Source organism: Nannobrachium achirus (genome assembly GCF_963921795.1).
Source record: "Nannobrachium achirus genome assembly, chromosome: 7".
In the NCBI taxonomy this organism is placed as follows: domain Eukaryota; kingdom Metazoa; phylum Chordata; class Actinopteri; order Myctophiformes; family Myctophidae; genus Nannobrachium; species Nannobrachium achirus.
The window spans coordinates 3,474,128-3,546,216 of NC_137816.1; positions in this window are offsets into that span (position 1 = coordinate 3,474,128).

The following is a 72,089-nucleotide window of genomic DNA, read 5'->3' on the forward strand; positions in this document are numbered from 1 at the left end:
GATTGAAGACTATTAAAAGTACAGTTTCATGACAGTACAGTTCACTGGTACAAGCCAAGGTCAACTAAAAGGAGATCCTAGTAACCTTTTCGGCTTATTTACACAGGAAACCTTTATGTATCTCATATAACCTTGAATGACGGACGGATAGAACTCCATCATTTGCAAAAGGGGGACCCTGCGATTTTCACTTGCAGGGGGGGCCTGCGATTTTCAGGGACTATAGTCGATTAAATGGTTAATCGGTTATTCAATGAATTTATACATGCATATCAATACCTATTAGATATGTCACAGCAGGGCAGGTATGCATATCAATAGACCATTGTCTGAACCTGTTAACTCATGTAATGTATGTGTAAGTGCCGGCCACTTGACATCATTCAAATCCCCCCCCCCCCCCCCCCCAAACACTGAATTACCAATGCAACTACTAGGTAGTCGATGGTTCCACAAGGTGCCCTTTTTTTCACTTGAGTACCCCCCCTTCAAAATGTCTCTGCACGCCCCTGCCTCTTAAAGTGATCCCTGACAAGTAAGCCATGTAGGCCTTAATATGTTATAATAACCCTCTTTAACCAAAATATACCATTTAAAACACTTACAATATATTCCTTTGAGAGAAAAAAAGTTATATTTTCAACCCATGGGGGGAGCCATTGCACTGTTCGTCGCATGCAGTGATGACGTAGAAGATAAATTTTGGCTGGTCGGGCCCAGTAGGATGTTTTGCCGGGTTAGTAAAGTGTTTAATTCAACATCTAAAACTTGTTTACACCGCCATTTTAAATTGGCCCGTCCAGCCAAAATGTATCTTCTACGACCGTCATCACTACAATAATTGAGGTGTTTTTAATTATACATTGTAGTTATTCAGTAGCGAAGTGTGATGTCACTTCCGTGAAATGGCGTGAAATGTCGCCCTCTACGGGGTTCATGCTGGTATTGTTTTGTATTCAAATCGCCATAGGGAAATTTGCGAACGCCGCATATAAGGTCTGTGTTAAAAATATAAACACACCATGCTCTCGGATTGACCCAAATGGATATGAAGCATCGACTAAGGTGGAAATGTACAGATTTACCCAAAGAGTAACACAATAAACGCTAGAAACGAGTTACAACAGGCTATGTCAGATATGAATGAATATCATAAACTATGCAGAACCCCCCCCGCTGACAGAAACGCGCACATGGTGTGTTTATATTTTTAACACAGACCTTATATGCGGCGTTCGCAAATTTCCCTATGGCGATTTGAATACAAAACAATACCAGCATGAACCCCCTAGAGGGCGACATTACGCACAAATGACGACATGGCTTCGTTGCTCTATAGAGGACAATTATAATGTATTAAGGCATATTTGTCGTATTAGTCAGGGATCACTTTAAAGAGGGTTATTATAACATATTAAGGCCTACATGGCTTACTAGTCAGGGATCACTTTAAAGATGTATGTGACATCACAGAACACACATGAAGGAACTGCTTGGGTGATTAGGGCCATTGTTATCTGGTCTGCACCTTTGAGAGCCAAGCTCTTTTCAGATTCTAATGAGCTAATATGTCCAAAGCAATTGTTTCATGTTAACCCTCACTTCAACTGTTCTCTGTTCAACAGCTCAACGGGGGCCCATGCCCATGTTGGTTAAAAAAATTATAATAATCTCATGAGGCCCCCAGCCTGTGTGGGGCTGCCTATTTTGCCTGTATGGACTGCACGGCCCTGTTTAAGAGTAGCCTAATGAATGGCCACAGTCAGTGCGCAGCAGGCTCCACCAATCACTTAACTTACTTGTTAAAAGCAACATATTATTAAGACATGACAGTAATATGGGTGCAAAATGTACTAGCCCCATATAAACGTAAAATATACTCTCCTCCCTAGCTGTGGGCATATGCCATAGGCCTATATGCACATATTATGAACCTGCCGGTCTGTGTCCAATAGAAAGCTGCAGAGCATGGAGTTTTTTTTAAACAAGTACATGGTTACATGCGCAAAAATAACAGATTTACAATCTATCAACACCGTCGGATATACAGGATGTTAGCTTGCAGATATGTTATTTTAAGCATGTGCCACCGCGCACACAGAGAGAGAGAGAGAGAGGAGAGAGAGAAAGCGAGGAGGCGAGAGACAGACAGACAGAGGATGCGCGAACACCCTGTGATAAGTTCTGTCGGGACAGTCTAGAGCATATTAAATAGGTTATTATAGGCCTAATCGGCGATCACTCACGTACTCCAGCTAATAAATCCACGGGGGTTCTAAATGGAGACCCTGCCTACAGTTCATGTTCATAGCCTTTTTACAAAATAATTCCCAATTTGGCATTGATTATATAGGCTACTTTCAGAGCGTTTGGTGTGTGTGTGTGTGTGTGTGTGTGTGTGTGTGTGTGTGTGTGTGTGTGTGTGTGCGCATTGCAACCCGGTCTCCACAGAAAATTGTGGTTTGTCTGTGCGTATGTGTGAGTGAGTGAGTGAGTGAGGGAGGGAGGGAGGGAGGGAGAGAGAGAGACGAGAGAGAAAGAAAGAGAGGGAGAGAGACAGAGACAGCTGACGGACGGACGGACGGACGGACGGATAAAACACAGTAGGCCTATGTAGATAGGCAGAACAACAAATAGCCTAGAAACGATAGAAGGGTCGGGGGAGGGGAAGGCTGGGTTAGGAGCGGAGAGAGGGCGAGATCATTTAGCGACCTACAACCGGGTTGCTCGCTCCTACTGGAGGCTGGAGCGTTGGCACCATGAGTCTGTCGGGGGGAGCGTGTCGCTGAGAGACTTGTTTTTTCATTGTCGAAATACCGTGCTGCCTTGTCGAACTGTTGTTGTGTCGGACAGTTGTCGTGTCGAAACATTGCCGTCCTTTTTTTCGAAAAAGGGTGCCGTCGAAACAGCGGCGCCGAAATCTCGCGATCCCTAAGTCGAACTATCGGCGCGTCGAAATTGCGGGCCGTCGAACAAATGACACGTCGAAATAGCGACACGCTCCCGAGGACTATGCCACACGGCTAAAACACGAAGCTCGCAACAATCGGCCAAAGGGTGGCGCGGTAGGAAGCCTTGCAAACTTGCAAACTTTGAACAGGTATAGCTCATGCTCTGTTTGAGGTACAGCCATGAAACCTGTATACACTTATGCGTCTCCTCATGCCGAACTACTTTTACACTCTGACTTTTGACCTCTGATCTTTAGTTCTCCCACCATTTTGAATTATATGAAAAACAGTAAAAATCTATCTCCTCCTGGGATTTTCGCGTCACATGCACATAACTTTGGACCAATACGGTCAAACTGTCGGTCGGATTTATTTTAAAGTGAAACATTATGTTTTTAATAATTCACTGAATATTGCAGTTTTATGCAAATTATTCTTCTGTCTCTAAATCATACATGCAAAGTGACAAGTTCATGGCATTTGGCAAAGATGTAGAGGGTTAGTCCAAATATCACTGAAACCAATCTTATTCCAATTGGCCAAAGGGGGGCGCTATACGAAGCGTTTGAAAACTCAAACTTTAAACGGGCGTAAGTCATGCCTCGTTTCGTTTAAAGACATGCAAGTTGCTTACACACGTGCCTTGACTCAAGCGGAAGACATCTGTGTCTTTGTTAAGTAAGCTCCGCCCTTAGATTTTCCGCCATTTTGAGCAGTTTTTAAAATGCTTAAACCCGCTTAAACAACTTTTATTGTGGAATCTTCGCGTCACGTGCACAGAACTTTTTTTACATGAACTTTGGATCAATATCTAAAGATCTGTCGGATCTGATTTTTTTTAAATTATTTTTTAATAATTCAATGAATATTGCAGTTTTATGCAAATTATTCTTCTGCCTCTAAAACATACATGCAAAGTCATATTTTCATGATGAAATACTGTCTGAAATAAGTCCAAATATCACTGAAACCAAAATAATCATATTTGAATCATATTTGAACTCGCTCCCCCCAACAAGTGGAGGAGCGAGTTCATTGTTGCCTGCTTGTTTTTTTTAGGTGTTTTATGAATAACAAAAGTCAAGGTAGCTTAATTTACACACACATTTTATGAAAAGGGTAAATACCAAATTGTGATCTCAACTGTCAGCAGAGGAATGTGGTGCCACCTTGTGGATTCATGTTTAAACAAATTCTTCTTAAACTAGACCAGGTCACCTGGTTCTGCCAGACCCGCAATGAAAATCAGAATGCAAGGAAGGGGTGCAGCTGTGTATGAGTGTGTGTGTGTGTGTGTGTGTGTGTGTGTGTGTGTGTGTGTGTGTGTGTGTGTGTGTGTGTGTGTGTGTGTGTGTGTGAGACACACACGCATCTGCCCCTCCCTTCCCTTGCTCGGCTGATTGCCTTGAGTGCCGTCACCTGTGTGTGCACACTATGAGTGTGTGTGTGTGTGTGTGTGTGTGTGTGTGTGTGTGTGTGTGTGTGTGTGTGTGTGTGTGTGTGTGTGACACACACGCATCTGCCCCTCCCTTCCCTTGCTCGGCTGATTGCCTTGAGTGCCGTCACCTGTGTGTGCACACTATGAGTGTGTGTGAGTGCGTGCATGTGAGTGCGTGCGTGTGTGCGTGTGAGTGCGTGCGTGTGTGCGTGTGCACGTGTGCGTGTGCGTGTGCGCGTGTGTGCGTGTGCGTGTGCGTGTGCGTGCGTGCGTGTGTGTGTGTGTGCGTGTGTGTGTGTGTGCGTGCGTGTGTGTGTGCGTGTGTGTGTGTGTTACACACACACGCATCTGCCCCTCCCTTGCTCGGCTGATTGCCTTGAGTGCCGTCACCTGTGTGTGCACAGTGAGGAAAAGAGGGACAGACCGACAGACAGACAGACCGACCGACAAAGCCTTTTGTAGGCCGACCCTCTGGGTCTGGCAAAAAGTACAAATATACAAGGAGCCAAATGAGCCAGTCTTTTGAACGGCTCTTTTTAGTGAGCCAGATCCATGGCATTGGTTCACTTCAAAGAGCCATAAATCCCACCTCTAATGCAGAATAGACCCAAAGTTAGAGTGTCATGGGGCAGCCAATGCCCTATACACACACATACAATGATTTAGGACAATGGACACACCTATGTAACCCTGGGTTCAGTTGGAATATATTTTTATTTTATTTTTCAAATAGAATGTTTTCTTATTTTTCACATGCAATGTTTTGCTCCCGGTCCACAAGTCACAATCACCCACAGCTGCCCAGCAATTGGCAATCAAACCACACCCAGTATAAAGCAAGTCAGTCTGCAGTTGCTCAGTGTGGTGCACAACACTGGAGGTGCTGCAGGTATGTACTCTCTATATTATTTTCAACAACTATTCCAATTTCTGACAGTTTAATTAATTCATTATTTATACTTACCCATACAACAATTTGGCTTTTAGATACCATACCTTACCATACCTACCTGATCCACTCACTACACTGGCTGTGTGAATGAGGAACAATGAGACTTGGTGAGTGACCATGTGCTCTGTAATGTTTGTTATGTTTGTTTTTTTGGGATTTGAATGTAAAAATATTTTGGAATTTAATGCTTGTAAGTAAGCTGCTAAGTTGATTATTGAATTGATGTATTTTGAGTTTAAAGACAGCTTGTAGATCAGCAGATTAGCAGAATATTTTGTTTTAAGCTGGTAGATCGGCAGATTAACTGAATTTGTTATTTTGTATTCATTTGGCCTTTTTCTCTGTATCCAGTCCAGGTTTTTTGGCTAGGAACTGAACTGAATGATGGCAAGCCAGCCCTGTACGATCGCTGTATGATTGTGATCCCAGTCCTGTTTGACCTATGGTCATGGCCATGGGTAGGAAACTCAGCAGCAGCAACTCATACAAAAACATTCCCCCCAGTTCTCTCAATCCCAATCTCCACTTTGCCCTATGAACATTGAACACTCTGACTTGACTACCAAGAATCAAATGTGAATATCAACTGTATGCATTCATGCTTTATTTTCCTTTTGCTTTTTCAATACAATCCCTCGCAATACAGTTTGGTCTCTTGAGTTTTATTTAATGTCATCAATGTAATTCCTCCAACCAACACCTTCTGCAACAACGGGTGTAGCATATGCTTTGTAGAAGAAAAGTATAAATTGCTAGTGGACCAAACTACAAGCCAATGCATTTTAATGTTTATGCCTGCCAGTTTATTGAATGATTGGGGTGGTGGTAATGGGTGTGGCCACTTCTCCTTGGTCTCTCCTGGACTGCTGTGGGCTGTTCCTCGAGTAATAGGAACATGCCAAGTGCTATGAAGGAGAGGGTTTCAAAGGGTTTCAAGGATTTCAGAGTCATTTGTTTATTTAAATTGTTAATGAGTTTCCACACAAATTATATTTGTTTAATAGTAACACATCTTTTTTTGTGTTATATGTGTTTAGTTGTAAAATTGAAAACAATTTAATAATTTAATAATGGTAACGCATCTTTAGTGTATAGGTACATTTTAGGCAATCAATGGGTTATTTTGGAAGTATTTAAAGGAAGTGTTGTTGCTAATTGGGGCTGTGTCCTGTGGTACAGTTTTTCCAGGGACCCCAATAAGTAAATAGGCCTATTTGCGTTAAAATATTCACTCTGAATTTGGGTCTTGTCTTAAGCTAGATGCCGAATATATGCACGAAGCTCGGATCCGGTGACAAATGAAAGGTCGCCACCATGATACTTGGAATGTAGGAGTTGAGGCATTACATTTATTTTGACTCTGTTCCACAGATTAATATTGTAAAAGTGCAAGGCGTTGTGAGCTTTTGCACTATGCCCTGTTGAGTCAAATCTCAGGAAAGGAGATTCCCATATGTTCAACACCAATTCTGAAAGCTACATTTCCTTGCATTTTTCAACACTGCTCCTACAGATTTTGGCCTAAAATCACGCAAATTGGATGGCAAATCACAACCTCCGCCCTGTTTTCTCACAGGCCCCTCTTCTAGCGCCACCATCAGGCTGATTTTTACAAAACACATTTTTCAACACTGCTCCTACAGATTTTGCCCTAAAAACACGCAAAGTGGTACACAGTATCTCTAAAGTCATGTCATCAACATGGATTTCCCATATTCCCTCCTGATTGGCAATGATTGCCTTCTAAAGTTTGTGTATGCGACCTGACAGTCGCTTATCTCCCGAATAGGGAGTCTTACTGGTAATATGCCACACGTACGCACACGCACGCACGCACGCACGTGTGTGTTGTGTGTATGCGTGCATACAATTTGGAAACCGTTACACACACACAGTCGCACACACCCCTGTTCCCCCGTATATTGATTTACCTACATTTTATTGTATTATCGAAGCAATTACAACAAAAGACATTGGTGATACTTGCTAAGCACTGTCAGGTTTACATAAAATAGGTGGTACTCTCACTATCTCAGGTATTTTTCCTCCTGTAAATGTAATTTGCACAAGATATTTTAGAGGTTATTTTACAGGTTCCAGTCAGTCTTTAAAGCCGATGGTCACCGGTAGGGGTGGCTCGGTATCAACATTTTGTTATCGCGGTTACCGTCCTCCCATTTACCGCCGGTATTGCGGTAATTACCACACCCCCGTATCTATTAATTAAGGTTCGGCGATAAGACAAAATATTCCTATCTGCCCAAAATTCGTCTCTCCACGGTCCTATAAGCCTGACTGCTCGAGTTCCCCGTACAGCACAGTGGGTCTGGCTTTTGAAAGTAGCAGATCTACAACCTCACAACGCGTCACGTTCGCAACGCGTTCTGAGCTTGTAGATCTTTGCAGTGTCGGGTTACTATAGTAACGTAGGCTACAGAGGTGTCAATTGGGTATGGCAAGCTATGGCACCTGCCATACCTAGGCTACAGGGGGAAATAATAAAATGTACTTTCATCGTGCCTGTTGCTAAGGTATGGCAACATGACTGGTGTCTGTCATGTTGCCATACCTTAGCTTTTTCTGAACTGACGCCACTGGTAGGCTACTGGGGCTTCAGACATTGCACGCTGTTTGTGAACAAACCAGATGAGACGGGTATAGTGATTGTGTACGGTCTGTGATTATGCAAACTCACGTCTCAAATCGCATTGATTGAGTGGTGATATAAACATAGTAAACAGGTTTTAGTTACCAGACTTGACAGAAAAGGTTGTAGTCGAACAACGACGGGCACACGCGCTACTGTAAAAGTAGGCTACTCACGTCTAGCGCTGGTTTCATTTTCGGTTTTAGTCCGTATGAATAAAAAAGAAACGGCCACAAGGTATGTATAAACATACTTGTGTGAGTTGTGTCGTGTGGATTATGGAGAAAGTTTAACGCAGTGCTGAGGCTACGAGGCTAGTGCACTGCTCCAGTGTCTCACTCTCTGTCGTCGGAGACTGTGACGGGCCAAGCTTCCAATTGTTCCAAACATGTGGTGCGCGGCCCAGAGCAGAGCGGCATGAAGCACATGCGGTCCTCGCTTCTCCCCCGTTTTAAAACTCGCTCGTTCTCAATAAAAATAGCCTATTTTTTGTCTTTTTTGACCGCGGTAAGGACCCTGACACCGCGGTAGGCCGCGGTATACCGCGATACGGCGGTACGGTGGTTACCGAACCCAGCCCTAGTCACCGGTTCAAGTCAGACTATTTAAATTGTATATTATAGTGCTCGGAGGAGCAGTGCTTCTAGTTTTTTCTTCGATTTCTTTTCTCACTTTTCCCTTGCTTTCCCTTGATGCTGTTTTTGCTTTCTTGTTTTTTATGGCTTGGACACTTTATCGCTGCTTGCAGCTATATTTTTAATTAATTCAGTCCATGATTAAACATGTGCAGCCCTCGGTGTGAATGGAGAGGTTTAATTCTTTAAATTCCCGTGGCTTTGGTTCCCATGGCCACTATCATCTTTCCTTCTTGTGCAAACACCTTTACCACGTGTCGAGATTCCTAGGGTTTTTTGGCTCATCCACAATAGTTCATCTGTCTAGACTGTCTTGTGTCTAGATGATGAAAACGCATAACTTCCTTATTAAAGGTAGATTATTATGTTTCTTTCCTCATTGCATTCATTGTCTTAAAGGTTATTGTTAATCATGTTGTTGTTGCATGTTAGGCTACATATTCCTGATGAGTCACACTGTACCTTCCATGGTTGCCTCCATCCCCCTCCTGCTGGACAAACAGGTGAGCATCATCCTGCCTTCACAGCGTCAATAAAACCGCCCCAGTACATCTATTCCTAGACCCACACCATCAGTATCGGCTCCCTTTGCACACCCAGTTCAAGTGCCCTCTCCATTTAAATGTGACACTGAACGAAACAAAGGATGCTGGGAGTGTGGGTGTACTCGCCACATTCGACATGATTGTCCTTATTTACAGGGAAACTAGAGGGGGCTACAAAACTGGCCAATGCCCGCCCCCAATTCTGTGTCAAGTGTGGCCCCTGCTAGTCCAAAGGGTGGTTCTGGATATCTGAAAGCTACAATAGGTGGGTCGGACCGCTATGTATTGGTCGATACTGGAGCCTCGCACTCCATTATTCCTAAGCAACTGTGGCTTTCTGTTAGGAAGGGTGGGGGTGATCTAGTCAATTATAGTGGGCTGAGTGTGTCAGTGTGTTCAGCAATACTCATCACAGTATCAATACCACAGTGTGGAAGTAGTTACTTTATAAAACTACGGAAGTATTGGCCTCAAAATATACTTGTAAAAGTGCCAATAGTAAAAGTACTCAGAGGTCAGAGTTAAATTTGGGGCAAAGTTGAATATTATTACTGAAATGTTATAATTATCATTGTATTTCTTCTCCAGATGTTATTATCAAAAAGAGAATACATACAGTACACACATACTGTATACATATGGTACTGTAACTCTCTAACTCTCTCTCTCTCTCTCTCTCTCTCTCTGCGTGTGCGTGTGTGTGTGTGTGTGTGTGTGTGTGTACTTGGAGAATGCAATGGTCAGAGTTTGAACAATGACTGTCAATCTTTGACCCCTGAACATTCTGACCCCTGAAGTGTGTTATTTATTTGTGGAACTAATTAAAGATGTTTAATTTAATTAATTCAGTCCATGTTTAAACGTGTGCAGCCCTTGGTGTGAATGGAGAGGTTTAATTCTTTAAATTCCCGTGGCTTTGGTTCCCATGGCCACTATCATCTTTCCTTCTTGTGCAAACACCTTTACCACGTGTCGAGATTCCTAGGGTTTTTTGGCTCATCCACAATAGTTCATCTGTCTAGACTGTCTTGTGTCTAGATGATGAAAACGCATAACTTCCTTATTAAAGGTAGATTATTATGTTTCTTTCCTCATTGCATTCATTGTCTTAGAGGTTATTGTTAATCATGTTGTTGTTGCATGTTAGGCTACATATTCCTGATGAGTCACACTGTACCTTCCATGGTTGCCTCCACCCCCCCCCCCCCCCTCCCTCCTGCTGGACAAACAGGTCAGCATCATCCTGCCTTCACAGCGTCAATAAAACCGCCCCAGTACATCTATTCCTAGACCCACACCATCAGTATCGGCTCCCTTTGCACACCCAGTTCAAGTGCCCTCTCCATTTAAATGTGACACTGAACGAAACAAAGGATGCTGGGAGTGTGGGTGTACTGCCACATTCGACATGATTGTCCTTATTTACAGGGAAACTAGAGGGGGCTACAAAACTGGCCAATGCCCGCCCCCAATTCTGTGTCAAGTGTGGCCCCTGCTAGTCCAAAGGGTGGTTCTGGATATCTGAAAGCTACAATAGGTGGGTCGGACCGCTATGTATTGGTCGATACTGGAGCCTCGCACTCCATTATTCCTAAGCAACTGTGGCTTTCTGTTAGGAAGGGTGGGGGTGATCTAGTCAATTATAGTGGGCTGAGTGTGTCAGTGTGTTCAGCAATACTCATCACAGTATCAATACCACAGTGTGGAAGTAGTTACTTTATAAAACTACGGAAGTATTGGCCTCAAAATATACTCGCCAATAGTAAAAGTACTCAGAGTTCAGAGTTAAATTTGGGGCAAAGTTGAATATTATTACTGAAATGTTATAATTATCATTGTATTTCTTCTCCAGATGTTATTATCAAAAAGAGAATACATACAGTACACACATACTGTATACATATGGTACTGTAACTCTCTAACTCTCTCTCTCTCTCCCTCTGCGTGCGTGCGTGCGTGCGTGCGTGCGTGCGTGCGTGCGTGCGTGTGTGTGTGTGTGTACTTGGAGAATGCAATGGTCAGAGTTTGAACAATGACCGTCAAGCTTTGACCCCTGAACATTCTGACCCCTGAAGTGTGTTATTTATTTGTGGAACTAATTAAAGACGTTTAATTTAATTAATTCAGTCCATGATTAAACGTGTGCAGCCCAAGGTGTGAATGGAGAGGTTTAATTCTTTAAATTCCCGTGGCTTTGGTTCCCATGGCCACTATCATCTTTCCTTCTTGTGCAAACACCTTTACCACGTGTCGAGATTCCTAGGGTTTTTTGGCTCATCCACAATAGTTCATCTGTCTAGAGTCTAGACTGTCTTGTGTCAAGATGATGAAAACGCATAACTTCCTTATTAAAGGTAGATTATTATGTTTCTTTCCTCATCGCTTTCATTGTCTTAAAGGTTATTGTTAATCATGTTGTTGTTGCAGGTTAGGCTACAGATTCCTGATCAGTCACACTGTACCTTCCATGGTTGCCTCCATGTTCCCCCCCTTCTGGACAAACAGGGCAGCATCATGTGATGCCAAACACATTACATCTCAGCTGGCCGTTCCTCCAAGGAGTGTAAAAACTCTAAGGAGTTACATTGTGGGGAAGGTTTACCATTATTACTGAAATGTTATGGAAATTATGTTTCTTTATGTTATCATTAAAGTTTAGTGCAGACATGGTAAAACAAATGAGCACATGTGCTTACCACAGAAGGGAGTCCCTCTTTTGCAGGTCTTTCAGTCCGAGTGTATCAAAAAAGCCATTTTCAGAATTTTACAGGAGAGCAAAAACAAAGTTTTGATTGACTGTAACTATTATTAATTTTTGGATTACATTTATTCCATTCCCAAAGAATTATTAAAAATAAATGAAAAAAGTTATTGAAAAAACACAGCCTGTTCACGTATTAGGAGGGTATTATGAGTCACCAGAAAAAAAATAATGGGAGTTTTTAATGAATCTATCATGGTTAAAATGGAGTTTGAAGTTACAATGAGTGTGTGTGTGGAGCGGCTAGAGCCGCCTCCAAAGCGGTACACAGTATCTCTAAAGTCATGTCATCAACATGGATCTGTCCCATTTGCCATATTCCCTCCTGATTGGCTACGATTGCCTTCTAAAGTTTGTGTATGTGACCTGATGGTCGCTTATCTCCCGATTAGGGAGTCTTACTGGTCATTATTACTAGAGGTTTGCGCCTGCTTCGCCCGTTTTATATTAAGTGAAACCTGACCAATCATTGGAAATTGGCCCACTTATAGTCTGGTCAACGTGTCAAAGGTGAAGGCTATGTATTCCCAATTTCCCAAGTTCTTTTGGTAATATTGTTTTTTGTTACAACAGAGAAAGGAAGTGTGGAGATAAGAGAACATTTCTTGGAATTCACAGAGGTAAATACCTGTACATGTACATTGGGTCCCTTTCTGTGAAAGATTACAATACTGTTGCTTAAGCAACCTGTGGTTTCAGCACCATGGACAGCACTGTTGCTGTGTGTGTGCGTGCGTGCGTGCGTGCGTGCGTGCGTGTGCACATGCGTGTATGGATAACAGACAGACAGTTTGGGTTCTTAGCCTGCTTGTTTTAGGGGTTATATTACAGTATAGTTCTGCTTGCAATGATAGTAGGAATTACAATCTTCTGTGAGTCTTTTTTAATAAATGCCTAACAGTATGCCCTATGTTGTTATTTAACATTTCTGATGGGTCTCCCCCCCAACGATGCCCTGGGGGGATGTTTCCACATACTAAAATATCTGGCAACTAATAACTTTTGATCATTATTCCTGAAACTAGAGTCACTGATAGAGATGAGGAAGGAGGAGGTCAAATGATCCAGATAGTTTGTCAGGCCTGCCGTAGCCATGCAGCTCCAGGAAGAAGCACAACATTACATTTAAGTACCCTAAGTACAAGCTGGTTGGGTACATAACCAAAGGTCAAGTTCACCAAGTATTTAGCTTTTAATCTATAGATCTGTAAACACACAGACATGAATTAAACATAATATCAAACATAATAATTATGTAACAATATTAAATAATCATGGATCCAGTTACACACAATTTGAGAGGACCTGTGTTTTCATGCTATACTTTTTGGGTCATTAAAGGAGAATTTCAGACTAGATCTTTCTTTTTTCTTTCTTTCTTTCTTTCTTTCTTTCTTTCTTTCTTTTATTTTATTTTATTTTTATTTTTATTACCTTTAGTTGGTGTTCTTCTAGGCTTTTCCCAAAAAGTCGTACGTACATTCATTCACAGAACACACATAGCAAACAACAGCTGAATAAGTGAAAGTGAAAGTACCATGCCTGAAAGGGATGAGGTTATATAAAATGCCATGCTTACGTGTAATCTTTGATCTATACACAGGCAGGCACAGTTTGACAGACAGACAGACAGACATATTGATTACACATCGAGAAAGAGATCTTTGTCTTCCTCATACCAGGTAAACATTTTATCTTATCTCCCTTGAGCACCGGTTGTTCTTGTTCCTCTGCCAAATTCAAATATTCAAGATGTTTGCTGTGCGTGTGTGTGAGTGTATAAAACACCATAGTGGATCGTATTCTCTCTCAGTAAACCATGAGTGTCTCTTCAGTAGCAGTGGTGTTGCTGTTGCTCTGCGGAGCCCAGCATGCAGGAGCCTCGCAGTTTCAAGGAACTGTCATCACCTATGACCCAAAGGACATGCACGCAGATGGAACTATGACGGTAGGTACAGGTCAAGATTATTATAGTTAATTCTAACTAAATAATGAAAACGAAAAAAAAGGTAACACTTTGTAATGTGACTTACAAAGTACAAAGAATGTAACTATATTGATAAAACGAACTAAAATCATTGAGAACACGTCCTTACTTTAAGACTAATTATTTCAAACATAATTTCTTTGCCAATGTTAGGTTTTAGTTTTAGTAACTTTACCAAACAGAGACATGATGAAAGTCATGTAATGTATAACCTTTATATCCTTATCTTCTAATTCCAGGTGGTTTTGCGCTATAAGACAGCCTTCGCATCATGCTCAAGTTCAGACACATGGGAGTGTTATTCTGGGTACTGTGGCAGTGATACTACCCTGCGGGGACCCTACACGGTGCAGGCAACCGCAGACTGGTGTCAACGAGAAGGAATCATGACTCGACGGGTTCCCATCAACGCTTACTTCCATTTGAGGTGAGTGAAGAGAGATTCACTATTACACAACAAACAAAAACAATGAGACTTTAAATAGTATTTTCATGTTTCCCCCCCTTTTTCCCCTATGTATTCTTTTTATAGTCACATGTCCAAAATAGGGATAGTAAATTGATTACTTTAATTAAATAACATTATATACTGTATGTATGTATGTATATATATATATATATATATATATATATATATATATATATATATATATATATATTTATTTATATTTATATATATGTTACAGTTAGTTTGGGTAACTCAGTTAGATTTGGGTAAGAGCGCTCGTTTTGTATTTCAACACACACACCCCTACCTGCCACACCTGATGAATTCACTGTGATAGTCATTTATCCACGCACCTGTGTATTCCATGGTGTATTCTGCATGGCCACATGATGGCGACAACACGGCATTCACTGTGTCAGTGACGTCACTCGTATGCGCAGCGTCTAATCAATGCTTACCCTTCTTCCTCAACTCTGTTCTTCCTTGTGTTTAGCCCTCAATGGTTTAGCCATTAGCTTACTATGCCTAACTCTAACCCTAACCCTAACCTTAACCTCAGTAAAACTATGCCTAACCCTAACCCTAACCCTAACCATAACCTCCGTGGGTGTTGTTGTGGATCAAAGCCACCGCAATTGTTCCGCTCCGCGCCGCACTACGAGCGCTCCGGTTCTCGATTTCACAGAGACTCAAAAAAAACGTGACATATATATATTCATAATCAATATATTTTGATTAACTGTTGCACCCTGTGTTTTGTGTTTTTCCTTTACAATTTATTTATTTATTTTTGTTTCTCAATTGCTTCATCTGACATAATGTGCGAACAATTATGACAGAAATACCAAACCACTTTATTATTAATAATAATAATCTCATCTCACACAGGTTACGAGGTAGTGCCTGGGAGAGTAACAGAAATAGCGTTGGGAACTGGTATGCTCAAGCGTGGGTGAACCTCATGACCAGATCAGACACTGGGAAAGCCAACAGGCCTCCTCAGACCACCATCATACCTTCACTACGGTAACATAACACACTTCTATTTTGTTCTTATACTCATTACTAACATCATCATCAACATCATAATTCTATAAGTCAGCAAATCTGTCTGTTCTTGGTCAGACTACTGTAGGCTTGACTCAGGCATGCAGAGTAGGGGTGTGTGCACGCACACGCAACACACACGCATTGCACACATGCCAATTTAAATATTTTGTTTATACATAAGGTATAGTTATGTATTTATAATACATTGTACTAGATACTTCTACGAAAAACAAGTGGAAAATAAACTAATTATATAATCTCACTCTGTCTCTTATTTTCGTTCTGTTTCTGTCTCTCAGAGTTCCTTCTAACTGTGGGAGAAGCTTCAACCTGTTAGCATTTGACCCAGATGGAGACCGGGTTATATGTGCTGCTTGGGCTACTCTTCCTTCTGTTCTCAGCATATCATCCGTGAGTTGATAAATAAGAACACAGATCACATCATACTGACGCAAACATTTATTTTCTACTATAATCATGATTACTGTCATAATTAGTCTGTACTGTTTTTCTCTACACCTCTTAAAAATGTGACCCATTATTTTTCCTGGTTTGTTTTTGTACTCTTCCTGTCCTGTGTTCCTTCTCCCTTCTTTCAGAATTGCATTTTGTCATTTGCTGCCACCAGCAGCAGTAATGCGGGTACCTACGTTGTCCAGTTGTGGATGCGGGACCATGCCAACCAGTCCATCATCTTCACACACACTGGAGGATCTCAGCACACTTACACTACCTGCAGGCATCTCTCCTATATACCTCTACAGTTTGCTGTCGACGGTACACAGTTAAACCCTTTGTTCATCTAAAAACGGACCCCTAGTGGTCTATTTTCTTAGGGGTTCCTGGCAACTCAACCAGTTAATGTGCTAATAAAGTGAATGGATAATCAAAGTAAATCAATAATCTAACATTAAAACGTAAAGCTGTTAAATTGTTTATATTTCCCCTTTGTGTTCAGTGTATGGATCAGTACCCAGCTGTACAGAGGGACGGTATCTACCCAGGTTCCTGTCTCCCACCCCGGCTAACAGAGCACGGCTCTACACCCATGTTGGACACACACTGGAAATCACCATCAACACACAGGCAACACAGGCCACGTGAGTAAAAGACAACATGACTGAGGCCCTCCACTCCAGTACAGTAAAAAGTAGCATTCAGCCTAGAACTACACAGCATAGTGTTTTCCGTAACATGACATTCCTTTAAAGTGATTTTTTTTTTGCCCTGTGGTGTTAATGTATCAGATGTGTGTTTTGTCCTTGTCCATGTGTAAAGGGGTTCTGCACATCTGCCTTACAGAATGAAGTCATTTAGTTGGTGTTTTGTTGTCCTGTGGTGTCCCTTCTAAAGGTCTGAAAAAGTAAATTAAAACGTTTGAACCATGTTCTCTTCTCTGGTGGTGTTGTAGGGTCTCACAGCTGTTGTTCAGTGGACCCCACAACATGATCCTGACTGTACCAGCACAGGGACAGTTCATCCTGAGATGGACAGCATCACAGTCAGAGGTTGGAGAACATCACCCTGTCTGCTTTGTTGCTCAGACCAACAGGTCAGCTTTATTTAAATGATCTTCCTTTCTGTCTGTCTGTCTGTCTGTCTGTCTGTCTGTCTGTCTGTCTGTCTGTCTGTCTGTCTGCCTGCCTGCCCATTTTACTTTTCCTATTGTCTTAGACTTATAGAGTATTATTTTCTGTGTCATTAGATCAGTTACAGTATTACAGAGCATGATGATAAAAGCAATGTGTTATTTGTAGTAAGTAGTTCTCCCTGTTTGTGTTAGTGCTATTGGGATCTACAAAATTTGTATAGCAGAGATCCTACCATATCATTGGCTGGATAAAGAAAAAAAAATCACCACTGAGAAAATGTATTGATTGAAGACTTTATTAGAAGTTTGCATAGAAAAAAGTACGGTTACGGTACAGTTTCATGACGGTACAGTTCACTGGTACAAAGTCAACTAAAAGAAAATGAAAATGTTAACCGAAATGTTTTGTAAACTCTAATCTTCATAGTGTTGTACCAGTAAACAAAGTATTACGTTTACTATAGTTCATGTTTGTTCTGTTTTCTTTTTTTGAGGGGGGGTCAAGTTATTGCGTCACTTCTTTTTAATAACTAAAATGTGTTTGTTTTCACAGTGCGGACAAATATCAGTCGGAGCTTCGCTGTGTCATCGTCTCTGTCTCAAATGGTGGGTGAAACGTAACACCTGTTTACTACTGCATCATATTTCAAATTCAGAAATCTGAGGAAGTGGTTTGATGAGTTAAATGTGTCATTTTTTTTATCTCCACCTGCAACAGCTACAACCATGGCCCCCACTACCACAGAACCACTGTCTCGTAAGTCTAACAAAATTATGATACTAAATCTAAAACAAATGAACAACCTATGTGGGTTATACTATTATCATCATGATCTTCTGGAAACCTTTCATTTCAGTGAAAGCCAATGTGATTTGCGATGAGACCGCCATGACAGTAGAGGTGAACAAATCCTCATTCCGGGGACTTGAAGGACATCTGCGACTCAATGATCCAAGCAACGTAGCCTGCAGTCTGGAAAGCCAACAAAACAGCACTCACATCATAGCAGTGATCCCCCTCAGTGGCTGTGGTACTGAGATTGAGGTAACAAAGTCATTCCTGGATGCTAGTTGGTCACATCTGTTCTACTTTACACCTTTGTGCATTTACTAAAGGTTAGTTTTACACATAGTTATGTAATGGGGCTGTGGTACTAGAGAGTTGTGTATGTATTGTTCTGTTGCACTGCCTCTTTAAGGAATGTGATCTGTCTGTCTGTCTGTCTGTCTGTCTGTCTGTCTGTCTGTCTGTCTGTCTGTCTGTCTTCCTGCATGCCAGCATGCCAACCTGTCAGACACGCACTTACACTTACACGCACGCGCGTGCACACACACACACACACACACACACACACACACACACACACACACACACACACACACACACACACACACACACACACACACACACACACACACACAGACAAACACAGTGAGAGAGAGAGAGAAATTGACAACTACAAATAACAATGCAACAATGCTTATGCAATCAGGCTGCAAACAGACTCCAGTGTTCAACATTAGTATCACTTTAATCTAAGTTATTAGTTCATAACTACTGGGTCAGACTAAACTCTTATAACTACTGGGTTAGACTAAACTCTTATCTTCATAACTACTGGGTCAGACTAAACTCTTACCTTCAGAACGACTGGGTCAGACTAAACTCCTATCTTCATAACCACTGGGTTAGACTAAACTAAAATCTCCTGCGTACAGGAGGATGACGAGAACCTCATCTTCAAAAATGCCATCACCACCGTTGACAACACCAGTGACGTCATCACCCGCACGCACCTGTTGGAGGTGGAGGTCTACTGCCAGTACCCCAAGACTGGCAACGTGACCCTGAGTTACAGCGTCCACAGAAACAACGTCACGGTCCAGGAGAAGGGCTTCGGTACGTTCACCTACCAGTTTGAGTTCTTTCACAGCCGGCGTTTCACCTCCATGATGGACCCCCGCTCCTATCCACTGGAGTACGACGTAGGGGACAAGATCTACATGGAGATAGAGGCCTCGTCTTCACTCAACAACACCGAACTGTTTGTGGTGTCCTGCAGAGCTGCGCCGTACGACAACCCCAGCTACCAACCAGCCTACTCCATCATAGAACATGGGTGAGTGCAGTTTACAACACAGCACACACGCATGCACACTCTTTAGTCTTTTTTTAAGCCATATTTAGGCTGTTTCCCAATAGGGGGGAGTGGAGATCACAGCCTGGTTATTTCTGGGTCCTTGGCATTGAACAGCCTAGGAACCTCTGATTTAGGTTATTGTTATTATAGTATTAATGATAGTTGAGCTTCCAGTTGAGTAAGTTACAAGCCAGGGGGAATACCACGTAACAGAATACAGCAACATTGTCACACAATGAATTCATTACTGCTTTAAATAATTTCTCCCACATAAATGCCTGCTTTTGTGTGTTCTAAACTGCACAAAAAATTGTATGTTTATGTAATTATACAATTATACTATTTGTTTTTTGTGAGAATATACACCACACTCTCTTATGGCTCGAACACACTGCCCGAATTTTTGAGCCGATTGTGCTGTCGCCGACCATTTTTGGCGCTCGCCGACAAAAACGGTGATCTGACTCGTGATCGGGCTTTGCTCGCTGATCGTTTTGCTCGCTGTGTATGAAAGGCTCTGAGCAAATCCGTGCGCGATTCCAGCCCTCGCCGACAGCTTACCGAGCGTTTCTATATCTATAGCAGCTCTGTCACTCAATTATTAATTAATATTGGATAACCGGGATGAAATGTGTAACCAAAACTTACAGCTGTGTCCACTTAAATTCAAGCCATCAGCGCACTGATCAGCATGCCTTGCGCTGGTTGCCGTGCTAAAAAGTTAAACTCCATTGCGCATATTTTGACTAGGCTACTGTAGTCTGTACGGTGGGGATCCATTTCTCTCTCTCTTTTTCTCTCGTTCTCTGCCTCGCGGCGCTGTCTCTATCTGTGTGTGTGTGTGTGTGTGTGTGTGTGTGTGTGTGTGTGTGTGTGTGTGTGTGTGTGTGTGTGTGTGTGTGTGTGTGTGTGTGTGTGTGTGTGTGTGTGTGTGTGTGTGTGTGTGTGTGTGTGTGTGTGTGTGTGTGTGTGTGCATTCCGAATCCTGCCTTCCTCCTCCCGTCTGCCTGTCTGTTGTGTGAGAACTTGAAGTTGAACTCATTAAAATAAAAATGCTTACAGTATCCTACAAGTTTGAAGTAGCATAGGCTTAGTTGACAACTGTGTTTACTGCTGCTATTGCATATTTAAGTTAATTTATTAGAGCGTCCTCATCTCGCAACGCAGCGAATCACTGATTCATAAAAAAAGGAAAAAAGACGAACAGACATTCTGTAGGCTTGAATCCATTTCTGTGATCTAAGAAAACTGAGAATAGCCTACCAGGCAATATGAATAATTTGACATTATGGCTGTTGCGTTTGGTTCTGTAAATTGGATGATATAAATCATATAATTAATGCGGTTGGATAATGGTTGATTGCACCTAGTGTGGCTGTGTGTGTGTGCGTGCGTGCGTGCGTGCGTGCGTGCGTGCAGCGAGAGGGGAAAATCATTAGTTCCCACTCTCGTGCACAATTAGAATTAAAAACAAATGTAGCCTAATATTGGCTATGTATCGGCGATGCATCCTGGTGAAATATCTGGCAGTGTGTGATCCCTTGTCGGTGATCTGTCGGTGATCAATCTTGTCGGCGAAAACCACAACGAGCCGATTTCAAGAAAGTCAATCGTTCAGTGTGAAATACTCTAATGATCTGATGCCTCGCCGACCACGCAAAATCGTGCAGTGTGTTCGAGCCATTAGCATCAATAGGTGTTTTGTTCTTGTTTCCAACCAGGTGTACCGTGGACCACACTGTTGAAGTTCTTTCACCACGCCATGAGAGACATTTCCAGTTTTCAATGGAGGCCTTCAAATTCATAGGATCACATGATCAGGTAAACAGGGTTTTTTGTATTTTTTATTTTTTTTTATGTTTCGGGGCTTTTGCCTTTAGTAGACTGACAGGAAATGGGGAGTGACGCGCAGCGACATCTGGTCGGGCTCGGGAATCGAACCAGCGACCCGCTGCAGGCTACACAGAGCCTATGTGGTATGCGGCTGGAACAGTGGACAGGGAACTGTTTAGCTCCAGTGATGGTACAATTATTTCCACAAAGAAAGGAGGTTTTAAACTGTGTTTGTCTCAGGTGTACATCAGCTGTTCTGTTATGCTCTGTGAAGCCGGGAACCCCAACGCCAGATGTTCCAAGGGATGCATCAACTCCACTCAGTCTGGAGCCAACCATCGACGGAAGAGAGAGGCTGTCATTCAAACTGCAAGGCACTACATTTCCCAGGGTCCCCTGCGCTTGAGAAGGTCGTCTGAGATCACAGGTGACTCTGAAACCTTTCTCAAGTCTGTGATGAATAGTTGTGTGCTAGTAGGTGACTGAATGGTGTGCAATTTCCAACTTGATTCCAGCTGGAGTACTGTGTGTGTATAGCATGTCATGGACAGGGGTCCTTGATATGAAAACGTTTGAAGAAGAAAAAAAGTCAAAACGATGTCTCCCCGGGCAGTGTTGTACCCGAACGCGTTCAAAGAACGATCGTTCATGAACACGTTCATATTTTGGGCGAACGTGAACTGAACGTAATTGTTTTCGCTTGATGAACGATATTGTCGAACGCGGTCATTCTGACGCCCGTGAACGGAGTTCGTCGGCGTTCGTCGGCCGTTCATGCGGCGGTCCGCGCCTCCGCGGTCGTCTGTCCTCTCGTCTCTCTTTTTATTCACATGCTCCAATAGCACACACTGCACGCAGCCCCGGTGCTGTCTGACTCTGCACTCTGCAGCCTCACTGTGAATCTCCTCCTCGTTACGTGTCTCTCGCAAGCCTGACTATACTTTGTCCTATGTGTGTTGCACGGCGAAAATAGCTGATCTGCAAGCTCACAACGCGTCGCATCCACGAGAGAACGTGAGCTTGTAGATCAGCTTTTTTAACCAACGCGGAAACATGCTGTGTGCAAGGTTTAGAAACGTATGCCTTCTAGTGGGGTTCCTTGTAGGGTAGAGTGGGGGAATAGGCCCCCCCTGGGGTAATAAGCCCCCCAGCTGTATCTACATGTCATTTTTAGTTTTCATTTGTGTGTTAAAGTTTATTTTTCACTTCCAATTTGTAGATTATGGTCTATAGAACAATTTTGGTTCGAGTGTCAAGACAGTGGATTGAAGAAAAATATATTTTTTGCCCTATTTCCAAAATGACGAAAATCGGAATTGTGTTTTTTGAACAATGTCTTAGTTTTCCCACAACTGCTGTGTGATATATATTTTCTATTGCTATATCAAGTCAATACTGTGTGGGGAATCAATTGGAGTCAAATATTTGCAGGGTGCAGGAAGACTGGGAACTAGGCAGTGGGCACATAAATATTGTGGGCACCTCAATGTTAAGTTGGATGAAATTATTGCTGTGTGTGGCTCTATATGGGCAATAATTTATATGTCAATAATTTTGACAAATAATAGCATGCAGCAACGTCTAAACATTTATATAATACAGTATATATATAGACCTAGGCTATATATATATATATATATATATATATATATATATATATATATATATATATATATATATATATATTTTTTTTTTTTTGAATAGCCAAAGTATTAAAAACATTATGGTTAAAAAAAGAACTAAAAAAGAACTATGTAGTTAATTTTGGGGAACCATGAACTTTAGTTCATAATGGGGAATTATGAACTAAAAATGAACTAGTTCATTTTAGAAGTTCTGAACTTGAACTTGAACTAGTTCCTTTTTAAAGTGAACTTTCCCAACACTGTCCCCGGGACTCAAACTAGTGAAGATCTACAAGCTCACAACACGTCGCCATGTAACATGTTGTGAGCTTGTAGATGGGCTATTTTCACTACTTCTTAAAAGTATTTTTATATGGGATTATTTATAAAATAAAAATACAAAACATAATATGACAAATTTTGATTTTTGGGGGGGACTTTTTTGAAAATCTTTTGAAATAAACAAAATGTAGGAACGAAAGGGGTATTTACTTACAATACATATTGGTCTGCGACCCACATGGGTCCTGACCCACTGTTGTTCTATTATGCATGATCTCACAGTGTTGTTGTTGTTGTTGTTGTTGTTGTTGTTGTTGTTGTTGTGGTTTTCCCTCAGCTACCAGCCTGAACCTGAACCTGGTCTTCATCGTTGGATGTCTTCTCACAGCTGTAGCCATGATCTGTGCAGTGGCCATCTACAAGGTCCAGAAGACGACAAGGGTGAAATATGAGCTGCTGCCATCTACTGAAGGTTAAGGCAGCAATGTGTGTGGTGTCTGACAAGCATAACGACTTCAGCTACACCGCCCCCTTCTGGTGGACCTCTAGTGTTGCCTCCGCACTATAGGGCCGCTGGGCAATTAACCCAACATAATATGTTTGGTTAATGTTCAATATATTATGTCGAAACAGATATATTGAACCAATTTATAACCACTTATAACCCATTAATCAAGGTGATGGGAAGATTGCAGATGCAAAAGTTTTCTTTTTTCTTTTTTCTTTTTGGGGTTAGACTGTGTGTCCTTCTGTATACTATAGACCAGTCGTTCCCAAACTGTTTTTATGATGTGGGTGGAACCATGAGATAAAGTGGTACTAAAATTGGCTTGAATGGATTGACTCTACATGGTTGTCATCGTTGTACCATGCTAAACTTCTCTGTATCGTTCCAATTTTAGCCCAAAGACAGCGCCCGTCGCCAACAAAGAGCATTTTGGTATTGCATCTGAAATGGCTTGGAATTAGAGACAGACAGATCATGAAATTTAAATATCCGAGTGGTTGTTTAGACTAAAACCTGTATAAAACCGTGTTATGGACCAATATTTATATGAAATATATATTTTTGAAAAGCATGGTGGGGCCCCTTTAAATAAGTCCATGAAGCTATCTATGAAATCTAGGGGGGGGAAAAATCATCTGAAACATAATTTTATACAATGTGTAGTGGGAGTCCCTGCTTCATCTCTATAGGCTAGAGATAATGCAAGAAGAAGAAGGAATGACCGACTGGCCAATGAACCTGAGTTCAATGTAGAAACCTATAACTACTAATATATACTGTCTCTTTTTTACTAACTCTGATGATTTAATTAAAAGAAAGCGCTGAGCCCTCGTGGCAGGGCTCAGGTGAATGTTGAAATAAATTACCAAAGCATGCTTCTCTGTTTGTGACACTTTATTGGTACATTTTACTTATGTGTGACTGGGAATTCATGTTATAAGCATAACCATACATTTCAATATGCATGTATACTGCTGAACATAGAGAAAATGCATCCGTAGGAGACATTGCAACGCATTGCGAACTTGTAGATTTGCTATTTTTAAATGGCTGGCATATAGGGTTGAAGTGGTTAATGTATGTTTTGTAATAATTATCAACATCTACAGTAAAGTAGCCTAACTCAAGTTTTAAAATAATTGTAGTGGAGTAAAAGTACAATATTAGCCTCTAAGATGCAATGGAGTTGAAGTAAACATATTGAAAATTGGAAATAGTAAAGTAAATAATAATAATACTAATATTCAAAGATCTTTATTGGCATGAGAAAACATATGTTAACTCATCCTTGCCATGAGTGTGCAGACACAATCATAATAAATCATAATATGTAAAATTCACAAACAATCAGGCTTCCAATTCAAGTAAGACAGATCATTCTATCTAGACAGAGCATCCTGAATCACTTTTTGACAACATATAGTGTTGCATGGCTTCTTTTACTCGACAGGTCCTTGCTGGTAGCATGACTTTGTGATGACATGGGAAACCAGCCCTGTCCACTACTTTAGTACATTGAATGAATGAATGAATGAATGAATGAATGAATGAATAGTTTTATTTCGATAATCAGTGAGACATTACAAGTCATTTTTGTTTTCGTTTCTCTTTTTTTTAACCTTAACATTAAATGCACACTGTGGGGCAGCAGTGTTTTAAAAAACAGTTTGGTATGTTTGGTACCATGTTTGATGTTTACCTGGAATTTGTAGCCCACAGAAGCACCAAATAGTTTCTGATTAGACGTTGCTAAGCCAGGAAAGGCAAGAAACGCACCACCTTGTAGTGTACATGCACTGCGGCGCAGTAGCTCAGCTAACAACACTGTAGTGTAGAGCTCAAGACCCTGGTGTTAGGTAGGAGAGTGTGGAGGGTTCCAGGAGTCCCGAGCTGGTGTTGGCTAGAGTCTGGACCACACTCTCGCATCGCATCGCAGACGTTGATACCAGGCCTGGAATTTGGACATTTTAGAGGCAAGGCCACTTGGCCTCCTTTGTGCCTCTGGCACAAAGGCCAAATACCAGGGCAGGAAGGCCATCAAATAGAACAAGATTTTAGTCCATTGAAAGAATTTGTTGAATTTAAGGTTTAGGGATGATAATCTGCGGTGAAATAGATAAATGATGGTATTTTCAATCTGATCCATGCTCACCATCAAAGATACTGGATTGGTTTAAGATGGGGACTCGGGGGTGTTAAGACTTCAGAATCTCAACAAAAGACACTGGTGTCTACATGACAAGAAAGAGACAGAGGATTAAATGATACAGTCAGCTTTAGGGCATTAAGGCCACTGTGGCCTCAGGTCATTGGTTTGGGGGGCACAAGGCCAAACTAAGGGGCAACGGCGGCCATGGCCTTCATGGCCTCCATGAAATTCCTGCCCTGGTTGATACATTACTGATCGTGCACTTTTTAGTTGCTCTTGGTGGATGAGGGTCAGAGAACTGTAACCTATAATCATAACATTATAGGTTATAGGCTCGCTCTCTCTCTCTCTCTCTCTCTCTCTCTCTCTCTCTCTCTCTCTCTCTCTCTCTCTCTCTCTCTCTCTCTCTCTCTCTCTCTCTCTCTCTCTCTCTCTCTCTCTCTCTCTCTCCAAATCTAAAGTGACAAAAACAAGGAAACAGCTAGGCCGATTATCCATGTTTTACTTTTAACCTCTTGAACCCCAGGAGTCCGCCTAAAATGTATGCCCAAATTGGAACCGTTGTGGACACAAAACTACAATGATTGTGGCTACTCTTGACCCACCAAATGTCAGCTAACCCCTGAGAATTCACAAATGCAGTGTAAAACATCACATTTCTCTTACCAAATTGTCCTGCTGTGATCACTTACCTGGGAAAAGAATCAAAAGATGATTGAAAAATACCTCCGCCTATGGAAAATTTGCATTCTGAATAGTGAATGAGCCTCAAGACCTTATTGAAAACATATATAGTGAATTGAGAAATTGTCCACCAAGGTGTCATCAATTGATAGGCAAAAGTGTTATGAATATATTCCAAACTATGTAAACTCTACAGATGTTTTAGTGAGAGTAGTGCTGTAATATTAGTAGTGTAGTGTAGACGTTGAGTGAGTAATGATAAAAACAAGTAACAATATAGCTGCAAGCAGCGATAAAGTGTCCAAGGCATAAAAAGCAGGAAAGCAAAAAGGCATCAAGGGAAAGCAAAGAAGAATATCAAAGAAAAACTAGAAGCAGTGTTCTTCCGAACAGGACTCCGGCAGGTCAGGTAGGTTTCTTTTGGCCTAGTGGTGACTCTATAATAGGCCAAAGTGAAAAGGGTGAGGGAAAACGTCTACGCAGTCTCAAAGCTACCAGCAACAGACTGCAAAAGAGCTTCTTTCCACGAACAGTCAGGCACATGAACGAACTGTCAAAAACGAGAAAGATCCAGGGAAAAAAGAGTCGCTAGCACCCCCCCCCCCCCCCCCCACCCAGAATTGCACCTACTGTACATACCCCTTACGTTCCCTCCTTGTGAAGTTGAATTGCACCTACTGTACATAAATGCATACTGTGAAGTTGAATATATTAATCTGTTGCACATAGAACACTCTGTGAAGATGTCTACAAAAGTTAAGTAAGTACAGTAAGCAACTACTGGAAAAATATGCTGTTGGCGTATAGAATATGCCAAACTTTTTGCACATGTACATCTGAGGATGCTCTTTTCTTTTCCTGTTGCTCTTTTTGCCTTTAGCACTCCTTTTTAGATTATTATTATTATTATTTTTAGATGTGGTTTGCTGTTATTATATTGTTTTTTTGATATACGACTGCATTGTACTGAAGGATGCCAAACAAAAACAAATTTTACTCTTATGTACCTGTACAAAAGACGTAACAATGAAGTACAACCTTGAACCTTGTTTGGTTACCTGCTATGAGAGGGATTCTGGTGCCTGTAGTTTCCAGGACCACCTCCAGGGGGCAGTGTTTTGCCGTGGGTTCCCTCAGGATGACACAGACCTCGTCTCTCCTTCGTAGACAGTCCATCTTGTTGCCACGGTAACTGACGCACAGCTCAGACAGCTCGCTGGGGAGGATGGGAGAGAAGGCCAGGCAATGCTGCTGGAGTCTGGACCCTGTCTGGGAGCAAACGTTACAAGGTACATACCGTACATTTACTACAGTAAATGTATTTCTTTCTTTCTATTGTATGACAAATTTCATTTTGAAATCAAATTATTTCAAGTTTGATAACAAGTTTTACATCCAGACCCAAGGCATGGCCATGGGTTCAACCTTTGCACCCAATTATGCAAACTTATTCATGGGTCACTGGGAATCCAAGTTCATTCAGAACAGGACTGCCTACTCCCTCCTAAATAAGGTGATTTTTTGGAAACGATACATTGACGACATATGGTATTTGTTGGTTCAGAAGGCGAACTGGTTGAGTTCAGGCAGTATATTAACAACACACATCCCCCCCCCCCCCCCCCCCCAAAAAAAAAGGTACAATAGTCTTGATCCCAAGCTATTAAAAATATCATTACCAAACATTGGAATATTTTGAAATGTGATCCTCATTTGAAAAATATAGCTATGTCACCACCAAGGTTTTGCTTTACGAGAGGAAGGAACATTAGAGACTCTGTGGTTACATCACTTTATAGATCACCAGGTACCAGCTCCAACTGGCTGAGGGAAGAGTTGTGTGGCATCCACCCATGTGGTAGATGCACTCACTCACTGCTCAAACACCTCAACCACTAAAGTTTTTTTTTTTTTTTTTTTATCACCCACACACAGGACAGGAATACAAAATTAAAAGCTTTATCAACTGTAATAACACCCATGTGTTATAAACCATGATATGTATCGCGGCATGTTCCAAATCAGACAACGAGAGACACCTTCCACTGCTAATCCTATAATTTTGTGGATCCTGCCGCTTCGTGTCTCATCTCTGCCCCCTTGTGGACAGATACATTTATTGCTGATCCTTCTGTCTCTGTCTCACATCAAATACCTGTCATTATCAAATAGAATTCCTTCACATCACTTACATAATAATGATCGCACTGCTGTTGTCACTAATCACATTATATCTCCTCAGTCTTCTAGCAGTTTTCCTATCCCAAACTCTGACTCTCCACTCACTAAAGTCGGTTTTAAGACTAGAAAAGTTCTTGGAATAATTCATTTTAATATCAGAAGTCTCAAATTGAACTATATTAAACTTTTGGTGGTTCAACAGACCCAACAGACTCTGTTGCACCAAAAGTGTCTAACATGATCATTACATGCTTAACAATTTGACAATTAATGTCTAATATTGTCTACAATTGATACAAATTGCTACAAAACCTAACCAAGTCATTTTGGGGCATAAACAATAAGTTGTTCATGCCCCATCATGATTGCATGTTCACATTCTATAATGCAAATTTTACATTGAGGTGCCCAGATGTCCCTATTGCCCAACTTACCTGTATCCTTACTCAACATAATACACAGTGGAAGGGAAGACCAAGAAGTGTCCCTGTTAAGTTTTAATTTACTGTTGGTTTATAGTTAACACTGGTTAGGATGAAGAAAGACAGTATTGTCATAAATTAAGTGGGTGAACTGTGACCTGCAATAAGTAATGTAAAAGTAAATGATCGCTGAATGCGTCTTCACAATATAGTAAATCTTTACTCACGAAAGGAATTAGTTCATTTGTATTATCCTTCCATAATATATAGCCTCTAAGTCTAGACCTAATACTAATTTAAGTTTATAAAATAAAATAAAACTCTGTATACTATTTTGCAGTGGTGGAAAAAGTACTCAAATGTACTTAAGTAAAAGTATCAATACTACAATGTAAAAATAGCCTACTCTGTTACAAATAAAAGTCAGGAATTAAAAATGTACAAAAGTATTGGCATAAAAATTTACTTAACGTACAAAAAGTAGAAAGACAAAGTAGCCTACTCATTATGCAGAATGTCCCATTTCACAAGATTTCATGTATAGAAATACAGCTTGTAGATCGGCTATTTTCAAATGGCCGAAATGTACCATATATAGGGCTGTTAGTGGAGTAAAAGTACTGAAAATTGGAAATAGTAAAGTAAAAAATAGCTAATAATTTTACTTAAGTACCGTACTTGAGTAAATGTACTTACTTTACCATTGCAATTGTGTAATAATAGTTGTCCCTTACCTATGTAGTCAAAGCTACCAGGGGCCAGCCGCCCGGGGAGGTGAGTGGCAAACAGAAAGCTTGTGAGGAAAGCCAGGGAGATGTGGTAGTAATGCTGCATGTTACTATCATTATCTGTGCAGCCCTCACCCACACACAGGAAGACCTGTCAAAACAATCACAACAGAGAGATGTTATGAAACAGTTGCATCACCAATTCACCATCAACACCAGTGATGTATTATGTTTATGTATATCATGAGAATGTTAGTATTTTAAAGGTGTGTAAGTGATATTCGTTGTTCTCGGTACGGTAGAAGAACAGGACCAATGCGGAACCAAAGGACCGTAAGTCATGATATTTAGTTGACTAAAACTGAAACATTTTAGATTAAAATATTATAAAAATTAATTGTATTCAAAAGACTACAGTATGACTAAAACCGAATCAACATTTGCTGTCAAAATTAACACTGGGAATTGATGATCGGCATCCTGTATAGCAGGGTTCCCCAATTAGTTTTCCCCAAGGGCCGAATTATGTCTAGGGTACCAAGCCGAGGGCCACACCATTGCAGGGGGCGACGCCGGCGTTCCCGCTACTCCAGCGACAGTTCAGATATCGTCACTGTCGGGTGAAAATCTTGTATGTCCAAAACCGTTCATTTTGATTTATCATTTATTAAATTATTTAAACTAGTGAAAACAGCCGATCTACAAGCACACAACGCCTCGCACCACAAGGCGTTGTGTGCTTGTAGATCTGCTGTTTTCACTACTTTTGTGCGACGGCCATGTATGATGAAGCAGGGCTTTACTTTGCGAAAGAATATACAAATTTGGAGATACGAGGTTTCCACCCGACAACGACGATATACTGGTGTTGTTGCTGCTCTTATACCACCATTATTACTGGGGTTGGTGGGGGCCAGACAGTAGTCCCCGGCGGGCCGCCTATTGGGGAACCCTGCTGTATAGTATCATAGCCCACCCACCCTTGCCCTGTGCCTTTTCATACACAGGTGCATATAACGCCAAAATAATGTAATCGGAATGGACAGACACAACAGTGTGTAGGGGGAAGGGGCATGTCTCCTGGAAGAGATTTGGGTCTCCACCGAGCACTCGTTTCTAGTTATAATGTGCAAGGGGTCAATATTATGTCTGTACACTTACACATGTATCAAAGACTAGGCCTTGTCTGTGGCAAATCTTAGATTTTCTGTTTTACACACCATTATAATGTTCTTATTTTGACCATCATACCAAATTGCTGAATGTCAGTCTGCAGGTTTTCTTCGGAAGATGTATGATGACACTGATTTACTACGTCTCTATGGCACATTATGAGTCCGCTAGTACTAGTGGTTCTCAAACTTTTTATTTGCAACAGTGTTGATTTCGTCGACTAAAACTATGACTAAAAATGTTTGTCGACTGCGTTCTTTTCACTGACGAAAACTAAATAAAAACTAAATAAAAACTAAGCTGTGATGACTAAAACTAAGACTAAATATATTGACAATTTTGTCAACAAAATAAAAACTAGACTAAAACGTTAGGGAGGGACTAGTGGAGAAGAGAGCCATTTTATATTTGGTTGCTCTCAGGTTTTGCATGCTGAAAATAGCAGATCTAAAAGCTCACAACGCATCGCGCTGCGATCGGCTATTTTCAGCACGCAACCAAGTGTAAAATCAGTACGATGCCATCAAGGCCTGCCAAAATACATTTCAGTTGACTAAATCCACTGTAGATTTAGTCGACTAAAATCGTATGATATTTAGTCGACTAAAATTAGACTAAAACCAATACTTTTCAGGTGACTAAATCATGACTAAAACTAAAAGACATTTTCTTAAAAAAGAAATTGACTAAAATCAAAATTTGCTGTCAAAAACAACACTGATTTGCAAGAACCCCCATAACTAAAGAGTTACATACTTGTTATGGTCATTCAAGGCTATATCTTTATGTGTTACTGGTAATATTATTGCCTGCTCAAAATCTATTTTTTACAAAAATGTCCACCACAAGCCGGCAGAGACGGTTTAGGTGTGTGAAGTGTATGGTAGTGGTGGTCTTTCTTACCCTATAGAATAGAGGAAGTGTATGGTAGTGGTGGTCTTTCTTACCCTATAGAATAGAGGAAGTGTATGGTAGTGGTGGTCTTTCTTACCCTATAGAATAGAGGAATGCTGTCAAACAGGTAGGGGTAAGCAAAGGCCACAACACGGAGAGCCTTTCCAAACTTTGGACGGGACTCTGGGGTTCTGTTAAATAAGAAAAGGGACTATTACAATCCACAGTGGAGAAAAAAGGCAAACAAAAACAACAAATAGAACAAAAACAGATGAGATAAAAATGTGTAATTTCTGCTTGTAAAAGCATCTTATTGTAGAATTTAATAAAAGAAACAAGACACAAACAAAACAAACAAAAAACAATACTGGTTAATAATTGAGTATCTGTGTCACCAGTGACACAAACTAATTTTGTAATGCTAGCATTTTAGTTTTGAGCTGATTTAGGAATGGCAAGACTGCACTGTAGTGAAAGGTTGGGTGCGACTTTTTTGGTCGTTCAGAATGCTATTGCTAATCACAACCACATTTAAAAGACCTCTGTGTGACATGTTAAATATACATTTTGTGTGCCAAAATTGGTTTTGTTAAACATGGATAAAGTTATTTTATAGTTTATTATTTGTGCAGCACCATACTCTGGGAAAATGCAGAAATATGGATCTATTATAAATGTGTGGCCAATTGTCTCACATCTTCCATGTGACAGACTAAGCCTAAATCTGTCTCATTCTTATCATTCTCATAACAAGATGAAATTATCAAACAACCAGCTCTAGGAATCTCTCTGACGCACAACCTTTTCAAACACAGACACTTGTATTATCATTGTCAACAGATTAGCTAAACCAGATTTGAATGAAACATGATTTAGAGTTCATTTGATTTCCAACTGATAGTTCATAATATGCTACTGTATATTAAATATATAGAGTTCTCTGTCTCAGTCCTTATACTATGTATGACCCAGCTGAAACCACCTTAAAGTTATGTTTTAGGGTGGGTCTCTTTGTTCAAGGCTGGGTAACACCCATTCCACTGAAAAGCAAGTTGCTCAATTGGACGCTACAAAGAGTAAATCTTTCTTTTATGAAATACAAGATATATGTTTTATGTGCAATCACATATCACTTTCTGAAGATAATGGGTTCATTATTTTTGCATATTGTTTTGTGTTGCTCAGTGAAAATTGTGAGAATATATTGTATCCTTTTTCTACAACATTTCGTAGTAATAAAACTAATTTCAAGCAAACGTGAGAAGCAATGTTGGAACGTGGCAAATTGAAAAGAACAGAACAGTAAATGATGTTGCCTTTACCTTTTCACGATGTACTGGTTGTATTGTAGGAACGGTAAGCCAAGCCTTAACAGAGACAGGAGGAAAAGTTATTAAAGCATCACATCAAGCATTACCAAAACAATAACAATGGCACCATGTTTGTACATCATGCAGGGGCGTCACACCAAATTCTGGGCCCTGGGTACAAGGATTCACTGCGGGCCCCCCATGAATGTTAACTATTGAAAAATAGCAGATATACAAGCTCACAGCGCGGCACCGAGTGCTGCGCTGCGAGCTTGTAGATCTGCTATTTTTTTTAAATTGTGAAAATGTGTGCAAGAAACCCATGTTTCCATGTCAGTGATGCTCAAACCTTTTCATGCGAAGGACCCCCAAAATGATATGAATTTGGCCACGGACCCCCATCTCAAAATATTTAGTTCCAGGGACCCCCCCCCCCCCCCCCCCCCCTCGGCTGTTTTCACTACTTTTGTGCGACGGCCTTGTATGATGAAGCACGGCTTTACTTTACGAACTTACACATTTGAAACTTGGAGATACAAGGTTTCCGCTCGACAAAATTGACACATTTCATAGAGCTTTTTCTTTATTTAGAGAGCCGAGATGCTTCCCATTTTAAGGTCTATAACATTTGTATCATGGTGGACCCATGGGAAGAACTAACTGGTTACATGCACCATCAAATTAAATCGGCACCGTAGCAGAGGTCTGACTGTGTACAGTGTACTACTGATCACATTTTACACATGCAGTTGAACGCAATGCTCACAACAGGTGCAAGTATAACACAAGCATAATCAGAATTAACGTAATTGTCGCATCAAACGATTACGGGTGTAAGAGTGGGTGATTTTTGTGCAAGCTCTCGACGTTGCAGTTACAGGAGGAGTTAGGATCAGGAGGAGAGAACACGATGCACAAGCAAAACAATATGTACGCAATGCTGGTTATTACCGTAGTTTAAGTCTTATTAGAGTGTAAAAGTGGCTGTAAGGATACGAGTTAAGAGTTAAATCATCACCAGGGTTGTAGGATGCAATGTTTTGCATTTTGTTCATATACATGTATCAGTTCTTATCAGGTAGCTCATATCAGGACTGTCGGGTGTGTGCCGTAGGCCTATTTGGACACTGTTTCCATATCTCAGTGCGCTTCATTAACAAATCAACGCTATGTGTGAGTTTCCCCATCATAGCACTGAGTTGACTAATTGAGGCAACACATTGGAGAGTGTTAAGCAGAGACCAGCTCATTAGCGTCTGACTGCAGGCATACAATTCCACACCAGGTCCCAGGACACACACACACACACACACACACACACACACACACACACACACACACACACACACACACACACACACACACACACACACACACACACACACACACACACACAGCTTGATACTCATGTACACACACACACACACACACACACACACACACACACACACACACACACGATACTCACCCTCCCTGGACCATACAGTCAAAACAAGTATCATCTCAGTGGGGAGGACTGGTGGGACCACTAACTAACCACTAACACACTCCCCATTCTCAGAAACAAACAGTAAGAATGCAGTCTTTCTTAAAGAAGGTACTGTACATACAGTACATGTCTACGGCAGCAGATCACAATGAATCATGCATTCATGGAATTCATGCTACGATGGGTGTATTCTAATTGTTTGTTCTCTCTAGACACACACGTGCGCGTGCACGCACACACACACACACACACGCGCGCACGCACGCACGCACGCACGCACGCACGCACGCGCGTGCGTGCCCACACCCCAAGAAATTCATTCATTCTTTCTTTCTTTCTTTCTTTCTTTCTTTCTTTCTTCCTTTCTTCCTTTCTTTCTTTCTTTCTTTGTCTCAATCACTGTCCATGGTCTAAATCTGATGACAAATGATCGCCACCTTACGTAAACGTAAACTGGTTGAAATGCTTTTATTGTTGTGTCTGTAACTATGTATTGTTTTAGCCAAGTTCCTCTAGGATCCCTGACCCCGGGCCGAGGTACTGACCTGTAACCAATGGTTAAATGTAATACTAGAGAGCTATTATGCCTGAGGGCTTAGCTGCACACAGGAGACCAGTGAGAACAAGGAGAATCTAGGAGATCTAAAGAATTAGTCACCCTGGGTGTTGTTGTGCTGTCGTTCCAAACAAACAATGAAAGTGTCCTAAAGGTTGGTCAAATTATAATGATACAATGCACATTTTGTGCAAAAACCTGGTACAATGAACTATAAAATAGGGCTTAAGTGGCTAAGTAGACTAGTCAATTTAGTCCATTATAAGAAATGTACTGTATATACAGTATATTAGATCAGATTTGTTGACGCAAAGTAATATAACTGCAGGTTGAAGTATATTAGCCCAAGATTGTTTGAAGACCTACAGTAACTGCTTTTTTTGGTGTGCAGACCGGTCTGCACGTGTTTCATTGTTTCGCAGGGGTGACTTATTATTATGCAAGGGTGGCTTGGACATGAGAAACTGGTTTATTCACATGCCAGAGAAATGCCAGTATAAAGAACTTACGCAAGTGCAGAGGAATCTGAACCCTAATTATGCAAACTTTTCATGTTTCTCCCAAATGATGTGTCATGTGGGAGAAACTTGATTTCATTTGTATAAAATAGATTTTCCACAGACATACAAAATGCAGACAATGATATTACCAGAAACACAAAGAGCTAGCCCTGAATGCCCATAACAGGTCTGTAACTCTGAGAGTGTTCAAATGGAACCAAACACATCAGAGTGTTGCCTCCCCTCCCTACCTTCAAAACCACCCTGAAAACCCACCTGTTTGCAATTGCCTTTCCCAGTTGACTTTATGTGAACTCTTGTTTTTAGTGTTTTATTGCTTTTATCTGTTATCGCACTTTCCAATCTTCTTTTTCCTAATAAAGTTGTTGTTGTCACCTACCCTCTCCCCCAGCCCCCCACACACTTGTAATGCGACTTCATGGGTCCATTTGGTTCCATTTGTACACTCGCAGAGTTATGGGGTCCTTACAAATAAAACGTTTGAACAAGTTTTTTACTATTTTGAAAAACCTTTTAAAATCTATATAGCCGATCAACATCGACATGTTGTGAGCTTGTAGATCAGCTATATGAACTATTTAAAAATGATTCTCAAAATAGTAAAAAAAAGGCGAAGAAGTTTAGCGATAAGTGGGAAGGCATGGACGAAAATAGGGCCCATAGTGTCATAATAAATCAGTGTCATTGTCATACATATTCTGGAGAAAACCTGGAGACTTGTCCATTTGTCCATGTACGGACATATTGATGACCCCTGCTACTGAGAACTATAGGCCTTCTTGAATCACAGCAGATAACATGAGAATCCAATTCATCAGCTCACAGCACAACAGGAAAGGGCCCTGGATGGAATCTACACAAGAATGCTACGAATGTCACATATGGACGGACTCATCAGAAATGTGGTCCTCCACTGGGACCTACCATGGGTCACAGACAAGGTCAGAGAGAGAAGGATGAGGCTGGCAGGACACTGCGTCGGACTAGTGGCAAGCAAACTGACACTGTGGGAGCCAACCCAGGGCAAAGCCAGGAAAGGCAAGAAGCACACCACCTACGCAGATGCCATGCGGTGTGACAGCGGAGCTAACAACACTGCAGAGCCCAAGACCCTGATGCTAGACAGGAGGGTGTGGAGGGTCCTGAGCTGGTGTTGGCTAGACTAGTGTTTCTCAAACTTTTACAGTTCAAGGTCTGCTCTTAAGTACAGACTTGCATGGGTCAATTTAGACCCCCTAAAGCAGGTTTCCCCAATAGGCGGCCCGCGGGCCATTTGCGGGCCATTTGCGGCCCACGGGGGCTACTGTCTGGCCCACACCAACCCCCCAGTAATAATGGTGGTATAAGAGCAGCAACAACACTAGTATATCGTCGTCGTCGTCGGGTGGAAATCTTGTATCTCCAAATTTGTACGTTCTTTTGCAAATCATACAAGGCCGTCTCACAAAAGTAGTGAAAACCGTAGATCTACAACCACACAACGCTTGTAGATCGGCTGTTTTCACTAGTTTAAATAATTAAAAACATTACGAATTCAAAACGAACGGTTTTGGACATACAAGATTTTCACCCGACAACGACGATATCTGAACTGTCGCTGGAGTAGCGGGAACGCCGCCGTCGCCCCCTGCAATGCTGTGGCCCTTGGCTTGGTACTCTAGACATAATTCGGCCCTTGGGGAAAACTAATTGGGGAACCCTGCCCTAAAGGAACCCACAAAGTCCCTGGTATCCACTTTGAGAACCACTGGTCTAGATCGACCACACTCGCATTGCATTGTATCGCATCAGCAGCTCATCTAGCAAATATTATTCTAACAACTTCTTTAAAAAGTTAAGGCACTGAGATGAGGTAATCACATTAACACTGAAAAAGCCAATTCCTCTTGCGTTAACAAACAAAGGCAGGGGACTCACAATGTCACGTGGATGATGGACTGCAGAAGTCTAGGTATCATTCATTCTCCATGCTCAAGCAATTACGGAAACACTGAGAAACATGCAGAAGAAGCCTTGCATCTCCACATTTCAACTTTTTATGTTTCATGTCCATTAATGTCCTACTTCGTCATACCAGTCAGTGTCACACAAAAGTAGCAAAAATAGATGATCTACAAGCTTGCATCGTTTCGCAACACCTCTGCTATTCTTTGGGGGAAAAAGAAAAACACATACTGTATACCAGGGTTGGGCAACCTTAGGCATGGGTGCCAACATTGGCACAATGGAAGATCACTGGCACACTGGCAGAAGTGTGAGAGAGCCCACACATCTACCGGTATATGGAACTTACTGCCTGCATATCATTCTACATTCATTCAAGCTTATAGCTTTGATTGGGGAGAGACTGACTAGTCTGGGAGACAGTCTGGGAGAGTGGGTTATTGCTTGAGTCTAATGATCATTAAGCCTACATCCTAATGTAAAATAATATACAGTATTTCTAAAGAGGAATGACAAAAATAAAGGTTGTATTTTGCAGCCTGTCCAAATCAACTGGAAATATGATATTTTGATGTGTTATGGCACACTGACTATCAAGAAAATGAAAACATGGCACTTCATGTCAAAAAGGTTACCGACCCCTGCTGTATACTGTACATGTATATATTGAACCATTGAACAGTACCAACAAGAGCGTGTGCCTAAATATCCTTTGGAACACATGTTCTTTTTCTCCTCCATTTTCTGAAAAGTAGGCTAATCGTTTTGGGCATACAAGGCTTCCACTCGTCGGCAATGGTAATTATGAAACATTTAGGCTAACTTTGTAACAGACTGATGATAAGTAGGGATGGGTATCGTTCACCTTTGAATCGATACGATACCTTTTTTGATACCTGGGAATCGATACAATACCCTTTTCGATACCATTTTCGATACTTTTTATTTAAGTTTAACTTCTCTACCGCTGCTGCGGTAGAGCATAGGTGATGATGATGATCACACAGTGTGGCGGAGCGGAGAGTATAGACGTTGGATAATCGTCATAATAAACATTATAGGCTATTGTCGGCTATTTTCCACAGTAACGAGTGTAGCCTACTAAAGCAGTCATTAAACTCTCAGTTAAACTCTGTTAAGATGCGACCGGCCAGGGGTGAGTATCGAAACGAGGTATTGTTCGTTTTTACGTGAACCGATACCCGATAGTATCGACGTCATGCAATCGATACCATTAAAAGTATCGCAGACGATACCCATCCCTAATGATAAGACATTTCACTTTGTGACAGACTGACTGAGCAGGTATGAAACATTTAACTTGTGACAGACTGACTGACCAGGTATGAAACATTTAACTTGTGACAGACTGACTGACCAGGAATGAAACATTTAACTTGTGACAGACTGACTGACCAGGTATGAAACATTTAACTTTGTGACAGACTGACTGAGCAGGTATGACACATTTAAATTGTGACAGACTGACTGACCAGGTAGGCAGAAAGTGTGTCCAGATGTTGAGCGTCTCGTTGGTCATCTGGAAGAGGCTGAGGATGCAGTCTGTGGCTGAGCTGCAGGGGTGGCGGTAGCCAGAGATGATGCTGTCCTCATGGAACACCTGACCCGAGAAAACACGCTGTTAGGTTCTCACAACGGTCAACGCACTGATTTTGGACTTTTTGTTTTTTTCTTTTTTCTTTTCTTTTCTAGCACCTGAACTCAGTGGTTCTCAACCTTTTCAGGCAGCGACCCCCAAAATAATAATATTTTAACTGGGGACCCCCCACCCTGACGAGCACTAAGAGTAACTGTTGAGGCATTACATTTTGTGTAACACGGTTCTATTGTGAAAATAGCAAATCTACATGCATGTAGATCGGCTATTCTCACAATTTCTGCTTACATAATATTTAACAATTTGACAAATGTTTAATTTGTCATTTTGGAGGTGTTAAAATGTCCTTAAATTGTCACTTTAGAAATGTGCAGATACCCTCTCTACACTTAAACCTTGAGTTGGTTTGTTTACTGTTGAGTGAGAAAACAATGTTGCACATTAAGTTAATCATCTGGGTATCCCCCAAAATAATGGGGACCACCCTGGGGGTCCCGACCCACAGGTTGAGAACCACTGCCTTAACTAACGTCCTCAAGTACAGTCAGTATACATCTGCTGCTTTACGTCTTATCTCAGGTACTAAGTGTAAATATGTAGATCATTTGTTTTCTTTGATGGATCACCTTTCCCCCCTTGCCCTCGACCTCCCCTTCTTCTTATTCCCTCCAGATTTGATTTATTTTTGTATTTCTCTCTATTTATTCATTCTTATTCTTATTACTCTCTATGAAATAAATATCCCAAATATTATATTATCAACAACATTATTATAGCCATATCAACGTGCTTTGAGAACATTTCTTTCCATTATCTAGCCGCTATCTATCCATATTTCGCTATCGATTCACCTCTCAGAGTCAGCATGTTTAAATGTCAGCATACAGATGTAGCGAATAAGAAGAGAACTTACTTTGGGCACTTGGTTGATGGTGAAAACACGTGGTAATCTGATGAGGCTGAGCATTGTTATTATGTGAGGGTGCAGCCTGACGGTGCCTTGATTCACTGAAGTATAACAAGTGAGCTGAACTGGACTGTCACCTGCTGGGACGACCTCTGCCTTTATAAGCGTGTTGTTGCCATGCCGCTCAGACGGTCCCGCCCCCTCTTCTTACATCTCACCTATCCTCAACCAACGAGAATATCCAGTATGTACCTGGGACACACCCCTTCTCGGCCACACCTCCCTCCCTCCCTCACTGTAAATAGTGCACTTGGCTGGCCATTCATATAAATTGTTGTTTCTGCTTGATCTGAAGTAATAAAATTACTATACTGTCTATTCATTGATGTAACCTACTTCAATCAGCTTACTTCAAAGTAAATCTGCCTTATTTAGGATCAAAGTACATTTTTAGCTTGATAAGAAAGTGCATTTTCAGGTTCCTTTGAATTCACGTGATTCTGACGTCATCAGGTTCAGTCCTGTTTGGTACCGCCTTCGTATAAATATCCGCCATCTTGGATTTTTGTCCGCACTGTAGCTGTTTGCATTGGGAAGACGGACGGCGGGTAATTCAAATATTCACAAACAACGGTAAGAAATATGAAATGTTTTAATAAAATATCCATTATTTTAATGTCCATTATTTTATGTTAAAAAGACCAGCCATTGTTTTACAAATCTCGCTGTTTCCCCGTTTTTATGACTATAATAATATAATATAATTTATGTCACAACAACTCACTAAGTATTGCAATGAACTAACATGAACTGTGGCCGATATATTTACATTTTCTATGCATGCTGCAGTATTTGCTGGAGTTTTTCAAAAGCATTTTAGGCATGTTTAATTAATATTATGTGCTTTGTGGTGGTGGATAATGCTAACGTTAGCATAGGGTAACAACCAGCTACCACTGCACAGTTAGCTTGAATCAGCGTTCCCGCGTGTGTTGTGAAGTTGTGGGTTTATTAAACTAGAAGCTGGGCCGCCCTTCGGGCGGCCCAGCGTCTAGTCGGCGACCTGGCCATCTCGGAACAATGTAAATAGGGAATGAATGCCCCGCCCTTTAATGCAAACCCCATTATACCTGTTTTTTACCTGGTCATAGGACCCGTTTTGACCATCTGTCTGCCTGTGTCCATTTATGCCCATATATGGAGATATTTGTATCTGTCTGTCTGTCTGTCGGCGTCCATTTTATGTCCATATATGGAGATCACTGCAGTTATAGTTCTGGGTCCATTTTATGCCCATGCATATATGGAGATATCTGTCTATCTGCGTCCATTTTATGCCCATATATGGAGTATCTGTCTGTGCCTCCAACTGTGTTGCAGACACAGTGCCGGTTCCCCCTTTAATGCAAACCTCATTATACCTGTTGTCATAGGACCCGTTTTGAACATCTGTTTGCCTGTGTCCATTTATGCCCATATATGGAGATATCTGTATCTGTCTGTCTGTCTGTCTGTCTGTCGGCGTCCATTTTATGTCCATATATGGAGATCACTGCAGTTATAGTTCTGGGTCCATTTTATGCCCATATATGGAGATATCTGTCTATCTGCGTCCATTTTATGCCCATATATGGAGTATCTGTCTGTGCCTCCAACTGTGTTGCAGACACAGTGCCGGTTCCCCCTTTAATGCAAACCTCATTATACCTGTTGTCATAGGACCCGTTTTGAACATCTGTTTGCCTGTGTCCATTTATGCCCATATATGGAGATATCTGTATCTGTCTGTCTGTCTGTCTGTCGGCGTCCATTTTATGTCCATATATGGAGATCACTGCAGTTATAGTTCTGGGTCCATTTTATGCCCATATATGGAGATATCTGTCTATCTGCGTCCATTTTATGCCCATATATGGAGTATCTGTCTGTGCCTCCAATCTGTCTGTCTGTCTGTCTGTCTGTCGGCGTCCATTTTATGTCCATATATGGAGATCACTGCAGTTATAGTTCTGGGTCCATTTTATGCCCATATATGGAGATATCTGTCTATCTGCGTCCATTTTATGCCCATATATGGAGTATCTGTCTGTGCCTCCAACTGTGTTGCAGACACAGTGCCGGTTCCCCCTTTAATGCAAACCTCATTATACCTGTTGTCATAGGACCCGTTTTGAACATCTGTTTGCCTGTGTCCATTTATGCCCATATATGGAGATATCTGTATCTGTCTGTCTGTCTGTCTGTCGGCGTCCATTTTATGTCCATATATGGAGATCACTGTTGTCATAGGACCCGTTTTGAACATCTGTTTGCCTGTGTCCATTTATGCCCATATATGGAGATATCTGTATCTGTCTGTCTGCGTCCATTTTATGCCCATATATGGAGATCTTTGACCATCTGTTTGCCTCTGTCCATTTATGTCCATATATGGAGATATCTGGCTATCTGCGTCCATTTTATGCCCATATATGGATATATGGAGATCACTGCAGTTATAGTTCTGGGTCCATTTTATGCCCATATATGGAGATATCTGTCTATGGAGAACGCGCGTGCCCGTGGGACGAACGGTTCTCGAGATACGCGGATTACCTACATACATACACACTCACAGATATTTTTTGTTGACTCATGTGGCGTACGTGATGTCAGAGCCTTTTATGAAGTGATGTCACAATGAGTCAGAGCTTTCGCCGATTTCCTCAGAAACAGCCTGATGTCAACAATCAACCCCGCATAAGGAGATTCCGAACGTTTCGCGCCGGTTCGGGAAAACCGCGCGTCGGGTCGGGTCGAGACCCGGCACTGCACTCCGTGCCGCGGCGGGGAACGCGCGTGCCGAATCTGAAGCCGGTGGGACGAACGGTTCTCGAGATACGCGGATTACAAACACACACACACGCACGCAGAGACTTCTCGCATTTATAGATAGATTAGGTTAGTGGTGGTGTGAAATGAACGCAAGTTGTCTTGTTAGTTTGGTTGTTTTGGGCTCGCTAACCGGCCGGGGGCTATAGCATAGAGCCGGGGCTTTTCGCCTTTATTTCCGGTCCGTGCGGGAAACGGAAATGGAATTTTAGCATGCGTGTAAGTGTATGCAGAAATGGCCGGATACAGTTTGTGAGTTGGTGCGATCTAAAACGGATGCACGCAATGGACATTAACTAGGCACCGGCTAGAGCAGGACCAGAGCTAGCTACAGAGCTAGCTAGAGAGAGGGGCGGCAACCCGCGTTTTGTTTTGTTTTGTTTATCGAGCTCATAAATCGTCTCTTTTAGCCCTATATACAGTGGTGGGGGGGAAAGTATTGAAATGTTTTACTTAAGCACAAGTATAAATACTGCAATGTAGAAATACCCGGTTACAGTTACACGTACGTCTGGAATTCAAAATGTAAGTCTTAGGGCACCCCTCCTGGGGATATAGAGACTCAGAACCGGGCGGCGAGGTGCCGACGCGGCTCCTTCTCGCGTCCGACCGAGGGGCCTCGGCCGTCACGTCGAAGCGGCCGGGGACCCCCCGGAGCTCCGGGGACCCCTGCGGACCCCCGCGCCGCCGCTCGGCGGCGCCGTTCAGGAGTGTCCGATTGACTCTCCACTTTTTGGGGCTGGCTGTTAGTGTATGAATGTGTGTGGAATCTCAATTTACTGAAGTACTAAAAGTAAAAGTACAAAATAACCGGTATTTGAATATAGCTGATCTACTAACTCACGTTGTGAACTTGTAGATCATCTATTTTCAAATGGCCTAGGTGTACAATGTGGCTACCTCCTGTATTATTGCCAGACCCAGGGGGTCGGCCTACATAAGGCTTTGTCGGTCTGTCGGTCTGTCGGTCGGTCGGTCGGTCCCTCTTTTCCTCAGTGTCCCTCTTTTCCTCAGTGTGCCTGTGTTTGCCTCTGACTGCTCATCTGCCCCTCCCTTCCCTTGCTCGGCTGATTGCCTTGAGTGCCGTCACCTGTACGGGACCAGCTGAGTTGAGTTGGCTGACGAGCTGCTGAGACTATAAATTCCTGTGTGTTCATGTGTTAGTTCAGTGCTGCAAAACATTTGCCCCACAGCCATACTAGTGAAAACAGCCCATCTACAAGCTCACAAACATTTCCAGCTGCTCAGCCTATAAAATCCTGTGTGTTCATGTGTTAGTTCAGTGCCATACTAGTCAAAACAGCCGATCTACAAGCTCACTACGCTTTGTTGCTGAGACTATAAAATCCTGTGTGTTCATGTGTTAGTTCAGTGCCATACTAGTGAAAACAGCCGATCTACAAGCTCACTACGCTTTGTTGCTGAGACTATAAAATCCTGTGTGTTCATGTGTTAGTTCAGTGCCATACTAGTTTTCATTGCGGGTCTGGCACAACCAGGTGACCTGGTCTAGTTTATGATATATCTATGGATTAAACCTAATGTAAGAAATAAACATCTACAAGCTCAAAGTGTGACAGTTTCACATTGTATAATAATTTCAACTTTTTGACAGCAGGAGGAGGAGCAGGATTGTTCACTTATGCTTTTGGTTGTGACAAATGGATGTTGAATAGGCTATAGTTTCAACACCCATGCATCCAAACAGAAAAGTGCTATGTGAATACAGTATATTAAACGTTAAACTCACCAACATTGTAGTTTTATGAAAGCTTGTATTATCCAATGTGCAAAGTGTTTGATAAAAATCCACTGTAAACATGATATGAGTTACTTTCTGTCAAGAAATGCTGTGCAGGTGATTATTAGTGTTAGGAAGCATCCTGTGTGTACCAGCTGCTTGTAATTGCATGTAATGCAGGAGGTAAAGGCTATACTTGGCAGCTAGGCTGATGGTGGATATGATGATGGTTATGATGGTATGCTTTGAATATCATAGAGGAATCAATTGTTTTATTTTTTTATTTATTGCAGATCTACAGTGCGATAGTGTGTTGTGAGCTACTGTGCTTGTAGATGCTTATGCTGGTCTCCTTAGTGAGAGAAGAATGAAGCTGGGACCCCCATGGCCATTATATATGGTTCAGATTTAACTGTTTCATAGATGGCTTTAATGTTTACAAATGATCGTTTCTATCAATGTGGATTCATGTTGTGTATTTTTGTGACATTTAACCTCTTAACTAATTTATTTCTAGAATTATTTAATGCTTTTAAGTATTGAAAAATAGCAGATATTCAAGTGCACAGCACCGCAAGCTTGTAGATGTTCTGTTTTTGAAAAATCGTTTTTGTTTTTTGATTGATTGATTGAAGGCTTTATTAGAAGTTTGCATAGGAAAATGTACAGATTCATGACGGTACAGTTCACTGGTACAAGGTCTACTAAAAGGAGATCCATGAAAAGACTAAGCTTATTTCAACAGGAAACCATTTAAGTATCTCATATAACATTGAATGACAGACAAATAGAACACAGTACTATGCAGTAGATATGTAAAGAAAAAAGGGGAAAAAAAAAGAAAAAAAAAGAAAAGAAAACAGTAAATCTAAACAAACAGTAAGTATATACAAGGAATATACAGTAAATCTAAAACAAACAGTAAGTATATACAAGGAATATACAAGTATACAAGTATATACAAGGAAGGGGCAGGGAGGGTAGGGTTGGGCTAGGTTTTTTTACCAGTTGCGAACGGCTGCTGCCTGTAAGTGGTTTTTCAGGGCAATTTTAAAGGATGCTAGTGATCCACACTCCTTTATGGCCTTCGGTAAGGCATTCCACATTTTTGTGGTATAGCAGAAGAACGAGTTCGACCCTTTCTTTGAGTTGACTCTGGGTTGAACGTGATCTGTGGCACTGCCTCTGGTGTTGTAATTATGGACATCCTTAACGTTTATAAAGTATTTTGACAGGTACTTGGGTATCATAGTGGTGTAGTGTATCTTGTACACCAGGCCCATTGCAAGTTGCTGTACTCTGTCATCTACTCTGAGCCACCCCACTCTTAACTGGTGAGTAGCGGTGAGGTGAGTCTGATAGGGAAGGTTAAGCAGGACCCTAATTAGTTTATTTTGGGCTGTTTGAAGTTTAGTTTTAAGGGCTTGTGGGGCGTCACGATACCATACGTGGACTCCGTAGTCAAAGAGGGGCTGGATTATTGCACCAGCTATGGTCTTCAGTGTGTTGAAGTTGACCATTGGGGCGATTCTCTGTAGGAAACGAGTTCGTTGGTTGATTTTTTGTATTACTTTTGAAGTCATCTTTTCGCTGGAAAGATTAGCTTCAAGGATACATCCTAAGTAAGAGATTTCGTTTTTTCGTGTTATGACCTTGTCACCCACTTTGATTGTGAAGTCATCTACCTTTTTGAGGTTATGATTTGATCCAAAGAGGATGGACTTGGTTTTTCCCAGGTGAATTGATAATTTGTTGTCGTTAAGCCATGTGCAGATCTTACTCAGTTCAGAGTTAAGTGTCTTTTCAACCTGCAAGTGGTCCTTGCCCGAGACTAGGAGAGCCGAGTCATCCGCGAACAGGAACAGGTTGCAGTCGCAAGCAGATGCCATGTCGTTCACGTATATTAGGAACAACAGAGGTCCCAGTATGCTACCTTGAGGAACACCACAGCTTACTGGGAGGGGGGGGGACAGGGTTCCGTTAATCTCCACCACCTGTTCCCTCCCCACCAGGTAAGATTGCATCCAGCTCACTGCTGCGCTGTCAAGACCGATGGCTTTTAGTTTCTCAATCAGAATAGCATGATCCACGGTGTCAAATGCCTTCTGGAGGTCCATCATGACCATGCCACTATATTTGCCCTGATCCGCTTCGCGTTTGATTTGGTCAGTCAAATAGAGAAGGCATGTGTCAGTGGAATGGGATTTTCTGAATCCAGATTGGAACTCGTAAATCAGATTATTCTCATCGAGATATCTTGCAATCTGTTCGTAGACTATTTTCTCCATGACTTTGGATATGGAGCTAAGAATGGAAACGGGGCGGTAGTTTCCAGGGTCTAGTTTGCTACCTTTTTTGTGCAGGGGGGTTACTTTTGCTAGTTTGAAGTCCTGGGGGACATGACCCTGTTCGATGGAAAGGTTAATTATGTGGGTAATGATTGGAGCAATGGTGGCGGCTGAATCTCTGAGAAATCTAGCTGGGATTTTATCAAGGCCAGTGGCCTTGTGCTGAGGTAGGGCGCTCAATTTTTTAAACACTTCATCAGTTGTCACTGTGGAAAGTTTAAAGCTGTCTTTTTTGACGCCCAGTTTTTTGTAGAATTTTTTAACAAATTCTTCACCATACCGCCCAGATGGGGCGACCAGTCTTTCGACCAGTGAACGGGCTGTGGTGGTAAAGGTTTTGTTAAGATGGGTAGCCACTTCACCTTTGTCAGAAATGAGAGCGGCGTCCGTTTTGATGTTTATGTTGTGGCATATGGTTTTTGATTTTAAGCCTAATTGGTTGTTAAGCAACTTCCATAGGTCTCGTGGTTTGTTTTTGTATTCATCGATTTTGTCGTCGATGTAGTTTTTTTTGGCGGATCTAACTAGGGCGGTTGTCTGGTTTCTTGCATTGAGCAGTAAGATGCTCAACGTGGATTTTGAGGCCAGGGTTGAATTTTTTACTGAGCTTTTTGCAGCACTTTCGTTTTTCATCGTATTTTTTGTCTCTGAGTTTAGCTGATTCTGCAATATCTGAGTTATACCATGGCTCTTGGCGGGCTTTAACCCTGGTGGTATTCAAGGGGGCCACGTCGTCTAGAGCATTGGTCAATTTGGTTTTAAAACCACACCATGCTTCTTCGACATCTGTACACTGCAGCTCTGGGGAAAAGTCTACACCCGCTAGTTTGAGATTAAAAGCCTCACTGGAGTAGTTCTTCAGGCTTCTAGCAACGCATCAAAAGAACCTACGGTCCTGGGAGAGGATGGTCCTCCAGAGAGAGGATATATGACACCAGGTAGTGAAAGCCAGACACATTTGGAAGCTACGTGGCCGACAACCATCATCTCTACCAGGACCACCATTAACATCGGAACATGGAATGTCAGGACCATGTTTGAAACTGGCAAAACAGCACAAGTGGCAGCTGAGATGAGAAGGTACAATCTGGAACTGCTGGGAATCAGCGAAGCAAGGTGGACCGGTTCCGGTCAGAAGAGGTTAGCCACAGGGGAGTTGTTGTTGTTCTCGGGCCACGAGGAAGACAATGCGCCCCACTGCCAGGGAGTGGCCCTGATGTTGACCAAGACTGCGCAGAGGGCTCTTATTGGATGGGAGGCACATGGACCAAGGATCCTCACAGCTTGTTTCCGAACAGAAAAGAGGAGGATAAATATGGACATCATCCAGTGCTATGCCCCAACCAATGAGAGTGATGAGGAGGTAAAAGAGGAGTTCTATCTCAGACTGCTGGCCATTATCCAGGCCCGCCCAAGGCGAAACATCGTCATCACTATGGGCGACCTAAACGCAAAAATCGGCAGCGACAACCGGGGGTATGAGGAGATTATGGGGCAGCAAGGCTTGGGGGAAATGAATGAGAATGGGGAGAGATTTGCCAACTTGTGTGCCACAAGCAATCTTGTTATCGGCGGGAGTTTCTTCCATCACAGAAGAATCCACAAGGCAACCTGGGTATCACCAGATCTAAGGACAGAAAATCAAATAGACCATGTGTGCATTGGGAAAAAATTCAGAAGATCTCTTCAAGATGTGCGCGTCAGAAGAGGAGCAGATGTAGCTTCAGACCATCACCTCCTGGTCGCCCGCATAAAATTAAAGCTGAAGAGAAATTGGACGGGGGAAACAAGTAAACGCCAGAGGTACAACACCATACCTCTTAAAGAAACAGCCGGGCTAGAAGTGTTTAAGACCACACTCGTCAACAAGTTTCAGGTCTTACAAGAGCAGAGAGAGGAAGAGACCGTCGAGGAGAGGTGGCAGAGAATAAAAACAGCAGTGACAGAAACATGTCAGGAAGTACTAGGCAACAAGAAACATAACCACAAGGAATGGATGACACCAGAGACCTTGGAAAGGATAGAGGAGAGAAAACAGAAGAAGGCGGCAAAGAACAGCAGTCGCACACGGGCGGGAAAAGCCAAAGCTCAAGAAGAGTACTCTGAAGCAAACAGGGCAGTCAGGAGAAGCATAAGGGCAGACAAGAAGGGCTATATAGATGCACTGGCAGTAGAGGCAGAGGAGGCAGCACAGCATGGGAACATGAAGACCCTATACGACACCATAAAAAAGCTTTCCGGAAAGTTCAGCAAACCAGAGAGGCCAGTAAAGGACAAGGAAGGGAATAAAATTCCTGATGAGGAAGGGCAGAAACTAAGATGGGCTGAGCATTTCCAGGAGCTGTTAAACAGACCAGCTCCACTTAATCCAGTGGACATCCAGCCAGCTGAAAGTGACCTGCCAATCGCCTGTGATGTCCCTTCAAAGGAAGAGATACGCAAGGCCATCAAACACCTGCGAAATGGGAAGGCTGTAGGGCCAGACAATATTCCAGCAGAAGCACTGAAAGCTGATGTCGAGACCAGCGTGGAAATGCTCTACCCCCTTTTCCGTGACATCTGGGAGAAAGAGGAAGTACCGTCGGAGTGGAAGGAAGGCCACCTTATCAAGCTCCCTAAGAAAGGTGACCTATCTTCCTGTTCCAATTATAGGGGGATAACACTTCTGTCAACAACAGGGAAGACCTTCAACAGAGTGCTTTTAAACAGGATGAAGGATACTGTTGACCCACACCTACGAGACCACCAGGCTGGATTCCGAAAGAATAGATCCTGCACGGACCAGATTGCCACGTTGCGGATCATTCTGGAACAGTTGCGGATCATTCTGGAACAGTCTTTGGAGTGGAACTCACCTCTTTATGTCAATTTTATTGACTACGAGAAGGCATTTGATAGCGTAGATAGACAGACTATCTGGAAACTGTTGAGGCACTATGGGGTTCCTGAGAAGATCACCAACATCATCAGGAACTCCTATGAAGGAATGACCTGCAGGGTGATACACGGGCAGCAACTCACCAATGCCTTCCAAGTGAGGACAGGGGTGAGGCAAGGCTGCTTATTGTCACCCTTTCTGTTCCTGTTGGCCATAGATTGGGTCATGAAGACAACGACGGCACAGAAAAGAAATGGCATTCAGTGGACACCCTGGACACAGTTAGATGACCTTGATTTTGCGGATGACCTGGCCCTCCTTTCCCACACCCAACAACAAATGCAAGAAAAAACTAATAGTCTCAGAAAACTCAACACGCCTTGGCCTCACAATTCACAGAGGAAAGAGCAAGGTCCTCAAAATAAAAACAGACAGCGTTACTCCCATCACCCTAGATGGTGAAGCACTAGAGGAGGTGGAGAGCTTCACCTATCTGGGAAGTATTGTTGACAAACTGGGCGGGACAGATGCCGACGTAAAAGTGAGGATTGGCAAGGCAAGGGTAGCTTTCCATCAGCTGAAAAATGTCTGGGGATCCTCAGATTTGCCCTCAAACACCAAGATCAGGATCTTCAATTCAATGGTGAAACCTGTTCTGCTGTATGGAGCAGAAACCTGGAGAACAACGGTTTGCACCATGAACAGAATCCAGACCTTTATCAACACCTGCCTTCGAAGAATCCTCAGAATCCGCTGGCCAAGCAAAATCAGTAACCTGGAGCTGTGGCAGCGAACAGGACAGCACCCTGTAGAGAAAGAAATCCTCCAAAGACGCTGGCGATGGATTGGCCACACTCTTCGCAAACCTGCAACAAGTATCACAAGATACGCCCTTTTCTGGAACCCACAAGGGAAAAGGAAGAGGGGCAGACCAAGAAACACCTGGCGGCGTGACCTTGAGGCAGATGTGAAGAGGTCTGGCCACACATGGGGACAGCTGGAGAACCTGGCCCAGGACCGGGATGCCTGGAGAGCTCTTGTTCGTGGCCTATGCCCAAGGTTGGGCGATAGGCGTAAGTAAGTAAGTAAAATGTGATACTCAGTACCGTCCACCTTTGCTAAGCTCTCATCAAACAGCTCAAAGAAATCATTCTGATCAGGTGGTCTATAGACAGCGCATATTAGTATGTTTTTTGCATGTTCAAAGATTACCTCAATCCATACAGTTTCAAGTGAACTGTGGTGTAAGTCTGGACGGGGGATAAAATTGACATCATTATGTACATACATGCAAACTCCGCCTCCATACCTGTTTCTATCATTCCTGATTACAGTATAGTTGGCAATTTCAATGCTAGCATCCGTAAACGAGTCATCAAGTTTAGTTTCAGAGAAGGATAAAATCTTTGCCTTACCGTCATGAAACATTCCCTTAATAAACTCCAGTTTTTTGGGATTCAAGCTATTGATGTTTAAATGGACATGATGAAGTCCTGGTTTCGCAAAAACAACAGAGTGCATGTTCTCTGTAGTGATCGAGCCATCGTCGGTGCTGGGGGGCTCTTTGTCTACGACCGAGACAGGAAAGTTTGTCGTGGGGGGAGGTGGTCATCATAGTCCGGTTGTAGTTGAGACTGAAGTGGGGGAGCGGTGGGGGTGGGGGTGGTGGGGAGGCCAGGTTCCTTTGTTGACTGAGAGCTCAAACAGGAGGAGATCCATGACTTTTCGACGGCACGGGGTGTCGGTGTCGCGGCGCAGACAGCTTCAAAGCCAAGATATGCCGCCAGCCACGACTGATCACGATCCCTGGGGGGTGGCGGGACCAGCGGGGGGGCATCCGGCTCGACGGTCATCTCCGGCGATCCAGCGGCCGCTAGCTGGGCACCAGCATCCTCGGTGACGGGGGGGGGGGCCGGGACATCCAGGTCAACGTCGGCGCTGTTGTTATCGGGCGGCGGCTCGGAAACCACAGCCGCGAGCTGGTTGTTATCGGGCGGCGGCTCGACAACCACGGCCGCGAGCTGGTCACGAGTAGCCTCGATGTTGGAGCTTTGCTGTAGAGAGCCGGGTGGGCAGCCACAGCACTCGTCACCGGTAGATCCCGTATCGATGTTTCCTCCGCTGGGGTTCTTTGTCTCCGAAAGCAGCTGTAGTTCGGCTAGTTCTCTCGTGAGACGGGCGGCAGCTTGCCGAGTGACCACCGGCCCTGGATTAACCTCAATATCACCAGAAAGAAGCAGTATAAAGTAAATGATGGACCGTCTGTCCATTCTGCCAATCTGGGGCTTGTTCTTAGTCAGCAGCAGCGTCCCAAGGACAGTCAGTTTACCGAAGCCGAGATGTTTTGGCTCCGACCCGACGTGGAGGAAAAAAAACACTGCGTGATTCCTCTCCATCCCGCACATAATTCCAGGGTAGAAAGCTACCGGAAGTAAACACTAAACAGTCTGCATGCTGCATTGTCTTGGACACGAGTAATGAAGTCTTTGAATATATCTTTAAATATATATATATATAATATGTTATAAAATATTTAAGGTGCAAAGAACATTTGCTGTTGTGAAAAAGTTTGAGAACCACTCATTTGGAAGAAGGATTTAGAAGACATAGAATTGGGTCAAAAATATTCAGACTTGCACAAGTGTTTCAAAAGTAGCAGATCTACAAGCTCGCAGCGCGGCACAGTGCTGCGCTGTGAGCTTGTGTATCTTCTATTATTATTACTTTTTTTTTTAAGTTAAAGCATAACATAATGGTTAAAGTGGTTCAAATCTAAAGTGACAGAGATTTGCGTTCAGGTCTAAATGGGTTTTAAACCCTCGATACTTTGTAATATTAACCTTTGGTGTGACTTTACTTTCTGTCTACAGACTGGTCGGTTTCTTGTTCCTTGGCTGTTCCTGGCCTCTCTGCAGAACCTTCACTTCAGTGGTGGGCTCACTGGTATATTTATTTCAGATTGAACTGTTTCATAGATGGCTTTAATGCAAAATGCGGACTGTGAAACCTTGGCTCACCAGTTAAGTGTATAATGTGTAAATGCCAAGACTGTTACCAATACATAAACTTTAGAAGGCAATGTTAGCCAATCAGGAGGGAATATGGGAAATGGGATCTACAAGCTCGCAGCCCGGCACCGAGTGCCGCGCTGTGAGCTTGTATATCTGCTATTTTTTTAATAGTTAAAGCATAAAATATTAGTTAAAGTGGTTCAAATCTAAAGTGACAGAGATTTGCGTTCAGGTTTAAATAGGTTTTAAACCCTCGATACTTGGTAATATTAACCTTTGGTGTGACTTTCCTTTCTGTCTACAGACTGGTCGGTTTCTGTCTTCTCTGCAAACCATTCACTTGGCCACGCAAAGCAAAGCGGTACACAGTATTTCTAAAGTCATGTCATCAACATGGATCTGTCCCATTAGGGAGTCTTACTGGTGTATAATTGTAATTCTAGGTGGCTTACTGGCTTCACACATACTTGTTTTATTTAGTTTATCTTATGTCATAATTTTGTGAGTTGTAAATGGCTTTCCTTCCTGTCTACAGGTTTGCCCCTCTTTGGAGGCTTTGCTGCCCTCAGATTCAGTCTGCTGTCTCTTCTGCTTTGGACATTGAACCCTTGGTTGTTCTGTAAGTGTTAAAGCATAGACATGTTGGACGTTACCATGCACTTGCCTGACTGCGAGCGCCAGACATCTCACACTACGTTTCACATCACGTCTCTCTTGTCTCTCTCCCCCCTCAGCCGTCAGAGACCGCCTGGTGCCCCCGTCCACTCCAAGGCCAACAGCTCCTCTGCGGTCTTCCTGAGCTGGGGCCGCCCGGCCTTCACATCCAGCCAGACGGTCAACTACACGGTGCGCTGCAACCCTGTGGGCCTGCAGAACGCCTCCCTCATACTCTATCTGCAGACGTGAGTCACTTCCTTATTATTGCGACTGTCAGGTCACAGTTACTATCAAAACCGCCACCAGCTGTGTCAGTCCCTCCTTCAGTCTGTCCATAACGTCACACTTTTGGTCCTACTCTTATCTCCGCCACTGTTGCCCCTATCCATGCCAAACTTTGCACACACACTCTTGGCTGGCAAACCACAACCTACGCCCCTAATTTCTCACACGCCCGTCTTCTAGTGCCATCATGAGGTTGCTTTCAATGCCACTTAAAGGCCAATTTGTGTATATGTAACAGCAGTTAACCCGCCCCGCCAAGAATCACACACCCAAGGCACTGATGATGATGAGGGTTACTTTATGTAGCTCTGCAATGAGGGTAGTGGGACACATACAGGAACATAGGTTAGTGGCTCTGCTGGTTATTGACGTCACACAGCAGATCACAGGAGACTGTGTAGTACATAGCATCTTGTTCTTTTGTACATTCAAAATAAAATACATTCCAAGATGAGAGTTCTAGCATATTCTTTCAACAGGTGATCGTATAGTGGTTGTTTTTACTAGTTTTAACATTAATACAATTGCAATGAATTTAATACAAAATAATCCCAACTTACTTTTCCCCACATCATCTTCTTTATATAAAATGAATTAATAAAGTAGAAAATACAAAACGTGAACACAAAATAAATCCTTAAGGTGGCCAACAACGCCCTCTGGCAGTGACCAGGAAGTATTACAGGTATGGCGCACTGCTACCTAAAATGGTTACCAAAACAAACAGTGCTGTACACTATGACTCAACAAAATACATACAAAACGTAGTGCAACAACAATTACCTGCAATGAGGGTAGTGGGACACATACAGGAACATAGGTTAGTGGCTCTGCTGGTTATTGACGTCTGAAGGAAAAGACGACAATATTGTCTTTCAGTACAGGTTACATAATGCAACTAACGTGATTCACGTGAGTTAAAACAGATTCAAAACGAAAATACAGCATGTTCACAATTACTACATGGCTGTGTATCTTAAAATAAATCTCACGTTAGCCTTAATGCACTTTAAGATAACATTTGAGGAGAGCAGACAGAAACGTGCTTACCACACAGCAGATCACAGGAGACTGTGGTCGCTTCCTGCCTCCAGGGCACTTTTATACTAGACACCAGCAGAGGGCACTACCGGGCCACTCATTGCAAGGCAAATATATACATATCTTAGCAGGAATTTCACTATAATTAACAAGGTCTTTCTTCAGCCTGTTACATACACCCCCCTGAAATTCTGCTAAATATGGGAAGCGTATCTCTCAAAATAAAACAAACAAAACCATAGGCAAATAGAAAGAGCATACTCTGAGGTAAAATAAAATAAAAACTGTGCGTTACCAGGAACAAAACTCAAGTACATGTCAGTTCAAAAACTCTCCCAAAAAGGAGTATGTAGAGAAAGAAGGCGATCAAACTCCTAACTAAACACAGACTCAAAGATGCCTGTTACACCTCTGAAATGTAAATCATTGTTCCTATACAGTCTCAATCTCAAGCGTACTACTCAAACGCTTCTTTTGGTTATATACTCTCATAACCCTGTTTCTCAGACTGAAAGTGCATTCGTAAAGAAATGAATCAAAGAACTAACAGAAACTGTGGACACAGAATCCACATCTAATACTTGGTCATTCATCTCACAAACGAGACGTCTGGGAGGTCTGATCGACCTGCGATCCCTGAGACCATGGCGGCCAGACTGTGTGCAAACCACCTGAGCTAAAGGGCCTGGAACGTCTAAGTCCAGACAGTCAGTGTCTGGAACGGTTGTCTCAGGGGCGTCAGTGTCTGGGATGGTTGTCTCAGGGGCGTCAGTGTCTGGGGAGTCAACGTTCGGGGGATTAATGTCTGTGGGAATATTGTCGGGAGGGGACATGTCTGCGACGGGGGAGTCTTGGGGGACCACATCTTCAGAGCACTGTGGTGGGTCTTCCGTACTGTCAACTGCAGAGTGGGCATCCTCCTGTTCAGCGGCTGGATGGCTGGCTTGACTGGACTCTGTGACTGTGAGAGAGTCAGACTGGGCAACATCAGACCTCTGGTCAAGTGAGTCGTCATCCTCTTCTGAACTGGCTTCATCATCACCCGTCTGCAACAACCAGTTGACTGTACGGACTTCAATGTCTTCGACAGGCACTTCAGGGCACATTTCACTTCCGTGTGCAGCATCATCACACTCTGAGTGCGCAGATTCAGCGTTCACATCTCCTTCGCAGGGCAGGAAGCTAACAGAGAGCAGTAGATTCCTGTGGACGACTCTTTCTCTGCCCGTCAGACAATCCTTGACTCTGTAGACATTGATGTCAGGCTTGACCGACATGACTTCATAAGGGGTTGACTCCCACTTGTCTGCAACCTTGCGTTTCCCAGGTACACCTCTGTTGGCGATCAACACTCTGTCTCCAACGACAAGAGGTGAACCCTTGACTTTGCGGTTGTACAGCTTAGCGTGGCGAGTCTGTTCCTTGAGACTGTTCCTCTGCACAATCTGAGCAGCCTCATGCAGATCTTTCTTCAGTTGGGACACAAAGTCTGAGTGGCTGACAACAGCATCATTGGTCAGAGCATGCTGAAACATGACGTCGACAGGGAGACGAGGGATTCTCCCAAACACAAGGTAGAATGGTGCAAACCCTGTCGTCTCATGCTCCGTGCAGTTGTAGCAGAAGGTGAGCTGCTGCAGCATTTGTGGCCACTTCGCCTTGGGCTGAGGGGGAAGGGTCCTGATCATATTTCCCAGGGTCCTATTAAATCTCTCTGTGACACCATTTCCCATGGGGTGATAGGGTGTGGTATGGGACTTCTGTACTCCAGCCATCTCTAGAAGCTCCTTGATCAGCTTGCTCTCAAAGTTAGCCCCCTGGTCGGAGTGAATACGACGGGGAAAACCATAAATGAGGAAGAAGTCGTTCCAGAGACGACGAGCGACTTGTTTGGCAGTCTGATTCCTGCATGGGAAGGCGTGTGCCATCTTGGAGAAATGATCAGTTACGACTAGAACATCCACAGACTTGTTCCCTTGCTCAGCACTATAAAAGTCTATGCAGACTAACTCCATAGGCTCAGAGGTGACTATGTTCTTGAGTGGCGCACGGCTGTGTGGCTCAGGTGTCTTCCCTACTATGCAGCGTTGACAGGACCGAACATAGTTCACGACATCACGTTCCATGCCACTCCAGAAGAACCGTTGCTTCACCAGAGACAAGGTACGGTGCTGGCCTTGGTGACCTGCTACGTCATGAAGACCATGGAGGACTTTCTGCTTCAACGAGTCTGGCACTATGAACTGGAAGATCTTCTTGTTCATGTGAGGATCTTTCTTTGTCTTGTACAGCATGCCATCTTGTATGGTGAGTTTACTCCAATGCTTCAGCAGCTTGATCACGCTACGTGACTCAACACCTCTCTCACGTTTGGTAGGTCTCTTGTGTCTCTGTACAAAGTACATGACCCTGCTTATCGTGTCATCGTGCTCCTGCAGACTGACAAGCTGGCTTTGAGGGAGTGCAGTGGACTGGTCTTCCTTCAGTAGAAGATTGAGGGCAGCATCTGTACCCAGCATATGACTCACACCGCCAGTGGACTGAGCAGTGAGGATGGCAGCGACTTCCTCCGATGCAACTGAGCCACTCGTGTTTGGTGGAACTGCTTCTTGCACTGGTTCGTTCGACATTTCACCACCTTCCACAACAGCTTGACAGTTGTTGGACACTCTGAACACTTCCTGCACAGTTCTGTCGTTCACACCGTTGACTCGTTCTAGCAGCGAGGTATAGGGCTCGGTCACAAGGCGATGACCCACACACGACTGGACAAACGGCTCACGGCTCAAGGCGCCGGCTACGATGTTCTTCGGGCCGGGGATGTACTTCAAGTCGAAGTCGTATGCAGCGAGCTTCGCCACCCAACGCTGTTCACACGCATCAAGTCTGGGTTTGGTCAGAATGTACGTCAAGGGGTTATTGTCAGTCCATGTGGTGAAGTGTCTGCCTTTCAACCAATGGCTGAATTTGTCACATATGGCCCATTTCAAGGCGAGAAATTCAAGCCGGTGTGCAGGGTAATTCAGCTGAGAGCGTGAGAGGGTTCTACTCGCAAAGGCGACTGGTCTGGCTACTTTTCCACCAGGCGGCAGTTGCGACAGGACAGCTCCAATCCCATCAAAGGATGCGTCGACAGCGAGAATGAACGGGGCATTGAAATCAGGGTGAGCTAGAGTGACACTCGCCATGAGGTCTTGCTTCAGCGTCTCAAACGCGGTCTGGCAAGCGTCGGTCCAATCAGCAGGTGACAGCTTGACCTGACCTCCTTTCTTGACAGGTTTGCGACCTTTCTTGTTCTTGCGCTGAGCACCAGGTTCGGCTGTGAGCTTGAATAACGGTTTTGCCTTCGCAGAGCATGACTCGATGAAACCTTGATAGTACATAATCATGCCCAGATACGATCTGATCTTGCTAGGGCAAGGTGTCTTCCCATCAGATTCCATGAGGTCAGTAACTTGGAGGTCATTTATGGCTCTCACTTTCTCTGGGTCAGTTCGAACTCCATCTTCACTGATGACGTGCCCAAGAAACTTCACAGTCCTCCTGAGGAAGAAGCATTTCTTGGGTGCGAGCTTAAGGTTGTGTTCCTTGAGTCGGGCAAACACCATCTCTACGCGTCGGAGTGCAGCTTCCTCAGTCGGCGCAAATACCATCAGGTCGTCAAGGTAACACAACAGGCTTGTGAAATTCTCGTCACCGAATATGGACATCATCATCCTCATGAACGTTGCCGGACTGTTACATAGGCCTTGAGGAAGTCGATTCCATTCATGTAGTCCAAAGGGAGACGAGAACGCAGTATACTTCTTGTCATCAGGGTGCAAGGGGACATTATAAAAGCCTGATGTCAGGTCCATTGTGGAGAAGAATGCATTCCCACCGAGTGCAGCTAGAGCGTCGGCCTGATGAGGCAGTGGGTAGGCATCCTTCACCGTTCTTGCGTTAAGCCATCTGAAGTCAGTGCAGACTCTGAGCTCTCCATTCGGCTTCCATATGAGAACGAGCGCAGACGCATATTCACTGCTCGACTTCTGAATAATGCCCTTTTCTTCCATCTCATTCAGAGTCGTTCTCAACTTTTCATACTGGCTTGGCGGTATGCGTCTGTAGGGTAGACGGAATGGCTTGTCGTCGACAAGGTGGATGCGATGCACAAACCCCTTAGCTTCTCCACAGTCCAGCTTGTGTCGGGAGAAGATTGACTCATACTGTTCGATGATGTGAAGGAGCTTGTCTCTCCACTGCAGCGACACCTCACACGACTTCAGGTCAAGATCTTGCAGGCCCAGAGCCTCTAGTGCACGCACCATGTCCTCTTCTGACCTTGGCTGCACATCTTCGCTCTGTACACACTGCATGTTGCACTTGACTTCGTCCGCTTCAGGCAGGTCTTCTACTGCAATACAGGGAGACACATCTGCTATCTTTGCGTTCCTTCTCAGCACCACAGTTTTGTCCGTTGGATTTATGACTTTAACAGGCACCCATCGATCTCCCCATAGAGGAGTAACGACTCTTCCGACTAGTATGTGTTTGGGTCTGGCTTTAGACTGCGTCGGCTCCACGACCACTGTACTGCCCGCTGACATCACTGCTGACTCGGGTAACTTGCCCCAAACAAGGTGTTCACTCTGCGGTTTCAGTGTCACGCAACTCTTGACCTTCACCGTACCAACCTTATCTGGAATGCAATCACCCCTCCATCTCTCTGTGTTGGAAAGCAGTGACAGGAATTGGCAGTGGTCATCAGACTGACCATTGTTGGGCGAGGAAACTAGTCTCCAGTAGCCGTCGGTGCTTTTCAGTTGAGTTAGGATGTGCTTGATGGCATTGCTGCCAAGGATCATCTGTTCCGTCTGGCCTGGAACAACCATTGCTGGAATGATCATTCTGCATCCGTAAACAGTGACATCAAGGTCATACATGCCTTTGGGGGAAACGCGGTGTCCACCGCAACCTATAATGACATAATCATCAGCTGTGTCTTTTCTCATGTCAGGGCAATGCTCAAGCAGGGACTCAACAGCAGACTCACTTAGTGTACAGGCCATTGAACCGCTGTCCAATAGTGCTTTGAGAGTGGGGCCATTCTTCACAGACACAGGTGTGTAGAACAGGCTGTTGGTCTCTGCTATTCTCTGGGATCCCTGAAATATCAGTTTCTTGGATGAGGGAATCGTACTGCTATAGAACTGGTAGAGGGACTCATTATCTGGCATGTCGGGTTCCTCATTACTGGTGGGAGGCTTATTGGGTTGATCTGCACTGTCCTCCCTTATGTGCAGATCAATCAGTTTTCCTGATGCTCCGGGACAGCCTTCTTTTGTGGACAGCCACGGCGCGAATGGCCCGGGGCGTGGCAGTGGAAACAAAGCCTCTTCTCCCGGCAATGAGAGAAAGCACTGTGATCATCAGCTCTGCAAATTAAACATGGCTTGCTAGTGAAACCATCGATGCGGTCTTCAGGTTTGAGCGGAGCTCGCCTCCTCACTTGTGACTGGTCAGAGGCTCCACGCAGCAGAACCTTCTCCAACATAGCCATCACCTCTGCTAGTGGGACATACTGTGGGCTCTGTGCCTGAGGTGGCTCGTGGCTGCTGTTAGTATGGACTGGGCTATAGCTCACCTCTGCTTTGTGCACAGCAATGTCCGCCTTTTTCACAGGGTGCACTGGGGAAGATGCTTTGCTGCTCATCTCGGCGTGGTACTCGTTTAGCACCTCCAGTACTTCACATGCTGACCACTTGTCAATAGTTTTGGATCTGAAAGTGAGCGTTAGGTCTTTGCAGGGACAGTTCCTAATAAACATGCGAGTCACTTCCATCTCAGGGTTGTCCAGTGTTTTGCCCTGTTCTTTCAGACAGTCAGTGGCAAGGTCAGCTGCTCTGTTTAGTCTCAGCCAGTAGTCATAGGGGTCTTCATGGTCATTGGGCAAAGTCGAGTAAAAGTCAGCTAAGGGGACAGCAGAGTACCAAGTAGAACTAAAGTGCTTTCTGAGAAGACCATAAATCATGTCAGGGTGAGCATAAACATCAGTGTTGCTGTTTCTAATGCCAAATTTAACAACATCCTTAGCTTTTCCTCTCAAATGCATAAGGATTTCCTCAGCCTGCTCTTCAACCCTTACATTACTCTTTTTAATGAATGTTCTCATCAGATCTTCCCATTCGTACACTGTGATTGAGTCTGAGCCATCTCCTATAAAAGATGGTGGTTCTTTGACCTTTCTCTGCGTAACAACATGCACCTGAGATAAATCTGATACATGGGTGGACTGACTCAATGTGTTCACTACATCTTGTGTGGCAGCAGAACTGGGAGCAACAGTGTTGTGTGGCTGTATGCGTGACATAATGCTGTCAGCTAGTTGATGTCCTATTTCCTGAATAACAGTCCTCATTTGGTCATTCACACACTCAGAACTGTCATTAGTAGGATTTGGTGTAGATGTGACCTGAGCTACAGGTGAGCTGGTGTGATGGTCAGCTACATCATGGACCCTAGCTCTAGGAACTGCCTCTAAAGAGGGCATACCAACACCAGGGGCAGGACTATCAAAGGAAAAAGGGATGGGGGTAGGCATACCCCTGCCCCTATTAACATTAATGGGTGTGCCAAACCGTGGCATGAAGCCATTACTCTGCGTAGACATTTTTCAAAAATGTTTGACACAATTAGGATGCTCAAAATCCCAAACTCAAAATATTTCACCATGGAAAGTGAAATCATCAATCAATAGGAAAACAAAAAAACAAGAAAATAAATCAGCAGACTACGTGACACGCTACTGGTGCAACACGTAAATATATCTCTGTGCCTCTATGACACACTGTACAGTGTACAGTAATTAGCCTCACTGCACTGCTATGCTAAACTGTAAACCCATACTGTAAACCGATGAAGTGGTGTGGCTGGCAGGACGGTCATCCGGTTCGATGAACTTGATAGTAGTCACGGGTCATGGCACCAATGTAACAGCAGTTAACCCGCCCCGCCAAGAATCACACACCCAAGGCACTGATGATGATGAGGGTTACTTTATGTAGCTCTGCAATGAGGGTAGTGGGACACATACAGGAACATAGGTTAGTGGCTCTGCTGGTTATTGACGTCACACAGCAGATCACAGGAGACTGTGTAGTACATAGCATCTTGTTCTTTTGTACATTCAAAATAAAATACATTCCAAGATGAGAGTTCTAGCATATTCTTTCAACAGGTGATCGTATAGTGGTTGTTTTTACTAGTTTTAACATTAATACAATTGCAATGAATTTAATACAAAATAATCCCAACTTACTTTTCCCCACATCATCTTCTTTATATAAAATGAATTAATAAAGTAGAAAATACAAAACGTGAACACAAAATAAATCCTTAAGGTGGCCAACAACGCCCTCTGGCAGTGACCAGGAAGTATTACAGGTATGGCGCACTGCTACCTAAAATGGTTACCAAAACAAACAGTGCTGTACACTATGACTCAACAAAATACATACAAAACGTAGTGCAACAACAATTACCTGCAATGAGGGTAGTGGGACACATACAGGAACATAGGTTAGTGGCTCTGCTGGTTATTGACGTCTGAAGGAAAAGACGACAATATTGTCTTTCAGTACAGGTTACATAATGCAACTAACGTGATTCACGTGAGTTAAAACAGATTCAAAACGAAAATACAGCATGTTCACAATTACTACATGGCTGTGTATCTTAAAATAAATCTCACGTTAGCCTTAATGCACTTTAAGATAACATTTGAGGAGAGCAGACAGAAACGTGCTTACCACACAGCAGATCACAGGAGACTGTGGTCGCTTCCTGCCTCCAGGGCACTTTTATACTAGACACCAGCAGAGGGCACTACCGGGCCACTCATTGCAAGGCAAATATATACATATCTTAGCAGGAATTTCACTATAATTAACAAGGTCTTTCTTCAGCCTGTTACATATACATGCGACCTGAAGGTCACTTCTATCCTGATAGGTGGCTTCACACAGACATGTTTTATTTAGTTTATTTCATGTCATAATTTTGTGAGTTGTAAATGTCTTTCCTTCCTGTCTACAGGTTAGCCCCTGGCTCTTTGGAGGCTTTGCTGCCATCAGATTCAGTCTGCTGTTCTGAACTTCTGCTCTGCTGCTGTGGACATTGAACCCTTGGTTGTTCTGTAAGTGTTAAAGCATAGACATGTTGGACGTTGTCATGCACATAGGCAACCTGCCTGCTGCGAGCTTGTAGATCTGCTATTTTTGAGAAATTGTGAAACTTGCAAATCATGTCTCTCTTGTCTCTCTCCCCCTCAGCCGTCCACTCCAAGGCCAACAATGGCCAAGACGTTTTCCCTGCGGAGACAAGAAATGGATAAACAGCCCAGGGTGGAACTGCTGCAGGAGCGATGGCCAGCTCTGTTTGTAGAAGAGAAGGTAGGTGCTCAGTTAATTGTAACTGTAGTGTGCCCTGACTTTGCTGTTACACTACTTGTCTCAGAACTGCCTGCTGCTGTCTTTCAATCAATCTGCTCCTCTTCTCCCACCTATGACTCTTTGCATGGTCTTCACGGCTTTCTTCCTGTGTCCCTCTGTCATCCCTCTCTCTATAGCTGTCTCGACCTCACCACATGCATTTCTCTCCTAACACCACCTGCCTGCTTTCATATATCTTAAATGAAATCTCTTGTATGTTTCAGATATGTGCAGAATTCCAGCGCATCACCACATTACCCCTCAAAGCAAGATTTATGGCATCTCTGGATAGACGGAGCGGTGAGCTGCTTAACATCATCCGGAGCAAAGGAGGAGCTATCCGTGAAAAGACAAAGGATACACTTCAAGTTATAGCTCAGGTATGAAATTAACACATTTTTGGACAATGCTCTTACAGATTTTGCCCTAAAATCAAAGCGGTACACAGTATGTGTAGTCATATAATCAACATGGATCTGTCTCATTTAGCGTCACCATCAGGCCGATTTTTGCAAAACACATTTGCGACCTGACTGTAGTTTATCTCCCGATTAGGGAGTCTTACTTTGATTACCATTAGGCCAGTAATGTAAAGTTGCATTTTAATCTATTTAATGTTTTCAAATATATCTGTTCTACAGAGTCTGGAAATAAACATCCGAAGAGAGTGTCTTCTCAAGTGCCTCATCATGTACCTGGGTGAAGATGAGAGCGACCTGATTAAAGAGTACCTGGTAAGGAAAGTTTGTATTGGCATCTTTTAACCCAGATTAGACCGGAAACCCTTGTGTCACTTTAAGTTGCTATACTATCTATATCTGAAGAACAGGTGAGACTGTAAGTCTTGCTGTGTACTGATGTCTGGCTGTGTGCTCCTTTACAGGTAAACATTTAGCTTTCTGTCTTGTGTCATGTATGTTGTATATGCACTCTTTGACCTTGATTATACCTATGTACTGTGAACACATGGCACTGAGAAACAGCCTGACTTGCCTTGTTATTATGCAACTACACCTTTAAAGTTTGTCAGTCCTGTCTCTTAAGAGGTGAGTCAGTCAGTCAGTCTTGTCTATTTAACTTTGACAAATGCTAATGTTCTCTCTTTATCCCTCCTTGTCTGTCCGTCTTCAGGTTGTCGAGAAGGATAAGGCTGAGACGGAGCTTGCGAAAACCACCATGGGGGTGTTTGTCCTGCGTGAAGATAAAGGTCCTCTCTGCAAGCCGGTGGAAATTGGCATCATTATTGATGGTGTTGAGGTACTCAGTGAGCTGTCCTCAGTTGCTTCTGCCTGTGCCATGCTGTTTGGCCTTATCTATGCCCTGAACTTGAAGTATCCAGAAGAGCTCAAGTATTGTTTTGAGGCCTTTCAGAAAATCATCATGGACATTGAGAGCAGAAAGATGTCAAAAAGGGTACAGAACCTTGCAGGAATGCTGCAAGATGTTGTGTAAAGTCTTTACTTGTCTAAATTTGGAGCAAGGTTAATGTGAGCCTTAAAAATCACACATTCTGTTTAAAACATTCTGTGCCTTAATTTGTTTTCATTTGTAAAATGGGTAGAGGATGGATAGATGGAGCCTAAACCTGTAAAACCTCAGCCAAAATGTGATAGATTTTTATGTTCTTTATATTTTAAGAGCCTCATGCACATGGAGAGCAAAATAATTCTGCAATACCTGTGAAACCTCAGCCAAAGTGTGTAGAAATGTAAGGATGTTGTTTTTGTTATCAGAGGAAAAAATATGGTTTGTTCCTTTGAAATGGGATGAGTATAAATAGTTAGCAGAGCCTTACTTACTGTGTTACTGCCTGATTAGATTCCTGACTGATTTGATGACTGGCTGGTTTACTGTATGGCTGGTTGTTTTACTGGCTGGATTACTGATTTTACTGGCTGGATTACTGATTTTACTGTTACAGACTGACTGATTTGATGGCTGGTAGGTTGGTTGGTTTACTGTCTGGCTTGTTTAATGTCTTGATTACTGATTTACTGTTACATACTGATTGATTCCTGAGAGACAGACTGGGTTAGTCCACTATAGCGTTAAGGCTCTGCTATTTTTTAAGGAGAACATTACACAGAAGAGGTAATGCGCTAATTGGCAGCAAATGGTAAAGATGAGCTCAAAATGATCTGACAGTCATGTTATTGGCAGTCAATTTGTGAATGTGATAAATGCATATCCTGGACCTCATGACAAGTGTGATGTTTTCCTTGAAATGAATTTCTTTGTAACAGATAATCTATTGAATGAGAAAACAGTTGCAGACATTCCAAATTTTGGTTATATTTTTTTGCCACATTGTCTTAAGACATTTCACTTTATACTGACTGATTCCTGTGAGACAGACTGGGTTAGTCCACTATAGCGTTAAGGCTGTGCTATTTTTTAAGGAGAACATTACACAGAAGAGGTAATGCGCTAATTTTATTGGATGTGCATTGTGTTGTTGGATCAGAGATTCATTTCGCTGACCCAGAAGTGAATGTATATTGTGCACATGCACAGGGCACTTTGCAATTATGGTTCTGGTTCTATTATGTTCTGGAAGATGCCATAATAAATGTTGAGAATATACTTTTGTGTCTTTGTAATTTCATGTAAATTTCATGTTAAACTAATTCTAATCTTCATTCAACAGGTTGACACAAATTTACACTTTGAATCAAAGTAAAAAAAATGCGTCAAATGTTACACGCAATTATTTTACTTTCTCTCAACTTAAAAAAATAAACTTCTTACAAGTTTATTTTTCAACTTAAAGTAAAGTAATTAGTTTAGATTTGTTAATTGTAAGAAATTATTTTATTCAAATTAAGTAAATATATTTGCTTTGTAGGAAGGTGTTTTATTTAAGTTGAGAGAAAGTAATACAATTGCGTGTAACAAATTGACGCAATTTTTTTACTTTGATTCAAAGTGTCAATTTTTACAGTGCTCCCTCCCTCCCTCCCTCACATTATTTCTTTCGCTCTCTAACAATTTCTCGTGGTCATCTCTCCTTTCTGCTATTACACAACCGTGCTGCGAGCTTGTAGATCTGCTATTTTGGAAAAGTTGTGAAAATGTGTGCAAATCTACTTACATTTTTTTTTCTTTGCAACCCATTTTCTCACCCAGTGCCAACTACCTAACCTGTAGTCCTGGTTTCCGCTCTCCCCCTGCCGCGCCAGAGGAATTGGGGAGCACCTGGCTGGCTAGGGGGAGGTATTATAGAAACCAGGACTACAGCATGTTTTTGTGAGGGTATCTACCCTAGGAGTCACGGGGAGAACATGCAAACTCCACACAGAAAGGCCCTATCGCCAATCCCACCTAGGGTGTGGGCTCTGATGACGCGGAGGGAGGAACACGCCCCCAGCGCCCACAGCGTCCCCTGGCGGGAATTGAACCCAGGACCTTCTAGCATTTGTAACAAAAATTTTGCTTCTGGGGGTCACTGGAACTAAATATTTTGAGATGGGGGTCCGTGGCCAAATACATATCATTTTGGGGGTCCTTCACATGAAAAAGAGCACCACTGACATAGAAGTCCTTCACGTGAAAAAGAGCACCACTGACATAGAAACATAGGTTTTTCAAAAAAAAACCTTAGAAGGATTTATAGAATCGGGTCAAAAATATTCAAAGACTTGCACAAATCTTCATGATTTTTCAAAAATAGCAGATCTACAAGATCTACAAGCTTGAGCGTAGATCTACTATTTTTCAACAGTCAAAGCACAACATATTGCGTTCCCAGTCTAAATGGGTTAACCCCCCTCCCCTTATGAAGAACATTCATGGGGGGGGGGGGGCCTGCAGGGAATCCTTGTACCCACGCAGGGCCCAGAACTTGGTGCGACACCCCTGCATGCACACACTCTCATCCGATTATCCGAGTATTCATTATTGCTAAAGATTTCACTATGAAAGGCAATTGTTGTGAGATGAAACCCAAATCAGTCCTATGAATGAAAGGCCCTTTTCAAATGAATGACTCCATTCTCCTCTGTCTCTGGAGACTCTGGAGGACGGCCGGTCAAGCAGGTTTCAGGCAGAAATCTCTTTTCAGGGCAACGACAACAATGCCAGGCCAACACAAGTGATTGACATTAAATGATCTGACTGGAGGAGCCGTGCATGCATGGCTAGGGATGGGTATCGTTCACCTTTGAATCGATACGATACCTTTTTCGATACCTGGGAATCGATACGATACCCTTTTCGATACCTGGGAATCGATACGATACCCTTTTCGATACCATTTTCGATACTTTTTATTTAAGTTTAACTTCAACACAGAAAGAGTGGTGACTCGCTGCTGCGGGCAGAGGTGATGATGATGATCACACAGTGTGGCCGAGCGGAGAGTATAGACGTTGGATAATCATCATAATAATAAACATTATAGGCTATTGTCTGCTATTTTCCACAGTAACGAGTGTAGCCTACTAACGCAGTCATTAAACTCTCAGTAGCCCAACTGTTACAGATGCGACCGGCCAGGGGTGCGTTCCAGAGTATCTAAACGAGGTATCGTTCGTTTTTACGTGAACCGATACCCGATAGTATCGACGTCATGCGATCGATACCATTAAAAGTATCGCAGACGATACCCATCCCTATGCATGGCCGATGCATTGTTCTTCTGTGGCCGCCATTTTCCTCCCAGAAAGTCACGCCAGTCTAGAGCAGTGGTTCTCAACCTGTGGGTCGGGACCCACAAGGGGGTCCCCAAACTATTTTGGGGGGTCCCCGGATGATTAACTTATTGTGAAACATTGTTTTCTCACTCAACAGTAAACAAACCAACATAAGGTTTAAGTGTATAGAGGGTATCTGCACATTTCTAAAGTGACAATTTAGGGACTTTTTAATACCTCTAAAATGATAAATTAAACAATGGCCAAATTGTCAAATATTAGACATGCGGATATTGTGAAAATAGCCGATCTACATGCTCACAACGCCTCGCAACGCGTCAGGGTGGGGGTCCCCAATTAAAATATGATTATTTTGGGGGTCACGGCCTGAGAAGGTTGAGAACCACTGGTCTAGAAAACAGAGTCACGTACAACTTCCTAGACTTGAACTACAAGTTCTGTCTGTTTGAATTTCAGCCAGTGTTCTTTAGATAAAGGCTGATGTCAATCTGATGGACGGGTGCCGTGCAGGAGAAAGGGTGTGAGCTAGTTTCCCTGGCTTATAGAAATGTAAACAGAATCTCTTCCATGCCTCTTTCTCATTCCATGCATGTTTCACTGCATGTGACAAGTCACCTGCATGGGAGTGATGGTTTGCTGTCACGTAGAGGGAGATGGCCAAGGCAAGCCGGGGACTTCTTCTTTGGCACGTTATTGTCAGGGACGTGCTGGCCATTGGGAAAAGCGGGACAACTCCCGAACGGCCGGTTCATTCCCGGCCGGTCCAGGCCGGCCATTAGGAAAAAAATTAAACTGTTTGCACAAAAGTAAAAATTAAACTGTTTGCACAAAAGTAAAAAATAAACTGTTTGCACAAAAGTAGTGAAAACAGCAGATCTACAAGCACACAACGCCTCACACCACGAGGCGTTGTGTGCTTATAGATTGGCTGTTTAGATTGGCTAGTTTAAATCATTTTTAAAATGATAAATACAAAACAAACGGTTTTGGACATAAAGTTTCCACCCGACAACGACGAAATATAACTCATGCAATTGGCCCACTGTCTTGTCACTTGTCATGATCTGAAATGGCAAATCTTTGAGTAGCAGCAGCGCTATAGAGAGATCTCTCTCTATAGCACGCAATGAGGGCCTCTCCAACTCTTTTTCCCGGGCTGATTCAGGGGCCCAGCACGTCCCTGGTTATTGTGCTTTGACTAATTAAGACCCGAGGCCGAAACCTGTTGGCAACCTTCCATGGACTTTGCCAGCGGGGAGAAACAATTTACAACTAGAAGCAGTGCTCTTCCGAGCACAGGTCTCCACCAGGCCACACAAATCGGCCTGTTATAGCGCCACCATGAGGCTGATTTAAAAAATGTGGGGCAGAGGTTCTGAATTAGCATCCAGGGAGTGTGTGTACTCAGTTTGGCAGCGATCGGGCCAACGGCGCCGGAGATTAGCTGGTAACAACCAGGCCACACAAATTGGCCTGTTATAGCACCACCATGAGGCTGATTTGAAAAATGTGGGGCAGAGGTTCTAGATTGGCATCCAGGGAGTGTGTGTGCTCAGTTTGGCAGCGATCGGGCCAACGGTGACTGAGATTAGCTGCTCACAAACTGCGAGGACGCACGGACGCACGGACGCACGCACGGACGCACGGACGGACGGACGGAGGGGAAAACATACTCTCCCTCAGCCTTCGGCTGGTGGAGACAATTACAATTTATAATTTAGGCAGATTCTCTTAATCTTGAGCGATTTACAATTTGGGGCGGCTGTAGCTCAGTAGGTAGAGCAGGTTGGCCAATGGTCCATGGGTCGGCTACTCCTGTCTACATGTCGAAGTGTCCTTGGGCAAGACACTGAACCCCGAGTTGCTCCCGGTGAGCTGGTTGGTGCCTTGCATGGTTTCCACCGCCACTGTGGTGTATGAATGTGTGAATGGGTGAATGTAATGCACATTGTAAAGCGCTTTGGATAAAAGCGCTATATAAATGCACCATTTACAATGAGCAAGGACAGCGCAAGGTAATACATCAAATGCATGGCAAGCAATGGTAATCTAGCATTGTAGGTAAACAACAATATAATAACCAAAATAGTTAAAGTTGTACTATGTAACTTTTTTCATAAAACAAATCTTAAAATTCTCCTAACTATTAAATCACAAAAGTTTTAGAAGATCCGCGCCGTGAATTTCAGCCTGTAAAGCCTTCTCTATATATGTAAACTGTGATCCTTGCCGGGGACCGGATCTCGCGCCAAAATTGCGTCATCACACTACCGGCCAATCACAGCGAGGGTTATACAACTGCCGGCCAATCACAGCGCATCTTGAAGTGGGGTCGCTATGGCTGCCATATTTGTTGTCACCCGTTTGTACCATCCCGTCTCTAGGTAATTTCGCCTACCAGGCAGGGTGAAGGAGTCCGTATCTCTGGAATTACTGAACGCACAGGAACAAGGGACCCCTCTAAAGATAGATCTCAGCGAGGTGGAGGCAGACGCGGGGGTCTGAAGGTACGAAAAACGTCCGAAAGACGCGGACGCGACCGCGGTTTGCTATAGGGCTAATGACCACTAGTTGGGCATCTTACACAGTATAGCTTTAATAATATATACAGGGGCGTCACACCAAATTCTGGGCCCTGGGTACAAGGATTCACTGCGGGCCCCCCATGAATGTTAACTATTGAAAAATAGCAGATATACAAGCTCACAGCGCGGCACCGAGTGCCGCGCTGCGAGCTTGTAGATCTGCTATTTTTGGAAAATCTTGAAAATGTGTGCCAAGAAACCTATGTTTCCATGTCAGTGATGCTCAAACTTTTTCACGTGAAGGACCCCCCCCCATCTCAAAATATTTAGTCCCAGGGACCCCCCAGAAGCAAACTTTGAGTTACAAATGTTCACTTAAGAAATACATATATTCAAAGATTTGCGCACATTTTCACGACTTTTCAAGCAGATCTACAAGCTCGGCTGTGAGCTTGTATATCTGCTATTTTTCAATAGCTAAAGTTACTAGGGCCCCTCCACCTTGGGCCCTGGTAACTCAGTCCCACTTTCCTACCCCTTGTGACGCCCCTGAATACATTGAAACTCTACACCCCAGAGCGGTGGTTCCCAAACATTTTAGCTCAAGACCCAAAAGAGAAATTAGACGTTTGCCCTGGACCCAAACTAGTGAAAATAGCAGATGTACAAGCTCACAACGCTTCGCTTCTACTTATTAATTATTATCATGTTCTTAATGTGTGTGTTTGCTTGTTTTAAAATGTATACAGCAAAAGGTGGGGAGAGGAGAGTCTATTGAAATATTTTCATTTTTTGGATTTTTACTCGAGTCGTGACCCATGTTTAGGACAGTGGTTCTCAACCTGTGGGTCGGGACCCCCAGGGGGGGTCGCCAAATTATTTTGGGAGGTCCCCAGATGATTAGCTTAATGTGCAACATTGTTTTCTCACTTAAAGGACAACTTTAGTTTTTTACAACAAGGGTTCATATTTTAGATTGTAATTAAAGAATATAAAAGATGAGTGTTGAATTGATTTCATTTACTTCTTTCTATTTTTTAGAGATTATTATTTCAGTGGTTGGGGGCATGCGTACAAGTGGCTAAATATGTCATTTTACACAGAATAAGACCATTCCCAAGATACAACGCAACCTTTCATGGTTGGATGTGACTTATGGGGGCTAGAAGTGTTACTGTAAATAGCAATAAAGAAACTGCTGGCTTATTGTGTCTAAAAAGACATATTTAGCCACTTGTACGCATGCCCCCATGCGTACGCATGCCGCACATTTTAGCGCAATAAACACAATAAAACAATAGAACGAAGCATATGAAAACATTTTAACACTCACTTTTTCTTTTCTCTAATTACAATCTAAAATATGAACCCTTGTTGTAAAAAAACAAAGTTTTCCTTTAACAGTAAACAAACCAACATGAAGTTTACGTGCAAAGAGGGTGTTTCCCCATCCTAAAAAGACAATTTGAGCACAATTTGAATACCTCTTAAATGACAAATTTAACCTTGGCCAAACTGTCAAATATTAGAGACATAAATTGTGAAAATAGCCGATCTACATAATCACAACGCCTCGCAACACGAGGCGTTGTGAGCATGTAGATCTGCTATTTTCACAATAGAACCGTGTTATACAAGA